The sequence below is a fragment of the Pantherophis guttatus genome, chromosome 1 (genome assembly GCF_059756535.1).
Source record: "Pantherophis guttatus breed Tessera chromosome 1, ASM5975653v1, whole genome shotgun sequence".
NCBI lineage: Eukaryota > Metazoa > Chordata > Lepidosauria > Squamata > Colubridae > Pantherophis > Pantherophis guttatus.
Window position 1 is genome coordinate 241,204,193 of NC_142063.1, and position 65,594 is coordinate 241,269,786.

The 65,594-nt window shown below is 42.6% G+C and overlaps 1 protein-coding gene across 3 annotated transcripts; it reads left to right on the forward strand.

Moving 5' to 3' along the window:
- The first annotated feature begins 29,259 nt into the window (after window positions 1–29,259).
- On the forward strand, window positions 29,260–48,686 carry POU3F2 (POU class 3 homeobox 2). Of its 3 annotated transcripts, none has more exons than XM_034409049.2 (2): window positions 29,260–30,490; window positions 47,564–48,686. In XM_034409049.2, the coding sequence occupies exons 1-2, from the start codon at window positions 29,393–29,395 to the stop codon at window positions 47,636–47,638; spliced, it is 1,173 nt and encodes a 390-aa protein (XP_034264940.2). In that variant the 5' UTR covers window positions 29,260–29,392; the 3' UTR covers window positions 47,639–48,686. The 3 variants fall into 3 exon arrangements, 2 of the variants coding, with proteins under 2 accessions (XP_034264940.2, XP_034264938.2); XR_004589799.2 differs by having other exon boundaries at window positions 29,262–31,021; window positions 47,564–47,651; XM_034409047.2 differs by having other exon boundaries at window positions 29,262–30,718.
- Window positions 48,687–65,594: the final 16,908 nt, after the last annotated feature.

Here is a 65,594-nt window from a genome sequence, read left to right on the forward strand (position 1 = left end):
TATTATGAATTTGAGACAATGTGGGGCATGGATCACCAGTCCTTGAACAGAAGAAAGAAAGAAATCTACAGTTGTAGAAAGAAATAATGCTAATACTCATGTAGATGCAGGTCTTATCAGGCTGTTAAATATTGTATAGGTGGCCTCTGAAAAATGTGTCCATTGTATCCAAAGTCTGTTAAACCAAGGTCTGTTAAGTCAGCTGTTGACTGCACTCATCACATAATAGATTGCATAGCTAGATTGTACAATATCTTCCAAGGTAAATAAAATTTAAGCTATTCACTTTATTGACAATCATTCTATTCAAATATCAGGACAGATAATGGTAGTGTCAGCATTCTGATGCTGCCATAAAAAGATGAGGCTTGACTTTTCACCTACTTATTTTCTCTGTAGATAATATCCCCTAGGAGATGGGATGGGAGGGGGGAACATTCCTGTGGGGTGAGGTCAGAAGCTGGGGAGACTGACTTGGAAGATGGCCAATGAGAAGATGAGAATTGGGGAACAGAAAGGGAAGGGTTTGGGGGTCAGAGGGTTAGTATCGGCTACGACAAAGTCATAGTACTCAATAAATGGAATATTTCAGCAAAGATTAATTGTTTGGGAGTGCAATTTATTTTAGATGACATCGAAACCTGACAGGTAGCAGAAATATGAGATTCAAAACATACAGGTGTGCATAATTTCACAGAATGACTTGTACTGATGTGGTTTTAGCTTTATCTCAGCTTTGATACATAGGCCAAATTTTTCCTTCTGGGCATTCACCAATGTGGTCTCTCTTGATCTGTCGGACCATAACCAGCAATACCAAGTTGGAGAATGTTGCTGGAGGCTATTTATTTATTTGTTTATCTATCCGATTTCTACATCGCCCATCTCAACTGAATGACTTTGAGTGTCATAATTTTACAATAAAATTATGTTTTTTACAATAAAAACCATAATTAAAAAAAAACAAAGTAGAACAAAATTAAAGATTAGGATGATAAAAAGTTAAAGAGGCAGGGGGGGTACCCTTAAGCCACCAACTATCCTCCGAGTTGCATATCACTGTCAGACCCCCATGTCAATTAGCAGAGCCAGGTCTTGACATTATTCCAGCATTTAGTTTGAATATTGCAAATCCATTTTTAAATAAGCATATGGACGTAAGCAACTTTGATATTGGCTAGATACTCTTTGTTGTTATTTTAATTGAAAAATAAAACCAAAGTTCTAATCATAAGTATCATCTCCACTTCACTCTAATCATTAAGTTTCATCACTAGTTGAATTCATATCTTCAAAGGGGATGTGCAGATAGTTTCCATGGTTCCTAGGGTATTTGTTAATCAAATGTGACAAGAGTGAATATATTACCCATAGTAGAAAAGATGGAACTGCAATCTTCCTGTTCTTTAAAAAAATCATATTGTCAAATCCAGATCCTGATTTGCTGAGAAGATATCTGGCATATTGTTTTGTGTGCTGGCTAATGAAAGGCAGCCTGGAATTTATTGGAGTTGTAGTATTAGCACAACTGGAAAGAATATATACAACAGAATGACAGGAGTTTAGTTGTTACGTTTCTGCCCCTTTTATGAAAGGTAATGATAATACAAATATTCAGATAGGGGTTTTTTTTTACCATAAGACAGATGCAAGTTAAGTGTTGAAAATAATGGGAAAACATGAAATTATTTTTCAAAACATTCTAACTGTAAGATTCAGTCAATAAGAAGATTTTTATCATTATTAACAGAAATATAGTACTTCCAGTTTACTGTGGAGAAAAATATGGCTCCAAGATATGAAATTGCTTCAGAAAATACACTGTTCATTTACTCTCAGAATTCACAACAGAAATAAACCCATCTTACACACACACACACACACACACACACACACACACACACACTGCAATCATTAAGTGTGTCACCATGTGACTAAACCTGACTACAATTCTGTAGAGATTCTCAATCATCCAGGTCATGGTTGTCCCAAAGGTGCTTTTTCTGGAGGCAACTGGACTTTCTTATTTTTTTTTTCTTTGAAGACATTTTGCTTCTCATTCAAGAAGCTTCTTCAACTCTGACAGGATCCTTTTATATACCCCACTATCCTGCCAGAGCTGAAGAAGCTTCTTCTTATTTATTTCATATTATTATGATCTCACATCTTTTTACTCTGCTGAGTACTTAAATAGGATTCCGTATTCCTTGTTATTTTATCAGGTGCTACTTTGGTCATGTAAAAGAGCTGTTGTTTTCTCTTTGCATGCCGAATCATCTTGTGTGTCTTACTTGGGCTGAATAACTTACAATAGGCTAATCCCCCTAAATATTTTCTGCATTGAAATTGACTACTTATTGACTACTTATTGACTTATTGAATTGCCAGGATTTCAAGTACAAATGTCTAAGTACAAACTTAGAAATTTCAGTCACTGAGGACCATTTTGTCTGGGAGAAGGAAACTAAAATGTAATGATGCTGCCAAAATATTATGTAATAGACTATTGTCTTTGCCAGCTTTGTCCCTTATATTTATTATGCTTTGGTCAGTTGACCAATTATCTGAAAAGGAAATATGTACGGAAGCTTGATATGATGTCAGGTTTCTTCCTGGGGTATATTAAATATACTTTTAGGCTGCAGTCATCCAAAATCCTTTTAGAATGAATTACAAAACATAGAAACAATATAATGGTTTTGTGAAACTAATGGTCTTTAAATAAAAAAAAAATCTGAGATCTTGGAATTTAAATTTGTGGAATTTGCTTTGTTGTCTGTGTATGGAGATCCTTGGTCATCCAGGTCATGGTTGTCCCAAAGGTGCTTTTTCAAGAGTCAACTGGACTTTCTGTTTTTGTTTTTGTTTTTTTTGAAGACATTTCACTTCTCATCAAAGAAGCTTCTTCAGCTCTTTGTTGTCTGTTTCTTCAGGCTAGATTCAATCAAGCAAACATCTAGTTGATCTCTTTCATGGAGAACAAGAAAAATTCATGGTCATGATTAAAGCTGAAAGCAAACAAAACTTGTTTAGAATAAGAAAATAAATCAGTTATATTTCTAGCATTGTAACTTATTTCCAGATTTTGCAATTTAGTGGATGGTTTCAGCATCTGGTGTTCATCTGAACTAACCTGAGCAGGTGCAATTCAAATCTAGGTGAAAAGGCCAGAGAAAGTAACGTGCAGCATCACCTCAAAGCTTGTTCTTCTATGATTAGGGGAGCAAGTTCTGGAATTTGCTGCAAATTTGTGCAAAACATATAGAAAAGGAAAAAAAATAGCATACAAACTATATATATCAAAGGGAAATACTATAGGAGAAGGAAGGAGTATTAGATACATTTGCTGCTTTGAGTTATTTAAAAAAATAATAAAGGTGGGAAAGAAGTAAGTAACATATACAGTACATAAAGGGAAACTCAGGTGAAGCTAAAACTGTACCAGAACAAACTCTCAGAAAGCCAAACATCGACAATTCTGGTATTGTGAGGAAGCCAGCAAAAGAAAGTCTGTATTTCTAAACATAAACTGGATCCAACTAAAAACTAAATATTAAAGAAAATGGAAAAAAAAAAACATCCATACATCCTATGGAGATTACTTGGGCAGTGAATCAAGATATTGCTAATTCTTCTACTGTAAACCCTCCTTTCCTCCTTCTGGGGCATATTGTCAACTGTCCTACTTTTATATGCAGCAAAAGAAACCCCTGGGTCATTATTTTATCAAGAGTATAACTTTACTGATAATTCCACATAGGCACAGAAGAAGCAAAGCCAGTTCTGAAGTTTTTGCATGCTAAGCGGCATAGGTAAAATTCTCTTTTCTCCCCTGAGCCACCCACTGTTCATTGTCCACCAATCAATTACAGTCAATTTGTTTTGGGAAATGGTCTGAGCACCTTGCAACTTCCCCTTCATTTGACCCAAGGACATTTCCAGCTCTCTTAACATTCCACAAGTCCCTCCCTTACATTCCAAACCTACCCACTCATCCCTCTCCCTGTTTCTGTTGTCTGGTTGCAAGCGGAGTCCGTAGTGACTCAGCCATGACACATGCTCTGCATGCTTTCCTTGCCTTATGTAAACCTTTTGCCACGTATCCTGGGAAAATTCTCATTTGAAAGATGGCATATAATTTTTTTAAAATAAACTAGTATGAAAGAATGCAGAAGACACTTTCCCCACAGCACTAGATGAAACACATATATACCCGAAGATGTATGGGTACCTATTCAAGCACCCATACCTTAACACTGCCACTCTAAAACTCAGAAAAATAAACACACTACAGACAACTAAGCATTTCACTCCACATAATAGCCACCTTAATTTTGTATATCAGAATAGAGCTTGAGGGGACCTTGGAAGTCTTCTAGTCCATCCCTCTGCTCAAGCAGGAGACCCTATACCATTTCAGATAGGTGGTTGTCCAGTCTCTTAAAAACCTCCAGTGATGAAGCACCCACAACGTCTGAAGGCAAGTTATTCCACTGGTTAATTGTCCTCACTGTTAGGAAGTTTCTCCTCAATTCCAGGTTGCTTCACTCCTTGATTAGTTTCCATCCATTGTTTCTTGTCCTGCCCTCTGGTTCTTTGTAAAATAATTTGACCCTCTTCTTTTTTGTGGCAGCCTCTCAAATACTGGAATACTGCTATCACGTCCCCCCTAGTCCTTCTTTTCTCTAGACTAGTCAAACCCAAATCCTCCAACCGTTCTTCATATGTTTTAGTCTCCAGGCTTTTAATCATCTTACTTGCTCTTCTTTGCACTTTTTCCAAAGTCTCAACATCTTTTTTGTAATGTGGTGACCAAAACTCGATGTAGTATCCCAAGTGTGGCCTGACTAAGGCTGTGCAAGGATATTCCTAAGGATAACAATGGGGCTAGAAAATGGTGCTTTTACCACAGCAAGTGGTAGTCTCACATTTTTGTATGTGTATGTATACACACCTACATATTTACCTGTGAGTAAGCTATACCAAACTTACATCAGATGGCCTGAAATATTCATTTTTCTGACCTTCCTATAATAAAAAACAAAAAAGTCTGTATTATAATCTTAGAATCTTTGATGTTCATTTTCCTCAATGGGATGATACATTATTACAGTCTCTAAATCAAGTTCAAGTTCTTTTGTTTTTTTATTATTGTTGTTTTATTTATTCTTTTTGTATGTTGAGGAATAAAAGACACCAATGGTTAAGTAGAAATCTGATAAAAATATACAGCCAATTTAAACATCCAAAATAAGTATTATATGAGTATTTTTAAAAATCTTCCCTAACCTTAATAGAACTTACGTTGCAGAAAATGTACTTAGGATCATATCCTAATACAGAGGGACAGCAAAGGTTGATGGGTCAAATCCCTGATGTATTGCAGTGTAACGAGTAAACTTATGATAGATTTTCAGTAATGTGCCTGTTAAGTTTTAAGCAGATTCTAATAGTATTTACATCTTGTTCCCTTGAGTATTATAAACAGGTTAGCAATTAACTTTAGCTTTATGACCTCTAATTGGATAACTAGTTTTCTAATTGTATTTAGCAACAGTGTATATTAGAGAAGACTATACTGGAGCTATTTTAATCACTACAGTCCAGCCTTATGGAGAATCAAACACTTCATGCAGAAATTCAAGGAGAAAGTAATTCAGACTACCAACATTTTCTTTTGCAGTGTTGGCACAGTGGTTAGGTTGCAGTATTGCAAGCTGACTATGCTCACTGCCAGGAGTTTGATCCTGGCCTGTTCAAGGTTGACTTAGCCTTCCATCTTTCTGAGGTCGATAAAATGAGGACCCAGGTTGTTTGGGGCAATATGCTGACGCTTAGAGAAGTCTGTAAAAGCACTATGGAGTGGTATATAAATCTAAGTGGTATTGATATCTCATGCTTTTTTTTAGCATGCTGTGTTAAACTAGTTTGGAATATTGCGATAACTTGTCATGAACTGCAAGAATTTTGAATAAAATACTATTAAGTTAGCAGTACTAAGCTTCCATTAAAACAGATGATTCTCTTTTATTAGCTGAAATTTAAAGTGAGTGACTGAAATAAGGAACATTTGTCTCCAATCTCTATTAATCCATCACTATCATCCAGCAAGCCACCTCTACTGCCATAACAATCACCTGATCCAGTCTGGAATGATTACTCACTCCTCCAGTAGATTCCTATTCTATGTCTAACAACACCCAAGGGACTTTCATGAATCTTTCCTTCAAGCTATTAATTTTCATAGAATTAAGTCTGAATCCAATTCTTGGATCTAATCAATGTTTTCCTGTGTCAAGAAAATCCTTGTTCCCTCATGGCACGCCTGGTAAAAGATAAATACTGAGATCCTTCTTCCTTTTTCTTTCTTTCTCTTTTTCTTTCTTTCTCTTTTTCTTTCTTTCTTTTTTTCTTATTTATTTATTAAATTTATTTTCTGCCTATCTCATAACAAAACAATTCTGGGCAGCTTACAGCATATACCTTTAAAATTGTAACATCATCCCATTACTTGTAACCTCAATATCTTAATAGCCATATTATCCAGTATTTCATTTTGCAGCCACATTGCAGGACTCCAGTACTGTTCCTACATTTCATGGAAGAACTTTTAAATGTCTTAATACCGTACACCTTCTCCTGAATCTATATAAAGTTTTCAATCTATTGCTCCATTAAAAATCTAAAAGGTATGTAAACTAGTTTTTGCTAACTATGAGAATAGTGAACTAGTTCTCTGTACATATCCCACATGTCTTTGCTAGGCTGGCAAACATATGCTTGGTAAGATACTAATGGTTTCCACCTGATTTGTGCATAATCCATGAAATAAGGCTGGGGTCTCTCCTAGTACAGCTCTTTTAGAGCAATGATATAGTTTGGATGGTACACCTCAAATGTAATTCAGGCATATCATACACTTTTCACTTCAGCTCATTAACATAATTGTAAGCAATTAGCCAGTATCAACTTCCAGTTTTTGTAACTTTCATTATTTAAACCTAAATGGAGCAAGAGACCATTGACTACAGACTCATCTACCTGGATAATACTGCACCTTATTATAATTCCTAGTTAGTGATCATATCAACTGAAATGGGAATTTTAGAAATGTTCATTTTGGAACCTCACAAATACTTATTTGTCATAATTACCTGTTAAATATGAAATCCTTATTTTAAACAGTTTTGGTGATGAATTTGTTTCTTTTAAATACTAGTTATTGTAAATTACATCATGCTGTAAAAATAATGAAGAACTTTCGACAAGAAATTCTGTAAGCTGTGTAATATCTTATGTTACTTTTGTTTTAACTTGTTCTTGAAATCTTCTGATACATAAGAATTGTACAATTCTTATACGGTATAGTTTTACAGCAGTGATATTTTGGGTGCATCGTGTTACATAGCTCTGTGCTTTACATGGCTACATAAGATAATCATAGAATCATAGGGCTGGAAGAGACCTTAGAAGTTTTCTAATTCAACCTTCTTCTCAGAGCAGGAGTTTTATTTATTTGTTGGTTGGTTTTCTGTGGCTGCCCATTTCCCATAGTGATGCTGGGCAACTCACAATACTAAAAATAATTTTAAAATATACATACTATATGAAATCCATTGCAGCTGGAAAAAATTACAAAACCAACACCAACATTCAACATAGTCAATCAGTGGGTTCCATCCCATACCTGGAGCCCCAGATTTGAGTAAGGAGCCACATCTTCAGGGCTTTATATAAGGCCAATAGGCCAGACCCAATCTGATTTCTGAAAGGATGGCATTCCAGAGCGGGGGGACCACCACAGAAAAAGCCCTCCTTTTGGACACAGTTTGGTCTAGTGATCAAGGCACCAGGTTAGAAACCAGGAGACTGTGAGTTCTAGTCCCACCTTAGGCATAACAGTCAGCTGGATAACTTTGGGCCACTCACTGTCTCTCAGCTCAACCCCCTTCACAGGGTTGTTGTTGTTGTTGTGGGGGAAATAGGAAGGAGAAGGAGTGTTAGATATGTTCACTGGCTTGAATTATTTATAAAAATAATGAAAACAGGATTTTAAAAAAAATCTTTGAACAAAACACTCATGACCCAGAGTATGCCCCTCTTGCCAGACCAGACCAGGTGGGGTGAATAGAAATAATCAATGAGAGATGGTCTCCTAACTAACCAAGCCATGAATGGCTTTAAAAGTGACAACAAGGACTTTGAATTGTATACAGGAGCACATGCCTAGTCAAGGCAGCTGAGGCGCAGTGGTAATGTCATGGCACATGCCCCACTAACATTTTGTACCAGCTGAACCTTCTAAATGCTCTTCAAAAGCAGCCCCATGTAGACCTCATTGCAGTAGTCCAAACTGGAGAGCCTCCCAGTACAGGAATGTGCACAACTGATGCACAATCCAAAGTTATGCAAAACCCTTCTTACTATATCTGTAGCCTCAGACTATCCCAGGAAATTAGCTGTCAAACTTGTTTGAAAGTCAGGTCAGCTTCAGGGTTGATACTGTCAGTGACAAAGCTCCCAAAACTCCAGGAGGTGATTTATGCAGGCATTTAACAGCTCCCCAATAAAGAAATTCTCCTTGATTTCATGTTTTGATCTTCTTCATAAAACTTCCACCTCTTGGTTCCTGTCCTAACCTTGGGAACTATGGGCAATAGTTCTCATGCCTATGATAACCAAGAATTGGAAGATTGCAATCGTGTCTTCTCTTAGCTTTAGATTAAACATTCTTACATTGCAGTCCTTTATACTAATGAATAGTCTAGAATGGACTTTTAAAACTGAATGAGTTGGCAGAGTTTCAAACAACATTATGCAAAGTAGCCTACTGCCTGAGACAGCATTCTAACAAGATTATAAAAGAATTTTACTTATGATTGTATTCTTTGGTTGTTGTGATTCATACAGGGAAGTCTACAACTGTTTCCAACTAGATCAGTTCCAGATAGCGCCATCTAGATAGTGTTTCAGGTTGGGGGGGGGTTGGGCAAAAACAAGTCATTATAAAGAGAATATGGATTGAATGACGTTGTGTTCAGTTCAACGTACTGTGCAACACTATGGTGATAAATTCACTTTGCAAATGCCTTGCAAATTCCAAGATTATATAAACATGGTTACTATTCTTTGCTGGCCACATGTGTGAAAGAATGACCAACACAGCCAACACAGCATATTAATGAACTCTATTACAATGCTATTCTGTATAATTATACATATGAAGTGATCATTACTGTGATTAGCCTGATTGCCCAAGGAATGTAAGGAAATCATTGCAGGAATTGACATTTTACATAGTGAAGAGGTTTTCTGGATGTTGGACTTCATCCTGCCAATTATTCCAAAACAATTGTGTCTTCCCAATTGCTGAATTTGATGCTGATGTGTGATAAAATTCATATAAACTAATAGACTTATTAAATGGCTAAATTGAAGACAGGAGTTATCTATTTAATATACTTTCATTTTGTCCCTGATCAAACTGCTTTGTAAAATAAATAACTAAAGTAGCAATAAAGATAATCATTTAATTTTAGTTATTTTTTTTATTTTAACACATTCATGACATCATGACCTCTCTTAATATATAGTTTTAAAAGTTTGAATCATTGTATTTCCAATAACTTCTTAAATGAATAGAAAAACAATGCTCAAATAACATCATAATTATAGTAGAAACACTGAATGGATTGTTTTGGTAAAAGAGCACGGTTGACAAAAATAATTTGGTCAGAGTTAAAGAGGCAATTGCTGCATGATACAAGTTCTAGTGAATATTTTTAAATTGAACTGTTGCCTGATGCCTGGTGAGCTGAACAACAGAAATAGCGGTATTGAAAGGAATAAGGAAATCACTAAAATGTACACAACTTTGCTTTTAGTTAAAATTGGCAAGAGGTTTTGTCCATTGAATTCAAGAAACAAGTTACAACTTTGTCAGATCTAGAAGCAAGCTTAGAGTTTGCATGATCTGAAAGTTTGCAACAGCCATTTCTTTCATTTATTAAGAGGTTTTTTTCCCCACAAATAAGGTAGAAGCCTAGCTGATTTCCACAATTTGCAAACAAATTTATTTAAGGACTTGTTGTGAATCAGAATTCTTACTTTTTTCATGAGTCAATAAATTGTTTCATAAATTACACAAGACAGAAATTTCATATACAGTGAAATCTTTTTATTTCATGAATAAAATCTAGTCAGAATTTTACAAACCTGTAAATGAACAGCTGTTTATTAATACTATCTAGCTATTTCTTTTCTTTTAGACTTCATATATTTATTAGCAAAACAGTCCACCACCTTATTCTTTCATGCTTTCACTTTTTATAATGCATTTTGTTGTAAAACATTTTTGGGATTGTCCATATCATAGAGCCATGAAAAAACGACAAAAAAGCACATTAGAATGTTTTACATAGCATTGGCTGGTATATGTGAAACCTTCCTTCATCCACATCATCCAGAACAAAATGATTGCAGTTGTAGTCAAACCTAATAGATTAAAAAAAAAAAACTGCAAGAGACAAGTCACATTTCAGAGCTAAGCAGCTGGTTGCTTGCATTGGCTGAGAGAAGGAAGGAGAACTAAACTAAGGCCCATAATGGAGTGAGTGAACACTTTGAGACTGAAAGAAGCAAGAGGAAAATACCCATGTTCTCCTATATATTTAAATGTCTTTTTAATGTAGCAGTAACCCTCAGAAACTGTGCTCTTACAAATCAAAATTTATAGGATAAAGTGCTCCAGATAATGGAATCTCACAAATTCCTTAATAAATAATAAATACGGGTCATATTGTTGTGTAAGAACCTGGTTTTTCTTTCTTAGATGGAGGTGAGCAACTTATCTCTAGATCAGGGTGTCAAACTTGCAACATCACGTTATTATCACGAGACGTATCGCAACTTTTTTCTCCTTTGCTAAACTGGGATGGGCGTGGCCAGCAAGTGATGCATCTGGGCTGCAAGTTTGACACCCCTGCTCTAGAGACTGCAGAATGCAGCCTCTGATATGAGATGAGTTTGATGAATTCTAGAAAAAAGTGTGGCATGGTTTTTCAGCAAATTTTCATTGTAAAGAAACAAAACAAATAAAAATTAACATGGCAAGTATCAGATCAAATGCAAACACACACAGAGAGAAATATAGATTAAAAACCCTTCAACTTCTTCCCCAAAATCAAAAGAAAAGCAGGAAAAGCCAAGTTTTAATTCTGTGCTATTATTACCACATTCTGAGCCATGGTGGCACAATGGTTAGAATGCAGTATTTCAGGCTAACTCTACTAACTGCCAGCAGTTCAATCCTGACCAGCTCAAGATTGACTCAGCCTTCTATCCTTCCAAGGTCAGTAAAATGAGGACCCAGATTGTTGGGGGCAATATGCTGACTTTGTAAACCATTTAGAGAGGGCTGTAAAGCACTGTGAATCAGTATATAAGTCTAAGAGCTATTGCTATTCTCCTACTCCCTGTGGCCCTTAGATCTGAAAAAAAAGTATAAATAAAACAGCCTCATTTGGAGCAAAAATATTCCCTGTGCTAAATTGAACTTGTAACCTCAAGTACAGTATCAAAACCTTAAACCATGTCAAAAAAAAAAATTGGAGACTAAGCCATGTTTAGAGAGGCTTAGAGTAAAAGTTGAACCATAATTGTCACTGAGGCTTTTGTTTTACTTAATATTTGCCCTCTTAACACTGGTAATATATCACTAGTTATTCATTCTTCTTCCATGCTTGAGGCTGGTAGCCATATAGGTCTGATTTTTTTAGAAAAAGGAAGGAAAGGAAAGAAAGAAGGATGGTCATTCTTACCACTGTTGATTTGAGCACCTACATTTTAAACTTTTGAGCTGATGCCAGAATCACAGACCTCTGGACGCATTTTTAATGTTATCCCAATTTCCAGCAAGAAAGCCTTGGTCCTCTATTGCAGCGAAAGAAAGCAAGAATAGCTTATGACTACACTATTTTATTATGGCTTTAGCATTTGTCAAACTTGAGTCAATGGATTAAATGCATTGTGGATAACCCTCCTATGCACAATTTGCTCATTTTGAATTGTGACTTACATGCACAAAAATCAAAGTACAGCTTATCAGAAAGTTCAATTTTATTGATTAAGGTCTGAATAGAGACAATGGTTTCCTGTCCCTCAACAAGGGTTAATTTACTCAGCAACCCTGAGATTATTGTATTATCATCAATTACTGCTTGGTGAAGGGATATTTTCCATATATTTAAGAGCTAATTTATTCAGGTGTAAGATATTATATTGTTTGCACTGAATAACTATTTTATTCCAACATATCCTTTTTCTTCCTTCATACTCATATGAGTATCTATTTAACAACTGAGGACTACAGGTCATACAACTGATGGTGGAGTCTCTTGGTCCTACACACTAATGACAAACTGTAATTGAATAAACACAGTTCCATAAGAATCTTGCAATATGTTTCTTTGATGTGTTTCAATAGAGTGATAGTCAAGTTTTTATCTGTATAGAATTTTACTTATATGAGTAAGTCATAGTCTTATCCAGGGCTGTCAAACTCCTGGCCTGCGGACAGGATGCATCACATGCTGACCACGACCACGCCCGGTTTAGCAAAGTGATGCCGCCGTGACGCTGTGAGTTTGACACCCCTGGTCTTATCCTTGCTATGAGAAATAAATGTCAAAGCATGCATTTATTGTAAGTGGTCTATGCCCATAAAAGAAAGCAAAAAAAATTATGTGGATGTCACTTCACACCCTAAAAGTCAGTGGCTCGTCAACTGGACGATATTAGAAAAGTGCCAATTTATTTAGAACCACTATGCTGAATACATTTCCAAGTTAATTAGAAATAGTTGATAAATCAATTTAATAAAGAAAAGTTTTGATAATATTATATACCATTAGAAGTGCTTGTTCCAAAATGGTTGGCCCTTGTCCATTTACCTTTTGAAGAACTGTCTTTTTCAGGTGTTGAGGGCAGAAGTAAAAGCGGATAATTCTCAGAAATCAAGGGACAGGCAGAATTGCTAATACTTATTCAACTGCAGCTGTGTTTCAAAATGTTAGTCAAACCAGCCTGAATTCACTTATTAACATTAGGGAAACTGCCTTGACTAAAATCAAGCCAGACAATATTTTGAGCCTTTTTTTTTTAATACAAAGATACAAATGCATTTTTTATAGCATTTGCCTGATTTATTTAACTCTTTCTAAATGATCCAGTTCAAGAATCTCAAAAGGAACCACTTCTTTGAAACAGAAACTCGGTAGAAACCATGTCTATGAAAGGTGATGATTCACCAGAGTAAGCTTTACTGTCCTGAGAACATTAACGTCTCCCAGGAACACTTACATTGTGAAAGGAAATCATTTGGGACAAATATCGACCCATGAAGGCAAATCAGAAAGAGTGCGATCAGATAAAAGTTAGAAAGGTCACAGGTAGCATACAGGGGGTTGGGTTTGTTCAATCGGCATCCATCTGATCGAATGAAAGGTGGTCAAGATCTGAGAAAGGTTACCAACCTTCTCCTTCATTTCAGCAGGTTTGGGCAACATGAAAAGAATCTCACCTAAAAAAAATATTTGAAGCAAAGAAAAGAAAGAGGGAGTAAGTATTAATGAGTTGGTTTCTTTACGCTTATGAAAGGAAGTTGATGTGCTCATCATGTGACTCAGAGAACTCATCCCAAACAATGTTACTCTTCTACTACAGAAATGGGAACTTACTCTAGTAGTGATTTCTAGGGTTAAATGAAAGGGGATAATTATCCCCTTTCCTTTAAAGAAAGAAAATGAGGTCAGAGAGCAGTGAATGATGACAGAAGCAACCTAGAATTAAGGAGAATTTTCCTAAAAGTTGAGAACAATTAACCAGTGGAACAGCTTGCCTTCAGAAGTTGTGGGTGCTTCATCACTGGAGGTCTTTAAGAAGAGACTGGACAGTCACTTGTCTGGAATGACATAAGGTCTCCTGCTTGAGCAGGAGATTGGACTAGAAGACCTCCAATGTCCCTTCCAGCTCTATTTTGATTGATCTCATGGGCAGGAGATATTCAGGCACATTTTCATTCTTCAGTGAAGAGGACTAAAGTGCAAGAAGAAGGAAATGAGAGGAACAGGACACGTTATTGCTCTATGAAGGTCCATTTCCCTACATTTTCTGCTCTCTGATGCCATTCCTCAGCAACCGGGCCCAGGATCAGGGATTGCATTCATTTATTTGGTGTAATCCTCACTAAAAACAATTTGACTTATCTTAAATGGTTAGAAATACATTCTCGCAGATGCCTTTCCCAACCATAGCTCAGGTCATTGGATGCATAATTGGGAGAGAGGGATCTGACTGGTAGAAGAGAAAGGAGAATAGTAAAAGGAGAGGTCAGACAGCAGTGAATGATTAGACCTGCCAGTGAAAACCACCTGTAGCAGTCATTCACAGGACACTGATATGATTCAGACATTGTTACATCAAGGAATTAGTTAATACATGTGTGATAATTCCTAAGAAATCTTCATCCCTGAAAAATGAAGTTGACTTTCACCAGTTCCAGGAGCCTTTCCTAGCTAGGGGTCCTTTGTAAGCTCAACTTTTGCTAAAGTAATGTAAGGTTTTGTTGCCTACTGTGGCTCTGTTGCCTGATTAACAAATATGTTGTCCTCAATCTAACTCAGGGCTGTCAAACTCGCGACCTGCAGGCCCAGATGCATCATGCACTGGCCAAGCCCATGCCCGGTTTAGCAAAGGGGGAAATGTTGCAATACGTCACGTGATGCTGCCATGACAAAGCAAGTTTGACATTCCTGAATTCTAACTGGTCTTGCCTTATCTAAAATAAATAAATAAAATCGAGTTACTCTTTGGATGGGGCAGCTGAAGTGAGAAATAAAAGGAATCCAGAAGAAGGCAATGGAATGTTAATTTGGCCATGCTACAAATACTATCAACTTGTCTGTGAAGTCACAAAAAGTCAATCTCATGTCAAAAGAGAAAGAGAATTAACACTTGTACCTCAGATTTCAATTTCTATGCTCTTTTTTTATAGAACTAGCTTGATCTTTTTCTGGGTGGCAGTAGTTTCCTAATGAAAATTTCAGCTTTCTGGAAAGTCATTTTTGCTCCAGTATTAATTGCCGAGAAAATCTTAGATCAAATTAGCTCCCCATTGTATCAAGCTTACTCAAAGTCTGCACAATAGTGTACACTAAACTATGATATGCTTGAATAGTTTGTGCTTCAGATGTTGTGAATCCAACCATCCTGTCAGCTATTATTTTAACACACACTGAAACCAACAAAAACAAGCACAATTGCAAACCATTCCAAATATAGGAGATGACCAGGCTGAGGCCAAGGGAGAAGTCAAACACATCATTGTATCCGGTCCCTTCATGCCCACAAAACAAGGTCCAGCCTACCTTGTTTTCCATTGAATCTAATCCACTACCAATTTGCTTTGACCATTAATAGTTCAGATTCTTGTAGAGAGCTTAAGTTTGCAATAAACGTGGATTTCCTGATTTCTTAGGCTTGAAGCCAATAAAGATAACAGTAGCCAAAAAAGAAAGTAATACAGCTGCAGAAAAAACTTGGGGATCATCTGAAAACACAGATAGAAAGGAGGTGAAAAGAACTGGTTCTCACAGTATACCTAGGGATAGCTACAGCTGGAATTGTAGAAATGATATCTGGAAAGGTAGAGCGCAAAATGAGGTTGGTAAAGGATTCTAAGAACAACCACCACCAAAGGATTTCTTCACAACAAAAGAAAAAAGAAACAGGAATTGTTTAATGAAGATGTTAAAAAGAAAACCAATCACTGCTATCTTGGCTCAGTCCCCTGTAAGAGGAGGATATAGCTTTCATCAGGCAATTGTGAGCAGCAGATTGAAGACGTCATGGAGAGAATGCCTGCCTACTTTGAATGAATTTAAAACTCCAGAATCAGATTAATTCCATCCTAGGATTGAATGACATTTCTATTAGGTGGATTCATTATTGGTTTGAAGAGCACCTGGAAATTAAGTTGTATGAGGAAAGACTGATGGAACTGAGTACATTGAGTCTTAAGAACAGATGACAGCATCTACTATAGATACATAGTAGATATAGCATAAAGAGATATAGCATAATATAGCATAAATATATTATAATATAGCATAAAGTAGATTTAGATAAAGATATGACACATGAACAATCAAGTTCTCTATCGGTCCAGAGTGAGGAATACACAATAAATGGCTTAGATTACAGGATGGCAGATTCTGGTTGAATGTTTGGAAAACTCACACTGATAAGTGCAACTTACAACTTTAAACAAGATAAAGATATTATCATCGTCATCCCTTAATAGTCGAATCAGAAGCTGCATAATCCCATGTTGATGATGTTTCAATGCTTTCACCCCCACACAACAGAGGGTTGTACTTGATGGCCTAAATGCTTTCTTCCTGCTCTTTGATTCTGGGAAACGCTTGCTCCTAGGAAGCATCTCTTCTCTTTTATGTCTCCCAAATTATTTCAAGAGCAAGTTTCTCCAAGGCATCCTCACACGTTGCTTGAATAGTGCAATTGTAGATCCTAGGTTTTAGTTGTCAGATCATAGCCTACTTATTGTGGGCATTCTCCTTGAACAAGGGGTGGGAAGTCGGAACAATTAATTTCAAACATCAAGCACCCAAAGAATATAAAGAAGACCCATATTCCAGCATTTTTCACAGGGTACAAGCCAACAAAGTGCCTCTGAGAATGCCACAGCAAGACAAATTGCTATTGCCTCTTCAGGCGAAGAAACTGATGAAATAATTATTTCCTTTAAAATGTCACACATTCATGTATCTGTAGAAAAAATACGGTAGTGTACAACATTAAGGCATCTTCCATAGACGTTGGACCAGTTCCACAAGTCCACTCTCAGCATGGTAAGTGGACAATGGAAGTAGGAGTTCAACATATCTGAAAGTTTTGGAAGTAGATAAGATTGGGTTAATATCAAGGAGGGCCTTAAAGCCTACTTTGGTCAACTTGTCTTCTAGTTCAAGGGAAAGGCTGCTAAGTATAGAAAGAAATTGGAACAATTCTCATGAAAGGACGGCAGGAAAGGTAAAAAGAGGAATAAAGACTGCATCTAGAAAGAAGAGAGCAAAAGTGTAAGAAAATTCTTTGCTACACAGATTCATAATATTAACTTTATTTTCCTAAACTAAGTGAAGAAAATAGCTTAGGTTGTTCTCAGCTCTACTGACTCCAACTCCCATCATCCCCAAAATGATTGGAAAGGGGGGAAGAGAGAAACTTCTGGAGAGCGCCAGACTCAGAGAAGCTGACTGAGGCGTTAGAAAGAGAGGAAAGTGAAGTCAAGCAAAGCAAAGCCAAACTTCGGGAATCAAAAGACACCAAAGAAAGGGATGAAGGGTTTATAAGAGGTCTGGCATTTTGTCCCAAGGGTGCTTTTTCAACCTTTTTTGAAAGTCCTTTTCAACTGGACTTTCTAAGTTGTTGGTTTTTTTTTTTTGGAAGACATTTCGCTTTCTCATGGAAGGAGCTTCTTCAGCTCTGACTGGATGGTGGGGAATGGAGGAGGAGAGACTGTCCATGGAGATTCTCAGTCATCAACAGAAACTGGACTTTCTGTTTGTTTGGGGTGGGTTTTTGGAAGACGTTTTGCTTCTCATTCAAGGAGCTTCTTCAGCTTTGACTGGATGGTGGGGAATGGAGTCAGAGCTGAAGAAGCTCCTTGGATGAGAAGCAAAACGTCTTCAAAAAAACCAAGAACAACAGAAAATCCTGTTGTTGCACCTTTGAGGTAACCCATGACCTGAATGACTGAGAATCTCCACGGACAGTCCGGCATTTTGTCCGCGTCTCTCCTCCTGCTCTACCTCTTCCGTGGCCGGGATTTTGTCTGGAACGGCCTGAGCGAGCAGAGTCTGGCTCGCGTTTTGGAGCGGGGGTCTCCAACCTTGGCAACTTTAAACCTGGCGGACTTCAACTCCCAGAATTGTGGGAGTTGAAGTCCGCCCTGGCTTAACGTTGCCAAGGTTGGAGACCCCTGTTTTGGAGCACCGAATTTGGGCGCCAATTTGAAGAAGAAACTCCAAGAGGAGCCGCGATTCGGGCGGATCAGACGCGGCGGCAAAGAAAGAGAGAGAGAGAGAACCACAGCGAGCTGCAGCGGGTTAGAGCTGCAGCCCGAGACGGCGCTGCGCCCTTCAGGGGCCGGGCAAAGGAAGCGCCTCGCTCTGCCCTGCCCTTGAAAGGCCGCCATGAAAGACTCCCAATGCCGCGGCTGAGAAATAAAGAGGGAAGAAACGGCGGCGCCTCAGTCCCTGTCAAGGCAACTCGCTCCCTCGGAGGAGGAGCCGCCAAAGGGGAAAACCCACGCACCGAGAGCGCGGGGGAGGCGCGCCCGCTCTCCCAGCCCCTAGCGGAGGGATGCGGTACTGCAGGAGGGAGGTGCAGAGCCTTAGAGCTGGATGGCCGCGCTAAATTGCTCAGAGTTTGCGGCGGAATTACTTAATAAAGAAAGCCGCGAATTAAAGAAGGCGCCTCGACCTGAGCGCCTGTTCCTGGGTTCCGCCCTCTACTACACCCCGTCCCTGACTGAGCTTCGGAGGAAACGGCAGATCGTGGAGTTTATTAAGGTTACTCCAGTGAGGAAGGGAGACGGAGCAGCGTTCATTCAAACAGCTCTCTCCGCTTCTTTTCTCTGATCTACAGGGATGGTGGTGTTTTGTTTTTTTTTCCTTCCGCCGTGTCCTAATCTGGAGAAGGAAATTGTTTGATGTACTACGAGATGTTATCTAATTAGAACGTAAGAGACTTCATCTTGCCAGCAAGCAGGTCATATAATTAATGTTAATTTAACGCTCAGATTCTCAGCCATTAATTTTTATTCCCTTAAATGTAGTTTGGCAGGAGCCCCCTGATCCATAACAATGGATTTCACTGGATGTAATGGCACAACTTGATCTGCGGAGTGAATTACTTCAGACCTCCCTATCCCAATAATCAGATCCCATCAGGTATGCATTATTAAGCCATGTAATTGAATGGTCCATAGTTTGCATATCAGACTATTAAAATAATGCGCTTTGCTTTCCTTCTAACACGTAATGATACAGCCTCTGCGAATGTTGGGCGATTCTGATAATTATCACCAAATGACTACAAATGTTCTCTTCATTAAGATGATTTCTTTCAAGCATTTTTATTAAAATTTGAATAATGCATTAAATGGCCGCCTGTAGAGTCCCATCCCCACCCCCGTAGCAATAATATTCGCCAGCTACCATCCCCAAAGAAGCCAAAGTAGTTGAAACGGACAAAGTAAGAAACTTAGCAGCAGCGGAACAAAATTGTCGCCAAAAGTGATAGGATGCGACCTTTACAAAAAGTTTTCATTTGAAATGCCTCCCATTGTAGCAGTGAAGTTTCAAAATTATCCTAGATCTTGCCTGCTGTAATTCAGCCAGAAGGAATTAGAAGGAGGCAAGAACACCAAAAAACCCACATCATCCCCTATTTCCTTTCGTAGAGGAGGATAGCAACGACAGAATCAGAGTCAAATAGGATAAGTTTCCACAGTGCACTAAATTAAAATGTGGCTGGCTAATTACTCAGACGTTCGGTTTGTTGCCTGAGCCCTGACACCTGGCTAACTTAATAAATCAGGGTTCACTTAACCATGTCTGAATGTGTTGCGCGGATGTTTACCCCTTTTCTTCAACTGGAATATAAATTCTCCGGGTGTGAGGTGCGTTGTTTAGGGTCTCTGCAGAAAAAAACTCTCTTCCCTTAACAAAGGTTTATTCTCGAACGACTAATTCCTGTTTCACTTTTCAAAGCTGCTACCCTTTTCTTATGGGGAGAAGCTCCATTGAACTTCGTGGGGCTCCCCTTCGGGAGACCGAGCACAGCACATTTTCTCCCGTGCCATCTTGAGGCGCGCTCTTTGCCCCTATATTTGACCTAAAATCCACCATTATCTTGCTTTTCTGTTGCTGCCTTGCTGTTTTAGAGGCTGAAGAGCCCGCCAGCTAAAATTAGAGAGCTTGTGTGTGTCTCTCTCTCCGAAAGGGAAGAATTCACTGCTGCAAAATATGAAAGGACCTGCGCCCTCCCCCCTCTCCCCCCCTCCTCCCTCTCCCCCCCTCCTCCTCCTCCTTAATGGAAAATCTTTGCTGGGGGGGGGAGGGAGAGAAGTGGGTTTGTTGGTTTGGTTGTTGTTCGTCTTTAATTAGATAATCAAAAGACAAAAGAGGCTTCCGGACGCGGCTAACCAGGGCAGGGGGAAGAAGAGAGCCCGCGCTTCTGCTCGGCAAGCGCGGAGCTCGGAATTTACGGCTGTCCCCTACCCAGCCAGCCAGCCGAAGCTTGCTCGCTGCTTGAGTTGCAGAGAACTCCGGCAGACTCGGAGAGCGACGGCTCTTCTTCCAGGTGGCAGCTGATTTTTGCATTTTTCTTCGCTGGCTGGAATAAAAGGCCCGGGCCAGCGGCCCGCTTCTTTTACTGCCAGCTGGACAGAGCCCGCGTGAAGCCAAACGCTCACAGCAACGCGGGCCAGGTTCCCCAGTGGGACCTCAATCGGCTTAAATGGCGGGGCTCCGGTTTTCGCCGGATTCGTTGTGTGTAAACGATTCAGATTCTTAACAGTCGGGTGGGTGATCTGTCCTTTGCCCCCGCGGACTCGGCTCCCGCCTCTCCCTAATCCTGACCTGCGCCCTCACCTCCATCCCTCGTTTGAGGCCAGACGGCTCCCTTGGGTCGGGATTGTGGCTTTTATTTTACTTGGGGAGGGGGGGAGGGGACGGCCTCTGGCAGGAGCCCGGGAGAGCTGAGCGGGGCGAACTATGCGTGCTCTGTCTTCTGTTTGGTTTGGCGTCCTCGCTATAGCAACCAGCAGTGGGCTGACAAAAATGCACCCTGGCTGGACAATGAGCCCGGCCGCGCTGTTTGCTTCCCTCCTTCTCCCCTTGGAAAGCCTAGCAAGGGGAGGGGGGACACACCCACCCCTCCCTTCCCCCTCGCCAGCCGCCCTAGCGACCTCCATCCCAGCCCTGCGGGCGAGAGGAAGAAGGGGGGCTCCTCCGTCAAACGCCTCTCCCGCCCCCAGAACCAGCTAAATGCCCTTCATCATCCAGCGACGGACTGAAGGGTGTGTGTGTGTGTGTGTGTGGAATGGGATTGAGAGATGACTTAAAATCCTTGATTTCCTCACCGTCTATTCGCTGAGCCACTAACTCGGGTTTTCCCCCGCAGTTCAGCTGATCCGAATCTTAATGGTGGAATTCCTTGAGCTGGCCTTGGGACCTCTCCTTCCGGAGCCTAACCAGGCAAAAAACACCTGCCTATTTCTACTCTGAGTTGCCTTTATTTGGTCCTCACCACAGCCCTGCGAGGCGGTCTAATGTACCGCCACCGCCAGCCTTGCAGGAAGTAAAATCTGGTAGGCTCTGTCACCTTGGAGGGATGTCGGGGCAATCGCACGGGTGGGCTTATTCCTCCTCTCGGCTTTATTGGGCTCATAAAAAGGCTGCGGGTGGGGGGAAGTAGCAGTTGCCCTCCCAGAAAGCAGAAGTGAGTTATTTTAACTGCAACCAGTTCATTGAGGAGTGACTGAGGCCTTCCCACAGGGTTTGTCCAACTCCCACCAATTGTTTTAATCAGTCTCTTCTATTTGACTGGTGCTGGGCTATCAGGATAAAGTTTCACTGAACAACAGTTCTAGTTGAGTGTTTTTTCTCCACTTCCTCCTCTCGCCTAAGCTTTTCCTCTCCCTCACTTCTTTCTGTTATAGTCTTCACAGCTAGAGATAGGTAAAATATGGGGTCTTTTACACCCATACCTCTTTCCTCTTAAGTGGAGATAATGGCACCCAATTCGCTGGGTTCTTTTCAGAGAGGACATACGCCCAAAAATTACAGTAGTTGGAGGTGGAGGAAGCATCAGAGTAGATATAGTGCTGCATCCCTTTTTCTCTCTCTCCTCTCCCCAACCAGTTTTCCCCACTTCTAATCATTCAGAGCAGTCTATGCACAGCTTTCCTAAATGTAGCACCCTCCAACGTCGTATGACATTGTCCATTCCCTCTCCCACTCCCCTTCTCCCAGTCTATCCCCCTCTCTAGCTCCTTTCCCCTCTCACTCTTCGTCTCTCTCATACACATACAAAACCAGAACTAACACAGAGACAATGCATTACCAAGCAGTTTGTGATCCAGTACCTCTAGGGACACCAGTTTAGGGAAGGCTGGTGTACCTGTTCAAAAAAGTCCCCGAATCAAATAAATTCAGAGTTTATTTGAATTTCAGAGCTACAGGCATTTCTCTCCCTCACCCTTAACCTTTTGTGATTCTGAAGAAAATAGCAACTTTTTTTAATTATCGGGAAGTACCAGTAAATATTATGATGGGGCATGTTCCTCAGAGAGAGAGGGAAGGAGGGGGAGGGAGGGAGGGAGGAGGAGGAAGGAGAGAGAGAGAGAGAGAGAGAGAGAGAGAGAGAGAGAGAGAGAGAGAGAGAGAGAGAGAGAGAATAGGTTCATACAATAATAAATCCACACACACTGTGTAAAGAGAACATCCTCTAAACTTTGCCTGGGGAAACATGGTGTGCTGAAATGCTAGATTTCTACATTTCCCAACCCCAAAATAGTCTCTATCTACCTGGTTCTTTCCTATGTGTCAGAGTGCAGTTCCTCATTATCATCAGACTTTGACTTTGCAGCTGAGATTTAGGATACTCAAATCCAGCACATTTGGAGTTTGTGCAGGTTGCAAGTAGCTTGTTTAGAGAGAGACTTTATAAAGGACCGCAAAACCTGAGTTTGTCATGATCAGAAGAACATGGCAGTCTGTCCAGTACCCCTGGGAAAGTGGAAAGGGGTGATTGAACTGAGAAAATAAAGATCGGTTAAATGGCATTCCGAGGAAGGATTCTGGGTGACCTTCCCAGATATTCTCTTTTTTTAAAAAAAGGATTTAAAACTTGGAGAGTAAAGTGGGCAGAAAGATTTTAAGCATACTGCCAGTATCCTTGTATCCAGTCTACACCTAATTCACTTATTTAGCTACCAAAACTTTTAAAACACTTTTAAGGGCCGTTTTAAGTGGGCAAAAGTATGGATGTGTCTTTTTAAATTAAAATGCATCCTTTGCAAGCTATCAGCAAATAAAGTGATTTCTAACAGGATCTTGCTTCCCTCTAACATTTCGGTATAAATAAACACCAGTCCAAATTCAGAATGTCGTCTCCCATCCTGATAAAAACGATTGCCTTTCATCTCCCCCCCTCCCCCTTTCTCTACAGGTCTCACATTCAGCACTCCAAATTAACCTGCTTTCTTTTTGATACTTTGCAGTAAGTACCCAAGAAGTCCGGGGAAACTGCTAAAGACTGACTCACGTCCCAGTTAGCAGTGTTCAAAGCAGTATCTTGCCTGCTTTAAACAGCTTGGGTTCATGTTTAATGACACAATTCAGAAGCAGGCGATGAAAAGGAAGGTGGGGGGGTGGAGAGACACAGATTGATACCCAAGCATTCAACGCGTTGTAATTTCAAGTCCTGAAATTTCCACTCCTGCCTTTGCTGAAAGTTGCAAGGCATTTTAAACTTGCCAGTAGGTTTACGAATTGTCAGTAAAAGTCTGGCTGGGAGAAAAAAAGTGAGACATGGGCAGTAATTTCCAACCAACTGTTCAGGAGCTGGATGAGAGACTCGGAAAGGGAGACCATCTCCTGTTGGGTCTTCCCGGAGCTTGAATGGTTTGAATTTTTTTTTTTAAAAAAAATGTCTGTGCTGATTAGCCTTCCTCCAAAGAAGGGAGAAGGCCACTTTAATGGGCAGCTTTAATTTCAAGGAACCGCTCCAGCTATCCATTTTTACCCCCTTCTTATTTTCGGTTTCTTTCCGAAGTCCTGTGTTTGTGAAAGCCACCGGGAGGAGCCCCGACTTGAAAGTGTAGCTTTTCAGTCATCTTATAAATGCATCCCTGAGGCTGCCGTTCTGGCGACTGGAAGGCAGATTTCATTAAAGCAGCCCAGCTGCCTCTTTGTGCCAGAGCAGATTCTTGAAGCCATCACTTGTGAAGCCTCGGCTTCGGAGGGACTTCCCACCCACCCCCCTCCCGGCCCTTCTGGGTACAAGCCCTTAAAAGTTGAAGTTCCATTCATGTGGTGCGTTTGGGCTTTCTCTCTCTCCCTCGCTCTCCCCCCCCCCTCCCCTCCCTTCTCTCTCCCTCCAATACGTCGGGCTCCTACTAGCCTCAGTAGAGGAAAATAAAAAAAAGCTGCACCAAAGCCCAAGATTGAATGATTCGTCGTCCGTTCCGAAAGGTTGAAAGGGAACAAGATCAAAAGAGCCCAAGCTCACAATAATTACATTAAACGCATCCTGGGCAAGAGCACGTGTGCGCGCCCAGCTCTGAGCTTGGCCTTTCCGTGCGGGGCAAGGCATGTGGGGTGGGGGGGGGGTTGGAGCGATCTCAGTGTTTTACTTGGACTTGACTTGGATCAAGGTGTGAAAGTAGTAGAGCCAAGACAGTTGGTGGGGAGTAGGTGTGGAAGGGGTGGGTGGGAATTCTCCTATGCAGATTTAGTGCCACCGAATTCACTAGGATTAATTCCGCCAGTTAGTATAGAATGGGATTGCAAAGAAGTTACAAAAGGCCATCTTCCAAAAGGGCAGGCTGATAAACCCAATTTTTTTTTTTTTTACAAAGGAATGAATTATGCGAAATATGGGAACGAATCAGTTTGCTAATGTGGAGGTTACAACAATATATTACTCTCTCTCTTATCATCAATAAATCATTCTTATTTATTGCTTGCAAAATTACAGGGAAGGCACTGGGTTGAATCTAGAGATGGTTGCAGGTGTATGCGCCAGCACCAATGCACTCACACAGAGAGAGGTATTATTTGCTATTACAACAGGTAATGATTTTATGGTTTTCAAATGATTCCAATAGTTAGCAATGAACTGCTGATGCCAGGAAGAGTAAAGGGAGTAGACAGCAAGGAAGCCCTTCTGGCCTTGGATGGTTGTATCTTTCCTATCTCCAAGGATCTCCATTTATTGGCCATTCCCAATATAGTATAGTAACTAGACATATAGTAGTAACACCCTCGTTGAAGCGCTATAAAACCCTTTACCTTGACATAATGCCTTTAAGAAATGCGGCGGGTCAGAATTAAGAAATGACTAACATTTCTTAACATGAACCAACATATTAGTAATGAGAATGAGTTTTGCTTCAACTAAGATTGGCAGAAGGGCACAATCAAGCCGTGGTAACATTTGTGTGTGTGTGTGTGTGTTTCCATGCTTTTGCCTTAACTCGTCCCTAGCCCGGGAACGACGCAGGTTCCATGCGGCTTAGTAGATGTAGCAGTCTTAAAAGTAGTTTCCAATATCCCACCACTTCTCGCGCGCCTTTATTCCACCGTGGCTCAAAGGCAGCCTCGAGGGATATATAATCTAGGAGGTTTGTTACCTTTTCCTTTGGAAGGAAGCCAGCGGAGGCGGGAGAGGGACCGGGGAAGGGGATATATAGCACATGTCTTACTCGCCCTCTCCTCTAGTCTGCTGGACCCCAGCACCCAAAGGCGCCCTTACTAAAGCTTTCCTCCCGGCCCCAAAGCAATGCTGGAAGGAGCTTATTCCTAACCGGGATGCGCCGAAATGGGGGCGGGGGACGGAGAGGCGGGACTTGGCTTCCAGCATCTCCCGCGCTTCTCGGCAGGGGAAGACCCGGGAAGATTAATTTCAGCCGGGAAGGGGGGGTGCGGAGGAGGAGACGGTTCATGGAAAAAGGGGAAACGGCTGCGAGGAAGGAGGACCGCTTGTTTTGCTTTGAGTTGTTTTGTTTCGCCCTTTTTTTTTTTTTTTTTTTTTTGTAGAGCCATTCGCGGTCGTTTCTCCCCCGCGGAGCGCCTAAGGACTGACTCCCGGGATCTGCAGCTGCGTCTCCCAGCAAGAGGAGCGGGGCGTGGGGGGGGGGGCAGTTGTTTCCGGGCCTTGGGACCAAGCCGACCTTAGGACAACCTTGTCGGATTGGTGGAGAGCTGCGGCTTTTTTCTTCCAAGGCAGATCCAAAGCACACAGGAGCTCTGCAACGGATGGGAAGCCTGGTTGCAGGTGGCCAGAGCGAAGGCTGGATTTAGAATGCAAACCTTCCCCCCCCCACTCTCCCCCCCCCCAAATCTCTGCCCGAGGCCTCTTAGTGGATCTCTTTATTCAGAGTTCTCGAGAAACTTTTAATGGCTTTCGATCAGCCATTGAGACCATCAGAATTAAGGGGAGAAAAACCCAGCCGGTTCCTTTGTGGGCATCCTTTATGTCTCTCCCCTGTTGTTTTTTTCACTGGGCACGCACCCTCCCTGCTTGAAGCCATTCTCGTAGTAATGCATTGGAAGACACACAGAGAGAGAGAGACAGACAGACACACACACACACACACACCCGGCCTGGTTAACCACTCCTTCTCTGCGAAGCCGCGGACTGTTGATTTGAGCTGCGAATAAAGTAGAGAGAAACGGTTATTAATCCAGCAAAGCAAAACACAGGCGAGATGGCGCGTCTACCTAGAACTTTACATTGAAAGAGAATAAGTCGAACCATTCCTTGTTTCTAGATGAATTCGCTACCAGACTACAGAGGGAGAGGGAGAGATAATACATATTATATGTAGCTTCAAAACTTTTGAGAAAAGTAGCTGTTAACCGGGATGCTCTTAATAACTCCCAATTTGACAGCTAAGAGGCCATTTTTTTGTGACTATGTTTACCATTGTACATTAGTTCTAAAAAAGAGCCCCAATCAATATACTTCTTGGACACTTTTCAAACTATCGGCCACTTTGCGAATTCACCGACGTCATTTTACTGGGATGATCCACAGGCACAACCGCACCCGCATACCTTTACAGCCAGTTCAGTTTAACCAAGCGCAACGAAGACAGGGATATGCATATCACCCAACGCCCTGGAGGTCGGTCGAGATCCTTGCCAACCCCAAGGCACCCCGCCTTCAGCAAAGCTCCGAGCTCTCGGTTGCAAACGCTTTACGTTCAACCTGAAAGGTTCTTACGAGCTCTCCGGAGCCAAGAGGTGACATCTTTTTCTTCCTATTATCCCTGTTTGCCTATGCAAATGTAATATAAAAGCTATGTGTAGACACCACACACAGATTCTCTCTCTCTCTCTCTCTCTCCCTCTCCCTCTCTCTCTCCCTCTCCCTCTCCCTCTCCCTTTCCCTCTCCCTCTCTTACTCTCTCTCTCTCTCTCTCACACACACACACACCACGGAGAGAAATCTTCCTATCCAAATAACCTTCCTTTGGGTGATAAACTGTGGGGGGCTGGCTGAAAGGAAGCTGCTCCTAGCTTGTGGTGCTCGTAAATTCTCCCGCCTGTCTTGCCAGGGCCTTTCAATGCAAGGGAATATTGGAGTGTATGCCGTGTCCATAGCCTGACCCGGAGCCAGTATGTGGTTTAGCACAACAAAGCGGTGTTTCTCCTTGGCTGGAAGCAGGAGATAGGACAGCGGGTGCAACTCGGAGAGAGCCTTATTGGAAGGAAATGTCTGGGGCAGATTTCTCAGAACAATGGATGGATCCATTCGAGTTAAGCACCCGTTTGACCTCCCGCAAGGCCAGTAGCGCTTCTGTTGGAAACGAAGCGTTGATGTGAGACACCTTCCTTTTAAGAGGGTTGGTTTGGAGGATCTATTAAGAAGCCGGACCCAGCTATTGCCCGCCTCCCTCCCCCCCCCCCGGACGAGGGATTTAAGTCATAAATGGATTTAATCAAGGATGGGGAGGGGATAGTATTAGATCAGGGCTGTTTCGCTTTCCCTGCCCCTAAGCTCCTGCAAGAACAACACGCCTTCTTTGTGAAGAAAGAAAAGTGGCTGAACTGTAAACTCGCCGGTGGTCTCCCGGGAGCGAAAACCTCCGCACACAATCATCGCCCTTTAGGTTCGCCTCTGCGCTTAGCGCAGGGCTAAGCCTTCAAATTCTAAGTTTTGTTCTCCAGCAGCACCTGCTGCTGGGACACTTTGGAGACCCTTCCCCCCCTCCCACTCCCACCCACCCCATCTTTCTTATCCTTCCATTGCGGACAATGAGGAGCAGGTTTCTCTTGGATTATGGGGCGCCAAGACCCATAGAGACGTGCTTGGAGGGAGATAGGGAGGGGGAGGTGGCTGGAAAGCCCTCGGCGCCGAACTACATTGCCACTACATTGCACTTCTTTGGAGAATATCGGATCCCACTGATAGCAACGAGCCTCGCTTCCAAGCCAGCGGGGAGAGCGGTTATCTATATTTCTAGTAGCGCTGACAGGGCGAACCTCGCTCCTGAAAACGCGGTGCAAAGTTGGCGAGAGAAAGTCTCGTTCGAAGTGAGCCTTCCTTGCAAACCGGGAAGGTGGCTCCGTTAGAGGCAAAGAAAGACCCCCCCCAACCATTTGGACTCTCAAAGGAAAGCGTGGGGAGAGGCCCCGGCAGGCAAGGGATTCTAATCCAGCCTGCAAGACGTTGCTTTCCATGGAATGGATTGGCCCTTCTCTTTCTCTCTCTCTTTCTTTCTTTCTTTCTTTCTTTCTTTCTTTCTTTCTTTCTTTCTTTCTTTCTTTCTTTCTTTCTTTCTTTCTTTCCTCCCTCTCCCGCTGTCCCTTAGCCCTCCGGGTCTTGCCGGCGGGGGAAGGGGGGTGCCATAAGAGAAACGAGACTGGAGGGAAGAATTCAATCAAGTTGGCCATTAGCAAACCGGGGCACCCCTCCTCCGGCCCTCCGGAGCACTTTGCGTGCTGTTTGCCGTTTCCCTGCAACGGAGAGGCGGCTGAGTTTCGAACGGCTTCGAAAGAGGGGGTGAGCCTCATCTGGCTCCCCTACCCACCGGGCGCAGCGCAGGTGGCCAGAAGCGACTGAGCGGCTCCTTCTGCTTTCTCGGTGCTTGTTCATCTGTTTCTCTCTCCCCCCCCCCACCTCCTTTCTTTGCCTTTTCCTTTCCAACCCCCCCCCCCCACGTGCGTGCGCTCCTTCCTTCTCTCCCTCCTTAGAGTTTGATTACAAAGAGATGGGGGGGGAGAGAGAGAGAGGAGAGAGAGAGAGAGACGCTGTGTAGGAGGCGTGGTGTCAGCACCAGGGCCGGGGCCAATGGGAGGCTCCCCCTGAGCCGGTTGCTAGAGGTCTCCACGTAAATCAAAGCGCAGGGAGCCAATGGGGGCCGGAGGGAGGGAGGAGAAGGGACGCGTGCCTTTGCAGTGGGCTCTGCCAAGCGGACTTGCGGGGGAAGCGAGCGGCGAGAGGAGCCCGAGGCGAAAAAGTAGCTGTCAAATGCGCGGCTCCTTTAAGCGGAGCCCTCAGTCCGGCTCGGAGAGTCATGGCGACCACAGCGTCTAACCACTACAGCCTGCTTACCTCCAGCTCGCCCATGGTGCACGCCGAGCCGCCGGGGAGCATGCAGCCCGGCGCCGGCTACAGAGACGCCCAGGCTCTGGTGCAGGCGGACTACGCGCTGCAGAGCAACGGGCATCCGCTCAGCCACGCTCACCAGTGGATCACGGCGCTGTCCCACGGCGGCGGCGGCGGCGGCGGCGGGGGAGGCGGCGGAGGCGGAGGCGGCGGCGGAGGCAACGGCGGGGACTCGCCGTGGTCCCCCAGCCCGCTGGGCCAGCAGGACATCAAGCCCTCGGTGGTGCAGGCCGGCGGCCGGGGCGACGAGCTCCAGCAGCAGCAGCAGCAGCAGCATCACCAGCAGTCGCAGCAGCAAGGCAGACCCCCGCACTTGGTCCACCACGCCGGGAGCCACCACGCCGCCGTGGCCGCGGCGGTGGCTTGGAGGACCGGCGGCTCGGCTCACCTGCCGCCCGGCATGGCCGCGGCTAACGGCGGCGGCCAAGGCGGGCTGCTCTACTCTCAACCGCCGGGCTTCACGGTCAACGGGATGCTGGGCTCGGGCCAGCCGGGCATGCACCACCACAGCCTGCGGGATGCCCACGAAGAGCCCCCGCCGCCTCCCCAGCAGCAGCCGCCGCCGCCGCCCCCTCACCACCCGGATCACCTCTCGCAGCAGCAGCAGCAGCAGCAGCCCCAACACCCGCACCACCACCCGCACGGGGGGCCGCCGCCGCCGCCGCCGCCTCCGCACCACCACCACCACGAGGCGCACTCGGACGAGGACACGCCGACCTCGGACGACCTGGAGCAGTTCGCCAAGCAGTTCAAGCAGCGGCGGATCAAACTGGGATTTACCCAAGCGGACGTGGGCTTGGCCTTGGGCACCCTCTACGGCAACGTCTTCTCGCAGACCACCATCTGCAGGTTCGAGGCGCTGCAGCTGAGCTTCAAGAACATGTGCAAGTTGAAGCCTTTGTTGAACAAGTGGCTGGAGGAGGCGGACTCCTCGTCCGGCAGCCCCACCAGCATAGACAAGATCGCGGCGCAGGGGCGCAAGCGGAAAAAGCGCACCTCCATCGAGGTGAGCGTCAAGGGCGCCCTCGAGAGCCATTTCCTCAAGTGCCCCAAGCCCTCCGCCCAGGAGATCACCTCACTGGCGGACAGCCTCCAGCTCGAGAAGGAGGTGGTCCGCGTGTGGTTTTGTAACAGGAGACAGAAAGAGAAACGCATGACTCCCCCGGGAGGGGCTCTGCCGGGAGCCGAGGACGTGTATGGGGCCAGCAGGGACACGCCGCCGCCGCACCATGGGGTACAGACTCCTGTGCAGTGAACTCCGCCCGGGGCGGAGGAGGAGGAGGAGGAGGAGGGGGCTGGGGGTCGAGGGGGCCGAGCCCACCAGGCCTCTTCCCTCTGACCCGACTCCTCCGATCCTTTTTGATTGTTTCCCTCCCCTTTAAAACAAAGCAAAAAGCAGACAAAAACAAAACAAAACAGGAAGGAAGGAAGGAAGGAAGGCGACTGCACTGAACTATGCTTGAAACGGTAGCGAAGTGGGTAATGAATGAGGGTGTGTTTTGACCTTTACAGGCGAGTAACCTGGCAATGGAGTGCAGTGAGTATACGGAGGGATGTGTGAGAGGCGAGAGGGTGCCTGACCCTTCCTTCCACTCGCTGCCTCGCAGCACGAGCTCTCTCTTTTTCCCTCCCCCTCTCTCTTCCCCCCCCCCTTTTCTCTCTCCCTCTCCCCCTCTTCCCCCCCCCTCTCCCTCTCCCTCTCCCCCTCTTCCCCCCCCCCTCTCTCTTCTCGGCAGCCAGGCACAGCCCCCCCCCCCAGGTTCTTAAATTAGAGAGGAGCAGAAAAGGAACGTTGGGCTTGATTTAGCAGCCCAATTCTTTAGGGATTTAAGCCAGGTGTATCTCCAACACTTTTTGGTCTCGGTATTTTTTGGGGGGGGGAGAGAGAGAGATGCAGTCAAACGCGAAGGTAAGAATGAGGGCTTAGAAAGGCCAAGCTGACAAATTTGTGCTGCTGGAAATGGATGTTTGTCCATTATTCATCTCTTTCTCATTCGCAGGTGGGGGGGGGAGAATGATTTGCATTTTCTACCTGGCCCAGGGTAGGCATCTCTGTGGATCTGGCCTTTCCTTTTTGGCGTGGGTGACTTGAAGTTTGAGGACCACCTTTGGTGGAAGTCAAGTTTAGTTTGCTCTTTCTGGCGCCTTTAGCCTGCCTTTAGGGAGGGGAAGTGAGCGGAGCTCTTTAGCCTTGTGAAAACCGGTAGAAAGAGGAAGAGGAAAGGTGGGGAGGGGATAAATAACAGCTACTTCCCAGAAACTAGGTTCTGAAATTATTCAGCAACTGGAGATAGTTGGTATGTGAGAATTGGGAAAGAAAGATGGAGAATGAAGACCTTCCCTTAGGCCTCCTTCTCCCAAGTTGATGGGATTCTTCAGCTATAGCCCCATTAATCCCAGCCAGCATGCCCTTGCTGTCGTCGCCCAACCTCTCTGAATGTCAGTTGGGGGAAAGTCAAAACATTTGGGCAAGCCACAGTTAATTGATCCAAACGGAGGGGGGGTGGACCGTAGAAAACTCTGACAGTTTTTCCCACCAGAAAGGGGCACTTTGGGGAGAGGACTCTAACAATGGGGTAGAAGGAGAGAGAGGGGAGGGGAGGGAAGGGGATTGTTTCACTTGAGAAAGGTCCCTATATGCCTTGCATATCCAGCACTTACATGAACCTTAGGACAGTGAAAGTGACATCTGCTTTTCAATGTGAAAGGAAGCAGGGGGAGCCCCTGAAGGCAAAACCCTTCATTCTGGGGAAAGGGAAAACCTCGCTGATCAAAGTAACAAAGCTCAGAGGAGCAACTCTGTGATCCTAAGGTAGAGCATTTCCCTTTGATTTGCTTTATCAAAGATTAAAAACCTAAGGGATGCCCACTTTCAATGGGGCTGGCTGGCTTCCACTTCCCGAGCTTAACACTGTGAGTTCCGAGATGGAACAATTGCATCCATGGCAAAAGAAAAAGAAAGAAAGAAAGAAAGAAAAGAAAAGAAAACTCATCCTAGATCCCAGAGGGAGGTTTGACTTCATCTCAGGGGGAGGTTTGACTTCAAGGGAAGGAGAGAGAGACAGAGACAGGGAGAGAGAGAGAGGTTCTATCAAAAGAGTGCTTCCTTTGGATAGAATTAGTCCCATTGAAATAGGAGGAGTTCAGGCTTGATAAAGATGTTCATTCCCTGGAATCTGTGGGATTGATTTCCAAGTAAAAAAATGACTGTGAAGATCTGCTTTCAAAGTCAAGGGCATAGTTGAGGAGGCGGTCTGAGCTTAACAGTTGCTGAGGTCTTGGGCAGGTGGGAAAATTTCCCTCTAGGGTTTAGCATCCCAAATGCTGCCTGACATATCAGCTTAATGTAGAGGAGATGGAAAAAGACCAGCTTTAACTCTACCAGTCTTTTTTTTTTTTTTTGAAGAGATTTAAATGGAGTGGGAATAAAAAACCAACCTAAATGACATTTTTCAATTCATCCTTTACCTCCTCCTCTGGGTTCATGGTTTTAATGGGTACATTGACTTGATGGAAATGGTTAACTTTCCCCAAACAAACCAAAAACAAGAAGGCAGAAGGTTTTAGAGAGGAGGGAGCTGAGGGAGGGCCTTGAAATTGTGTATTATATTCCATATTAGGGGTAACCACTGAAACTGTGATCGTAATTCATTCTAAAACATCTACTCAGCACAAAACGGGGGTGTCTGTGTAACTTTGTTTTCTAATAATTTTTACAAAAAAAAAAAAAAAAGTTTGCCTGATGAAATTATTGAAAATTCTGAGGCCAGCTGAATCTTCTCTTGGAGAACTTTACAGGTAAAAGGTTGGATTAGGTCAGTTGGATTTCAGAATATTTTGGTCTCCAAGGGTTGCTCTAAGCCTCAGTCTGACACTGGATTTCAATCTCCCCCGTTTCCTCAAAAGACAAATGTAGCTTTCTAGGCAGTCTTTAGTCTATGTTCACATTGTAGGGATCCTCCCCTCTCTCCCCCATCCAAACAATGTGGATACTGATTTCTTTTGAGACTATTGTGGCTGCTGTTGATTATAAGATGGAGACAAACTCCTTATCTGTTGGTATTCAGGTCAGGGAGGAAGAAGTGGCAGCAGGAGGACAGTAAAACTTATTAATACCTGGGTAAGGTCAAAAGAAGGAGTTTGGAGAAAGTAGACCTCCTAACTCTTGGCAAGATTTTCCTAAAGATAATTTTTAAAAAAAGTTACCAAGCAAACCTTACCACTCTGTATATATGTTTAATATTTGTCCTTTGAAATGCAGAAATAGTTGAAATGTTTCCTTTGTCTATTTTTTTTTCTTTTTAAATGCTACCCAGGGAAATATTTTCATATCATTTTTAAGTGGCCTGCCTCAATGTATATTTATTTCTTCTTCTAAAGCAAACAGGTTCTGGAAACTGGTTGTTTTTTTTTCTGTAGCTTTAAATGAGTAGGTAAACAAACAAACAAAAATTCTATATGGGATGTATATTTTTTTTGGTTCAGTCTCTCTAAAGAAATACTTTGTTTTTTGGTACATTTGGATGTGCTCGTGGGGAAAAATAAAAGCGCAGAGATCCTTATATATTTATGTTAAAGTAATATTTTATTATCTACATAAAACAGAAATACACAAGACCTTTATAGTTTCTTCGACTTATTGGCATGTCCTTTATTTTTTGCTGTCGAGGAGGGGATATTGAGTGACAAAATAGTGTGTGTGTGTGTGTGTGTGTGTGTGTGTGTGTGTGTGTGTGTGTACTTCCTTCTCTCAAGGGCAAGAGAAAATAGTTATTTCTGTTGAAATGGACTCTCTGACCCCCCCATCCCCACCCCCTTTATTTCATGACATTTTGGAATAAACTCTATGCCTAATGGATAAGGCAGATTTTTTTCGTGTTGGTAGTGTAATGGTGCTAGTTGGTAATAACACAGCAAGAATATAGGCCTGCAAACTTAATGGGAGATTTAAGTTGATTTTGAAGCTTGAGGCCTGCCTGTATACCATGGGTAGCCAGCACAATGTGTGATTTGCATGCCATGAACATTTCTCAGGGACAGAGATATGGAGAATTCGGACATCTGTTTGGAGATTGCACAGATCTAGCATATATGGCAAGCAGTAATTCTCAGTGATACAAAAAAATAATAATAATGTCTCTTAATATTCAGAGGTTGCGCCATTTGGGACAGGAGGTTAGTGGCTTTTGAATCACTCCTCAGATAGAAGGTGGAAGTCTTTAGAGATGCAGGTTTTGAAATAGTGACTTTGGAAGGAGCTCACAATAGTAGAATTGGTGTTCTTTTTTCATAACAGATACAGTGCAACCTCTCTCTCTCTCTCTCTCTCTCTCTCTCTCTCTCTCTCTCTCTCTCTCTCTCTCTCTCTCTCTCTCTCTCTCTCTCTCTCCCTCCCTCCCTCCCTCCCTCCCTCTCCCCCCCCCCTGTGTTATCTGCATACATGCTATTTTTAATTAAACGGTTTCCTTCACATAAATGTTTGCATTCAGCGGGGAGTCCTCACTCAGATCCAGTTTAGGTGGGAGAAGTTCATATTATCTCTCAGGAGAGCCAAAACTTCTGTCAAAAGCGATTGCACGCAGGTCTTTTTTTTTTTTTTTTAGATTTCAAAAACCTTAAACTGCTCTTTCTGTCTATCTGCCTTTCTTGAAGGAGGGACGGGGAGCACAGCAAATCTTTCGCCTGCTCCACCCCCACCCCACCCCCACCCCCGGGCTTTTTGAGGCTACAATATACAGGAGGATATTTCCGAGGTGGGGTAGAGAGCCCTGGGTTTGACGCCACTTTGGAGCTCCCCTTTCGGGCGAGAAGATTTCCTTTCCCAGCCAGTGCGAACGTGTCCTCAGTGTCTCGAGGACCTGAGTGTACAAGTGGTAGGACTTTTTATTTCTCAAGGCGAAACGCAGAATCAGGCCCGGCTTTGCTTGCGGCCGGGTGAGCCTTCGAGGGCTGGGGTGGAACCCTGGGAGCACAAAGGCCCGCTTGCAAAGAGGCAGAAGAAGCTTGGACAATCCCGCTGGCTGGTTCGTGGGTGGAGGGTCTCCAAAGGAGCAGACCCGGTTTTGCGGGTGTACCTGTGAATGTCTGGGTTTCGCCTTTCCTACAGCGGGCCTCTGGACCTTCGTTAACACCCCATATTCTTTCATTCTTCCTTCCTTCCTTCCTTCCTTCCTTCCTTCCTTCCTTCCTCCCTCCCTCCCTCCCTCCCTCCCTCCCTCCTTTCCTTCCTTCACTCTTTCCTTCCTTCCCTCCCTCCCTCGCTCCTTCCTTCCTTCTTTCCTTCCTTCCTATCTCCAGACCCTTTTCCTCTCTCCCTCTCTCTTCCACCTTCCTTTAACGGTAGTTTCCAAGCTTATTAGATTTAATCATCTTTTCTAACTCCTAGTCAATATTACATGCGTCCCAAACAGATTCAGCTAAATGATCTTATCAATAGTCTGGAAGCCAAGTGACAGCAAGAAGGAGTGTTCTGCGACCGCAGATATGCTGATGGGTAAAATGTTTAAGCTGGGTATGGATTGAATGTCCTTTTTGGTCAATAGCTCGCTGAGTTGTTTGCATTTTTTTAAAAAAAATAAAAAATAGCGGCGAGGGCGGGTGGGCGTCTGAAGCAGCGAAAACTGGGCAGCCTCTGCCCTCTGCAGGACACCCGAGCGGCCTCTCTGCAGCGCCTTCTTCCCAAAGGCGAACCCGGACGGGGGAGGAAGGGGAGAGAGGAAGGGGAGAGAGCGAGAGAACACGGAATCTCATGCCAAGGAAGGCCTGGGCAGAGCCAGGTGGGGTTTCATCCCGCGCCCCTTGGGCTCTGCCTTGCAGGCTTTGTTAAAAAAAAAAAAAGGCGAGTTTGCTTAAAACACACGCGCTCCACCATCCCGCGCGCACGCCAGCCTGTGCACGCGTGTATTTCCCCGCTAAGTCTCAGCAGGACAGTCCCTGTCTGTTGCCTGTTGGGGAAACAGAGCAGCGGCGACTCCCTGCAGAGAAGGGTCGGGCTGCAGGGAGGGGGGGGGAAGAGCTTCTTCTGAAAAGGCCTCCTTTCACCCCCACCCCCACCCCCATCCCTTGTCCAAAGGCAGCCGTCTGAAGTCTCTCAGGAACTTCTTTGGCTTAAGGAAAGGGCCTTTATCTCCATCTGCATCTGGCTTTCTCTTTGGCGCTGTATCTGAGATCTCTCTGGAGAACCACAACGCGGGGGGGGGAAAACTTGCCCAAGCAAAACGGAGGGTCCCCCCCCTTTTTATTTCCCCCCCTCCCCCGTCAACTCGACAAGCGCGGTTCTTTCGGCTTTTGCGATTCTTCCCCCCCTCCCCACTCCCCATCCCGTTTTCACATCTTTTGACAGCAGTGTCGATTTTGCGGAAAACCTGCCTCTCTCTCAGCCCACGGCAGTAAATAATCAAAGTGAGCTTTGAAAGGTGGGGTGTTAAAAAATAAATAAATAAAACAGCTCGTGGGGTTGAACTTTTGAGAACAGGATGCTGGAAGAGCAAAAGGAGGCGGTTGCGTTGGTTCCCAGAGCTTAATTCACCTCTCGCTTTTTGGGGGGGGGGCAGAGGGGGACAGCCAGGGGTTGGGAAATTGAAGCTAAAAGTCGTGGAGAAGGTCGCTTATTTATCTGGGAAGGTGTCCCTAGTTTATAGGGGGGACTTGAGGAAGAAAAGCAAAGAGTAATCGGAATAAAAAAAGAGGTTTGGAGAAGTTTGCCGAAGACGAGAGGAACAGTGGATGCGTATTGTTATTGTATTATCATCCCCATCATCGGTTATTGTTGCAAAGAACAGTTAGTGATTGAGCCAGTCCTGAACCAATATTAGGTGGGGGGGGGGTTCCCCCTGAATTAAAAGTTATTAAGAACAATTGAATGTATGTGTTCATCTATTTCTCTCTCATTTAGATATCTATATAAATGGTCTAAAGAAAGGTTTTTAACGTGTGTTTTGTTTTGTTTGACCAGTTCAAATAGGAATCGCTTCTCTTCCCTTTATAAATCTGCTTCTCCCCATCCTAAATTGTCTGGGTTCATGTTTACATTTCTGGGCCAAGTGATAAATGAATATGTAAATGAGGTGGTGTTGTTGTTGTTTTAATGGCACAGGGCGACGGACTTTGCATGAGAAAAGAGCAGCTTTCTAGCTAGCCACACAGTCTCGATTCACAAAGCGAGTGTAGTCCTTGGTGTCGTTGTCATTCCATGAGGACCGCAGCTTCCTCCACATCCTCACCCCGCCCCCGCCCCCCAAAAAATATGCCTTTACGATCTGGGGCAGGGACACAGGTCGGGCGCTTTCCGCTGCTTTTTGTTTCTTTGTTTTTACATGGTACCGTTTTCACTTATCCGAATCTGAGCATCCCTTGCCACGGTTAAGGTTTGGGGCCCTTTCTCGACTATCCTGCCGATTCGGTTCGAAGACAAGGGGAGAGGCGAGCCGGGACCGAAAGCCGTCTTTTTTGCAGTTTAATTTGCCCTGCAGTCTTTCAGGTGGACGGTTTATCAGTTATTGAGGGGGTAAGGGGAGACGACGAGAGTCCCCGTGCATCAAATTAGGCTGAGTCGGAGTCTCCCGTCCACATGCATTCTGTATGGATGGCAACTTAATTTCAGTGGGGTTTAGTCAGCGCCTCTATAGGATAGCCGGTATACTCCTCCACCTGGATCACAATAGAATTAGAATAGAATTCTTTATTGGCCAAGTGTGATTGGACAGGCAAGGAATTTGTCTCCGGTGCATAAGCTCTCAATGTACATACAAATAGCAAAGTGATGGGTAAACATCTTTAGGCGGAAGTAAAACCCAGGACCACTGTCTGTTCCCCTTTCATGTGCATTTCACTCTTTCACCCTTGAAGTGAGCTAGAGATGCAGCTCCTGACATTGGGGAGGATGTGGAAAGGAGAGTGCCCAAGGTGTAGCTTTGTAGTTGGGGCAGCTATACCAGGCCAAAGCAGTCGCTAGCCCGTTTATTATACCGTGCGCGTCTCCTGCTTCTGCTGTGAAGGCAAAAGAGCAACCAGGTTAGGAAAGCAGATTTGAAACTTGAAAAAAAAGAACCGGGTTTCCCTACCAGGCTCTGTAAAATTGTCCGGGGATAAGAGAAAGCAGGGCGATCTTCAGGGGCAGATGAGTAATTGCTGGTGGGGAAAAACGCCTTTTCATCCCTGGCTAGCTACGAAGAATGCATTTTTCATCCGGCTGCCAATCCCTAGATTGCGCTCGGTTACCTGGAACTTCAGTTCTAGCCTCCGCTTCGTCTTCCGCGCTAAAAGCCCCATTAAACACAGTGCGAAATAACTTCTGGGCAACAGGCGCAGAAGAGGGAAGGGCTGAACGTCTAAGGAGCCAGATGGCTGGCCCTCCAGATCGGAACCCCATTCAGAACAGGCCTCTCTAGACTCAGTAGAAAGCATTAACCTCAGGATCGCCCTGTGGTATTGCAGCACAGCAGCCGCCCAATTCTGTTATAATGGAAAGCGAAGTTCTAGGAAATGGAATGAAATGTGCTTCTTAGGGAAGTAGGGGTGTAGTGTGGTTTACTATAGTGAGGTCTATCACTCTAAGAAATTCCTAACCCTATCCCAGGTTAGTAAACTACTTTAGCCCATTTTTATTTAAAGAGAGCCACCTGGTTCTTAGCGGAAAGAAGCCAGCGAGGCCACTTCTAAAGTTACATTAGCGTTATTGGAGTTGTGACTTGGTTGCAGGACTGAGTTGTGAAAACAGACATCAGCTAGTATAAAGCGACTAGAACATTTGTGAAAAAGCAAGAGTGACTTATATGTGTTTAAAAACCGGTTTGTTTTTAAAACATAGTCGTTATAACCCGGCTTTATTACTGCCTGACGGCCAAGAATGTCAAGAAGCAGCAGAGAATGTCGATTAAAAAAAAAATCACTTTGGCTATAAAGAGTTTTATTTTGCTAAGAAGAATCCCATTGCTGGAAAAGTTAATCCGTGTTTAGATTGCAACCAGAGAGGAAATGAAAAAGATCCCCAACATTTTCTTTTTAAACAGCCTTGCCAAGTGAGATTGTGGGTGCTTGGATAAGCTATTGATGCAACTATCTGAAATTATTGGCTTTTGATTCGTAGCTTTCTCAATCAGCGAATCTAGAATGCCTTGTGGATCTCTTGGAACGCAGGAAGGAGAGAGAGGGAGGGAGGGGGAGAGAGAGAGAGAGAGAGAGAGAGAGAGAGAGAGAGAGAGAGAGAGAGAGAGAGAGAGAGAGAGAGAGAGAGAGAGAGAGAGAGAGAGAGAGAATCTTTTTGCTTCTTGGTCTGTCCTTATGGTGTTCCGGACAAAAAAAAAATTACTAAGGCCTCTGCCCATCCATTGGGGTTCCTATTCAAGAAGCTCCATTGATTTGCAAAGGGTGCTGAAGCAGACCTTCCTGGGGAGCCCAGGCTCGAGGCCATCTGCCGCCTTGCAGTCCAGGGTGACTTTTCCTTTGTGTTTTGTTTGCTAAGCGCGAAAAGTTAAGGCAGCAGGGAGAGACGAACCACATCAAAAGTGATGCTTGGGGGGTGGGAGGAGACTATCCCTTGTTCTGCCAAGGAAGGAAGAGTGTTTATAGTGCTGGTTTTTTTTAAAAAAAGACATATATTGCGGATTCGTAGCTAGTAAAATTTGAAGGTAGGATTGCTACCGATTTCCTCCTGATTTCAGTGGAAATAACGCTCATCTCTCTCACCTCTATGCTATTTGCCCTTGTTTCTGTGTGATGCCCCTAGGATAAAAGTATTTAAAAATGAGGTTTTCTAGAACCCCTTGAGTTCGTAGACCCTTCAGCGTTTATACTAGTTGGGAATGTAAACAGTCAAGCAAAAAAGTTAGGAGATGAACCGGAGTAGGCGGGGAGGAGAACTTGTATATCTCGCTCCGTAAACTTCAGAGGGTGAATTCTCCCTCCCTCCCCCGCCGAACTTTTACGGGAGACAAAACAAATAGGAATAACAGTAAAAGGAAAGCTTGCAACGCGTTTCGAGGCAGAGCATCTCAATTCTTGAAACCACCCCCAGTGGATGTGACCGTGCAATTGTCCTCTCCACTCGTTCCCTCACCTACCCACCCATTTTTATAGGCTTTGATGATCTGAAAAGGCCTGAAACCGCCTTAAATTCGCGGAAGCCTTCCCCATAGTTAAACTAGATCTTCTTAAAAGCACAGCGGGCCCTTCCGTTCCTAGGACAACCCCGCCTACCCAGAGAACCATCTGTCCCAGCCGGAGCTTCGGCTCCGCCAACCAAGCCCCAGGTTCCCCATTTGGGTGCACCCCAAAGGCGGTGTCTGCTTCGGTGCAGTCCAGCCTCTCCCCCAAAGCCCAGTCCAGAGTCCGAGCAGCCCCGGAGTAAAGTTTGGGGCGACTTGACCACCCTTCTCCTTTCCTCCAAGCTTCCAGGCGCTCAGCGCCAACTCTGGGTAGGCTCCAGCTCCGCGGTCAGTCAGCGAGGTGTGCCAAGAAGGAGGGCGCTATTTATTTCCCTCTGCCTGTGGCTTGCGAAGACGTTCAGGCAGGCACAATCATTACACTAATTTGTATTTGATTGTTTGGGCGGACGAGGGGTGAGTTTTATTACGCTAAAGCATTCAAGCACGCACGCACCACTGATTAGCGGTATACATTAAATAAAGTTGTTTGTACACATTGTCTTACCACATATAGGCAGACTTATTATTCTAATTACTCTAATTAGGGCCTTGCGATGGCTTCTGTTTGATCTAGGGAGACTTGGCTCCGCGCTGGTCCTTTTTAGGAGGGGGAGGGTATAATTCGCTCCCTTGGAGTTGTCACGTTGTCCCCCTCCCTTCAAAAGACATAAAAGTGCCGGCAACTATCACTCTTGATTAAAAGCGGACGATTTACGTCTGGGTTGTGAAAGAAAGGTTTGGGGTGGTGGGGTGTTCTGAGGATGCTTCTGAAGGTGTCCCCCCCTCCTCCCGCACTCCAGCAATATATATATATATATATATATATATATATATATATATTTGTTTAATGTTTAAAATTTAAACGTGAAACTAACGGATAAGATTTAACTTTTTCTTTTTCCCCTCCAAAGATTTTTTTTTTCCTTTTAGCATTGGTCTAGGTTAGGGTGAGCCAAGTCTTTAAACAGCGCAATCCTCTGTTCTTTACTGCTTTACTTGGAAGGAAGCTCCCCTCTTGCCTATCCATCGATGTTGTCAGGGATGCTTGCCCCCACGACAATTGCGCAAAGGTGGAGATTATTCTGGGAAAGTTTTGTTTTCTTAAAAGTCGAACGAAGGCAACCATTTCAACTGCTCTCCGTTAACCAAAGAGGTTACTTTCTTATGGCATAAAATTTAAAAACTTATTTCTTTTGGGGCTAGTTCTTTCTCCCCTTCCCCCCCCCCCGCCCACAATGCAGAAATTTTATTCCTCCTTCTTTGAAATCAAATATAGTACCGATGCGGTCTGAAAAGGAGAACTATTATTCCTTTGCTCACTCTCGAATTGTAGCAATTGCTCCAATTTACAAAATGCGGTCCCTCCCTCCTTCCCTTCCCTTCCCTTCCCTTCCCTTCCCTTCCCTTCCCTTCCCCTTCCTTCCTTCCTTCCTTCCTTCCTTCCTTCCTTCCTTCCTTCCCTTTCTGCTGCTAAATCTTAAAGAGTTCCTTTTCCAGCCTCGACCAGCACCTCGGTGAAGGAAACCTCAGTTTCCACCCACCCACCCACGCCTTTTCTCCCGTAGATGCTGCCCTCGGTCTTTCCCCGAGGAACCACTGGCTTCCTTCTAGCCGCGTCCCAGGTCACAATCCTATCCTCCTCCTCTTCCTCCTCCATCTCCTCCTCCTCCGTCAACGGCTGGGAGCAAAGGCAGAATTGCTGCTCGCCCCGCTGCTGAAGTGCCTTGAAAAGGGGGCGCACTCGCTGCCCCTTTCCACTGCTCGGATCCGAAACTGAGTTTGTGCTTTTGCGTGCTCCCCAGGGAGGCACCCGAGCGACCTTTTGCCACGATTTGGCTAAAAGGCTCGGGTGAGCTGGGGTGGGGGTGGGGGGCCGTCCCGTCCGGACGCGGCCTTATTTTTGGAGGGATTCCCGCAAATCCCTCGCGGATCCTCCGGGCTTCGGCAGGCAGGGCGCACGCCTCTTGCCCTTTTCCTCTTCTCCCGCCTCCAGATCCTTTGTCACGGATCCGAGTCAGAGGGGAGGGAAAAGGCCAAAGGGTTTGGAAGGCATCCGAGGGGCGTCCCGGGGAAAACAACCGCCGCAGCGCCGAGCCGCTTTGGCAGAAGTCCCAGCAAGGCAAGGCGGAGGACGGGCGTTGGGAATCAGGCCTCGGTTGGAGACGCGGGTCTCCCAACCGGGAGAGATCAAACATTCTCAAGCAGGACTTGAGCTGGCAGCCTGAAAAGGACAAGGGGGGGGGAGAGAGAAAAAAGCGCGGGAGGGGAGAATCCGCGCGGGGGGGGGCTGGTGGTTTAAAGCCAGCCAAATGCCCCTCTGCCATAAAGATTCCCTGTGCCACAGGATTTATCCTTCCCCCGAGAGTTCATTGTACTACACAGCCTGGCTGCCCTTCTCGCATGAATCTGTTTTGTAACAAAGTCTCCCCGGCGTGGGTATTAAGAGAATAAAGCCTCCCTCCCCTTCCTCCCCCTCCCTTTGATCCCCCCATCTCGTCAATGCAGCAGCTGCTCTAGAGAGGCGCTGCTTCCGAGCCGCGCGAAACAAGCCAAAATGGAACTTGAGCGCCCCGCAGCGGCCCCGAGGCGAAGTTAAGCTCGGAAGAAAAAATAAATAAAATAAAATAAGGGGACGGTGATGTGCGGGGGGGGGGGGGGAGAGAGAGAAGAGAAGGAAGTGGGCCAAAAAAAGCAAAGGAAAAAAAATAAATAAATAAAAAAAGCAAACCGGGCGCCCCTCCCAGGCACCCCTTGTGCGTTGCGAAAAAGAAAGTAGGCAAGCTTTGGCTTCCTACTTCGCTTTGGAAAGCGAGTTCGCGGACGTTTGACCCGGTTTGGAGGGGCAGAAAGGTTAAGAAGCAAAGGCGGGAGGGGGGGTGAGAATGAGAGAAGAGCGTCTTGTCTTCTCCAGATTCTCTCTTGACCGTTTCTGGCTTTGCTTCACAGCTGGAAGAAAATTAGGATTCTGGAGGGAAAGAGCTTCCATAAATAGGAGAAACAGAACTCTGCACCAGGCATAAAATCAAGCCTGATTTTCCTGGGCCATGATTAAAACCATTTTTGTGCCCTGCCGCTTTTTTTACAAGGTTGTGCCACTAAGTTTTGAGGGCAGGAAAGAGAGCTTGGGCACCTCACTTCAGGGTGGGGAGCTCTTCTCCTTTTGTGTTGACTGGCATCTGTCATTCAAACGGTAGGTATGAGCTCTGACAGAGAAAGGCGGCCTATTGGCTTCCAGATGTTTCAGCTCGGATTTTGCCCACCTGACCCATGACAAAAAGCTGTATTTGAAAACAATTTTTTTTCCTCGATTTCCAGAGACCGCCTGGAGTAAATCCCTGCAATTTTCTTTGCAAGTTTTTTTCAGAAATGCTTTGCCATTGCCTCTGTCTTCTCTGGCTGGCAAAGAGTGGCTGGCTTAAAGTCACCCAGTTGGCTTTGTGCCTAAGACAAGGCTAGAACTCACTGTCTCCCAGTTTCTAGCCTGACACCTTAACTCACTATACCAAATTGTTTTAACTCAAAATGTTTAGAAAGCATCGAATTGCTGATTCCTGAGCTGGAGCAGAACATTAGTTTGATATATATTTTTTTTCTGAATGGGCTCCATTTTAATTGTGTGTTTGTATGTACTTGAGTGTCATAAAAAAAAAGAGAAGGTGAAATATTCTTCTAAAATATCAGGTGACACCATGCTTGGAAGGAAAGACCTGAAGGATTATGTCTGTGATTACACAGCAGGTGAAAAAGAGCCTTGAGGAGCAGAGTGAATCTAGTTATTGAAAAAGGAGTGATTTCAGAATTAGAATTTCCCCGACTGCAACAGGGCAATTGCTAAAGGCTTGAGATTAATCCTTAGGGGGCTTCCTGTCTCTTGTGTCTCTTCCTTTCCTTGTCATGCCTAGATATGGTAGTTTTGTCTTCTGGGAATGTTGGATCTGCCTTGAAAGCCATCTCACAGGTAGTGGCTAGTGCTACATTTTGTGCAGCATAGGATTGTGCTGTGTGTGACTTGTGCATTTTGGGAAGAGAGAGAGATGGGGACACAGTAAGATATAAAATGCAACTCAGCTTCTTTTCTAAAAGATTTTTATTATTTGTTTTACTAAATATTTCCCAAAACAATACCTTGACACAAATTAAATCCTGGTGGGTTTGGCAGCATATGATCACTCATTTTTTACCAGGTGTCTTAAAGTTCCAGCCTGATGTTCATTTCTTTCCCTGGGAATAAGTCTCACTAAACATGAGAAGTTTTGCCTTGGAGGGACGTGCATAGGAGTACATAACAGAGCTGTTAGTTTTATGACTCTGTGCATCAACTGCAAGGAAAGAACCTCATGAGTTTACCTCCATAACATTATGCTTTTGCAAGACCACCTCAGGACCTTAACAAATGCCTGCAGTGATATGTAAGGACTAGCAATTGTGGAAATCTCATGTTAACATTACAGGGTATGATGTTTGTGTTGTGTAAGAAGCCAAAGTTTTCATCGCCCTTCTCCTTATGTCCAAAAAGTGAAAGTTCACAAAGTCCTATTGACTTACATAAATTTAAATACGTTACGATCCACTCATGGAACAACTTTGTGACTTTTATATATTTATTTCTACCTTGCCTATCCCATTCTGTTCACACCAAAAGGCTAAATGTGTTGATGTGATGCATTTCAGTTGTGAAAGCCATGCTTGTGTGTGTGCAGCATAGCTAACGGAAAGCACATTTGTAGCATGGGGCTTTTCCCCTGGAATTAAATGGACAGGCATATGATCCTCTAAATCTATTTGCACAGGAGCGTAATCATCAATTAGCACAATGAAAGCTGCTATAGGATTCTCCTTATCTCGTTGTTATCTTTATCAAGTAATTTGTTCTCAGTTCCCTCTCCAGGAATTGGAAAAAAAATGGGTATTGTAAAGTACATAGATCTTTGCTGAATAAGATAGGTGAATCTGCTGTCCAGAGACCAAATGCTAATGCTGAGTTACTCTTGATGAACCGTAAATATATGTGCATTGGAGCCATGGCCTGTCTTTCCCTTTTCTGTCAGCTGCTGAGGATTTCATGAACATGTATAACTTCTAGTATTTTAACTGAAGCATCCAAGCTCCTTGATCAAACCTGGGGATAAACGGATTGGTATGCTTGAAATAATTAATTCATGTCTCCAAAATAAGCCATGTTCTTGCTATTATAGTTATTGGTCCCTTTTTTACATCTTGGGATCCTATCTGATTCTCATCCATCAATTGAAATCTCTCTCTAGCTTTCTGGGTACAGTTTATACTACACAAAATGTTCATGGCCCTTAGAAAAATCTAAATGCTTTAGGCAGGTTGATATAAGTAGCGGATGTCTGTGTTTCAGGTTAAGCAAGAGTTTTCAAGTGGAAAATCCTCATATGATAAAGATGAAGTACTGCCCAATTTATTTATTTTTTTAATTTTAAAAAAAATCTTTGGGAATTTTGTTGATGACCTCTTTGTTCTGTTAAGGGTAACATATGTGTTTTTTTCTAATTCCATGAGCCCTGAAATGGGCTGGCTTTTATAACATTTGATGCAATTCAAAAGTGAAACATAATCAAGTAGTCAAAAGTTAACATAATATTAGTGACAATTCAAAAGCAGTCACAATTGAAAAGTTAACATAATATTAGAAATTAAATCACCCAGATCTTTTTAACAAAGGTTACATATAGATATAAGTACAGATTTACATCTGAAACTAGAAATTTAACCAAGCCTCCCATTTTCCAATAGTGACAATTTCTCTGTTGTTATAAAAAGACTTGCTAAGAATAAAGTTTACAGGTCAGCAGATAGGCAGATATCCAAAGAATTTAGGATTCAGATCAAGCAGTTATAATCTCTATTAAGAAACTAAAGAACTGATGTGTTAACAAATACTGCAAAATAGTTTTCCTATACATTATTCTTTGTTCATCGTACACATATGAATAAATTCAAACGCAAATTTCTAGAAAGGGAGAATAAAATTTTAAAGTGATATGAGCCCCTTTCTGTAGGAAAAGAAAGCACACATCTTTACAATGTTTGCTGTTTCCAGCAAGGTAGTAACCCCGCTGACTTCAGTCCATCTAAGATCTAAATATATCTTGGACAATCAAGTCATAGAAGCATACTTTTTAAAAACTTTTACCAGTACTTTTAGTTGATTTGCAAAATATCTCAACATGCAGCCCTGGGAAGTTATTCACATACTTCTATACTATAAAAGAGGACGTAGTCTGTGCCAGCAGTTTCATGACTTAATATTTCAGGTTAGCTTTCACTTGCAATTCAAGGATTTTTGTTTTTCAGGTTTACGTGATGTCCGCAGGTGCTTTGGGCATCTAATATATAAACATGATTGTTTAAATGTTATTTACAAGAGGCCTCACACTTCACATGCATTTTATGCATGCACAGGAACTATGGAATCATAATATATTATGGTCATTAGTAAAACAGTATATTTTATTTCATTTTATTTATGTTTATATTGTTCTGGGATTTCCCCACATACATAACATACTGTATATCTAATATGTATCTTATACTAGGCTTCAATTTCTGCCATCTAAGATATTAGAGAAGTTCAAATTCTGCAATTAGGGTAATCATTATTATTATACTATTATTTCTACTATTTTATGTGCCACCTCTGCAGCCTCAGAATGGCACATCTGTCTCAACCTAGGGGTAACTGCAGGATCTCAGCCTTCAGCGAGCTCCATCATATATGGATAGTTGCATTCCTAGCCAGCTGGCATGTTTGTCTGTTGTTCTCTGGGTAGAGAAATCACATTTTGCTTTTCTCCCCCCCCCCCTTTTCATTTTTTTAAAGCCCTTTCCCCAAGTCTATTCTTGTTGGAACTTCTTTGGCAACCTATGAAGGTTCAGAGGCAGCATTTGTTTCTTCCTTCTTATTACAGGAACAAGACTGGGGAGAAGCTCTCCCCCTTTCTTCAAGCCACCCCCTGACAACGTTGCTTCAAAGCTGCCTTTAATTATGGAACCACTGGCTTGATAGTCGGCTAGAAGATTGCGGCCTTCCCTTCGCAAGGCATCTAAATTCAACACGCTCCCTAGCTATTCCATGGGCCCTAATGGGCGCTTATTATTATTAAGATTCTTCTATTATTATTATTATTATTATTATTATTATTATTATTATTATTATTACTATTATGTTTGGGGGGGCTTCAGATGACATGCTGTTCTCGCTCACCACATCATGTTTTTTTAATCTCTCCCTGCCTTTGATTATTGCTACTGGTGGTGATAATACGGTTTTCTTCATGGAGTCTCTTGTTTCTGCTTTTAAGACACAGTCAGAAGAAAGCTATTCATTTTTGCAGGATTGCTTTTCTTTTTTGCCTTTTCTTTCCTCCAAAGCTTCTCCACTGAGAACTTCGCCTCACAAGTTGGAACAATTTTAAACCTGCAAAACCAACCCCTTAAGAAATCTTTGGCGGAGAACAGCGCTATCTACCAGCATATGCCTAAATCATGAAATATATTACATGTTTACTTGAACAATCACATTTCGGATGACACCTAGACAAGAAAAGCTTATCATCATGCTTCAAACCATTCTGAATCTCACCTCACTAAATTCAGTGGAGGTATTCAAGAGTAATTGCTCAAAGGGGGCGGTTTGTTTTTTTTTCCATTCTTCAAATGATTTTTTTTTTTAATGACCACACAGGTCATTTGGAGCTGTATGTGTGCAAAATTATAATTTATTGCCTGGTTGCTGTGACAAGAGGCAGGTGCCCATTTGTCACCAATCCAGAGAGGTAATTCACTAGAAGCTAACTATGGTCTACCTGCAGCTGAGGACAGATGACAATTCCTTAAGGGGCAAAATCTCCATAGAAATGTATGCTCTGAAACTGCTCTTGATGAACTAGTGTTAAATTTTCCAAACAGTATCATCTGTCCTGCAGGAGGTATCGGAAAATTTGAAATGTATAAAGACAAAAATAGGTGAAGATTTTTGGGACCCTAATTTGAACTTCAGAAATTGTCCAATAAAAAAAAATGTCGCATTACCTTTTGATTCACTTATTTTAATATGGATCAGTGTTCCACCTTGCACACATGAAAGGGAACCTTTGGGCAGCTACAGAGGCAGATATGGGTGTCAGCATCCATTTTCCCAAATGATCTTCCCTTGGAAAGAAGACACAGTTGACAAGGAGATAATATTATGCATGGTGGGTTTGTTCACACAGACAACCAATATAAAAGTTAGCTCTCTGGTATGTAGTGGTGCCACACGGATAAAGCTTCTTATGACCTCAGTATACAATAGGTAGACTCTTTAAGTTCTTACCACAGTTTTTAAGTTTGAACGGGGCAGGTAATTCTGTAGCATGATTGCAGAATGTCCTTTGTCTGGTCTATAATATAATCAGCCCATAATCTTTCAGTACCTTCTATTTGAAACCAGTCATACAAAAATCACAACATATAAGTCAAGAACCTTTTTTTCTCCTACCCATTATAACATTTCCTCCCAAAGCAATCTCTTGATTCACCTACAATTGGGGGTGTGTGGTGTTATGTTATTTATACAAGTAGTGCCTTCTCTTCCCCAATCGAGAGGTGAGCAGTAGTTAGCTCACAGCACAGTAAAGCAATATCATCACTCATGTCTCAGCTGCTTTACAACACTCCAGATCCCTGCATACTTGAAGATGAAGGAGGACCAACGAGGAACAACTTTCCAAGCACAATAACATTGCAGCTCAAGCCTTTGCCCAGTTAAAAGGTGGAAATAAGGTTTATCTCAAATATCCCTGCATTCATTGTGCACTATCAAGAACTTGCTCTTTCAGAAAATACCTGAAATGGCTTCTTTTTTTTTTTTTCCTTTTCCCCAAGTCAATAAAAAGCTCAATGCCAAATGTGTGTACTTATTATTATATGTATTCCAGTCACCCACATCTTCACATACATGGAGAATATTTACAGGTATGCATTTAAAGCCTCAGTTTCATAAAAGAAAACTTTCGAATCATGGAAACCTAATGAATTATGATAGACTTTTTTTAAAAATGCAAAGATGACAATGTCCCCTTCTGGTTATGTTATTCTGTAATTCCCTGAATGAGACATGGCTCCTCAAAAGATCAAGGTAAGACTCCCTGCAGTCAGGTTGAAGTCCACAATGCTGACTGATGACTTCATAAACGTGTCTTGGCTACATTGCAACATGGTTTCCCTAATTCCCTTGGCTGTATTTAAGTCGACTTTTTAAAGATTCTCACTACTTTGCTGCTCTGGGTTTTCCTGATAGTTTTCCATCCAAGTACTAGCCATGTAGACCCTGCTTGGTCTTTTTCAATATTAACCAAGGTCAGGGGTGAAATCCAGCAGGTTCTGACAGGTTCTGGAGAACGGGTAGTGGACATTTTGAGCAGTTCGGAGAATCAGTAGCGGAAATTTTGAGTAGTTGGGAGAACTGGCAATTACCACCTCTGGCTGGTCCCAGAGTGGGATGGGAATGGGGATTTTGCAATGTCCTTCCCCTGCCACACCTACCAAGCCACACCACACCCACCAAGTCACACCCATAGAACCAGTAGTAAAAAAAAATTGGATTTCACCACTGACCACCGCTGACATTGTGTGACACACAAAGCTAATAATCTCACCTTTAAACATGTCCAAAGCATACCTATTAAATTTCTGCAACTGGAAACTGAATTGCCCAAATCACATTTAATTAGGCTAATTAGAATATTATTATTCTCATCACCACTGACCATGTGAAAAGTAATAAAGCAGAACATCTCCTTCCTTCAAGTCCTAGGAAAGTATTTTGCAACCTTGGCTGTTTTAAGATATGCCGTCTTCAATTCATGGTGGTTGGAGAATTACGAGAGTTGAAGTCCACACATGGTCAATGTTGAGGAATACTATTTTAGAAATAATAAGGAGGTTAAATATACCCAGTTTACACAATTTTGTTACATGGGAGTTACACTCTTGGCACTTAGAAAATGTGTAAAACACTACTCTTCTGCCAGGTTTTAAATTGTTAATTAATGTCAAGTCTAGTGCTAGTTGCAGTATGTGCTTTCAGTTCTGTATGTCTTAGTTTTTAAAAATATTCATTGCCTTTTTGCATACTTTCCAGAATGGAAAGACAGAATATAAATCCAATGACTAAAGCATGCTAACATGTGCCAGGTTTCAAAATCAGTCAATCAATCAGTCAGTCAGTCAATTTCTAGCTGTAAAAACAACAAGCTCAAAAACCCCTAAAAAAGAAAAGAAAAAAAAAGCCTTTGGCATAAAAAGTAGACAGGAATATTCTTGAGGCCCTCAGATATTATAAAACTACCTTTCCATGGGATACAAGAAGATACCCAGGAAGTCTCACGATTAAGCTGGGAAGGATATGGTATGACAAGAGAAGAAATATATAGAGCGCAGCGTTTGGAAATCTCCAGTTCCCTCTCCTTCCAGCTGCCTGTCTAAGCTTCTCCCACAGGATTACTCAGCTCACTTGCATCAAGCAAGAGTAAGCATGACACTGGCAAGCTTGGTTATAATGAGGCCTCCACTGATCATCATCTGAGTATCTAGGCATGATGTGGAAGGAGTAGGTCTTTTGTTGATCTCAAGCCATAGAGCAGTACGGGTAATCCTCACCTAATGATTACAACTGGGAGCAGCAATTCCATTGCTAAGTGACACAGTCATTAATGAGACATCATATGACCAAGACTTGCAATTTTGCTGCAGTTTCTCCATTTGACTCTGCTTGGTGGAAGAAGCCAGCTGTGAAGCGTGCAAACAGTGATCACATGACCATAGGATCTGGTGATGTTTGTAAATGCAAGGACTGGCTGTAAATGACTTTTTCATAACTTCAAACAGCCACTAAACAGGGCACTTGTTAAGTGAGGTCTACCTATAATCAATTTAAAAATGCTGGGGACTGCTAGGGAAAGGATGATATGTACTGTATAAAGCCTCATTCTTCAGTTCCACTCCAAGGGAATAGTTTGCTCTTGAGCTAATAACAGCAAATACCTAATTCTAAGCTTCCTGCACAAAAGGTAAGATGGCTGTCAGCTTTTTAAAATTTCAGACCGAAAGTAATAAGAAGCCAGCTTCCCCCCCCCCCGCCCAATTATTTTTACTACCGTTTCTGTGGGCTTGGCTTGGTGGGCATGGCTTGGTGGGCATGGCAGGAGAAGGATACTGCAAAATCTCCATTCCCTAGCCACTCCAGGGAAGCATACTGCAAAATCCCCATTCCCTCTCCACTCCTGCAGGAAGGATACTGCAAAATCTCCATTCCTACCCCACTCCAGGGGAAGGATACTGCAAAATCCCCATTTCTTCCACACTCCTGCAGGAAGGATATTGCAAAATCTCCATTCCCAACCCCACTCTGGGGCCAGCCAGAGGTGGTATTTGCCGGTTCTCCGAACTACTCAAAATTTCCGCTACCAGTTCTCCAGAACCTGTCAGAACCTGCTGGATTTCACTCCTGCCCCCACCCCCCAGGTAAGGTAGAACACAACATTTCTGTTGCATGCCCATTGCTACACATGCATGTTTATCTCCCTAATTTAAGAAGACAAGATTACAGGGAACACAACAAACTCAGCAAGTGCATCTTTAAAAAGGTCAACACAAGCAAAACTCAGACAATGAAAACAACTCACTCAAAGAAATTGTTGACAGAACGTGCTGTTGGTGGTGGCCGCTGTTCTAAATATCTTTTGGTTTATGAAGACTGGGCTTTTCTTGCACTGTCAATTCTTCAATCCAAGCTGCAGCCCCCTCACACCTTTCTGTGCTGCTTATGCTTTCAAGGAACTAGACAGAGTCCTGTTCCCCCTCCCGTCTATCAAACAGAAATGATGCTAGAATCACCTAGGTAAATCAGTTGCTGCTAGCTTTCCTAATCAAGGCACGGAGACAATGGATTCTGAACCGTGTGGGCTTTTCCAGTGTCAATGGAGCTGCATCAGTGAAGTAGCTTTACTTTTACCTCAGCATTAAAGTGCCTATGGAGATTTTCAGTCATCCAGGTGATGGTTGTCCCAAAGGTGCTTTTTCAAGAGAGAACTGGACTTTCTGGTTTTTCTTTGAAGATGTTTCGCTTCTCATCCAAGAAGCTTCTTCAGCTCTGACTGGATGGTGGGGAATGGAAGGATCATAAATCTTTCCATTCCCCGCTATCCAGTCAGAGCACTTGTTCCAGTCCCACACCTTTAGGAAAACCCTTTAAAAAAAAACAACAGATGGAAACATTTTAGATGATTCTTCTGAGTTCTATGTGAATCAACCACTTTGGACAACATCTTTGACAAAAAGCAGATCGTACATGTATATTCCTTTTTTCTTCCATATACAGGTAAATGTAACTAAGGTATAATTTTTAATATACCTTTCCAATAAATATGTTTGCAAGATTTCAAAAACTTACACACCTAAGGAAGTAGATTTTAGATGCAGGTATATTTTAGCAACAAATGGTGTGCCTGTGGGTATGTGTGTGAAGGGGTATTGCTTGAAAATAATATTAATATTCCTATATCACCCTGATAAGATACAAGCAATACGGTCTAGCTTCCAAACAAGAACAGTTTGCTGTCATAAATACTTAGGTTTGTTTGTTGTATCAGACATTCAGACAAGTTCTAGATGATCGTTGGGAAAATATTGGACTGAGGAAAAGTTACGAGAGAGAAAAAACACACACACATACAAATTACCTCAACACGATTACAGCATGATGTTAGTTTTTAAGATCCTGTTTTAAAATCTTTCCTTTGAAACCCAAGAAAACGGTGCAAAGCAATCAGTTGAATAATTAAAGGAATAATTAAAGGAAGTGATTCAGTAGTTTAGATCAGGGGTGTCAAACTCGCTGCCCGCAGGCCGGATGCGTCACGCACTGGCCACGCCCACACCCAGTTTAACGAAGGGGGAACACATGATGACACTGTGACGACGCGAGTTGGGCACCCCTAGTTTAGATCTTATTAGAGACTTGTAAAACATATTGGATTGCCTTAGTACAATACATACCATGAGAATTTGGGAGGATACATTAAAAGTTATTTTTAAACTATGCAGTGGGAGCTGTGACTGTCAACAACTATTGATATTTTTTGGAAAACAACAGCATTTAACATGGGTCACAACATCATAGTGCTGATGATCCTATAGAACAGGGTCCCTGAACTCCTTAGCTCATCAATGCCTTGACTGTTTCATCTGAATGTTCATCTGAACATTTATTATAGTAAAGTAATTTACTAATTACTACTGTAACTAATAGCGTTACAAATAATAATGACAGCATCAACCCCTTGGTAGAGTGAATTAGCTGGCTAGATCTAGTTATTTACTGTAATTTGACTAGCACAGTGCATGCTTATGGGACTCTATCTGAAGAACCTACAGAAAGGTGTCATTAACAAATTAGAAATAAATTATTATTTCATCCTTTGCTTTCATTCTAGTAAATAAAATGGGAATCACACAAGTAACTTTGGTTCTCTAATCCATGCACCACCATTAGCTAGGTATTGTTCAAAGGTTGCTGAATAACAACTCTTAAGCATTGCTCCCATTGCCTTATTTTCTGAGACTCTCAGATTTGTTCAAGAACTGGAGAAGCAGGGGTGAAATGCTCCGGTTCGGACTGGATCGTCTGATCTGGTAGCGATGGCGGCAAGTGGTTCGGAGAACCGGTAGCAAAATTCCCTGCAACCCCCCCCCTCCCCCACCATGCCCAGCTGAGCCACATGATCATCAGAAGCTTTTTTTTTTTACTTTTCAAAGCATTTTTTCTACAACCTTTTCCGCTGAAAAAATGCTTTTAAAAGTAAAAAAAACTCTGATGATCGCGCGGCTCAGCTGGGATCGTCAGAGGCTTTTCAAAGCATTTTTTTCTGCAACCTCTTTGGCCGAAGCAGCTGTAGGAAAAAAAATGCCTTTAAAAGCCTCTCTGACGATTCCAGCTGAGTTGCCTGATTGTCAGAGAGGTTTTTCAAAGCATTTTTTTCTGCAACCTCTTCAGGTGAAGAGGTGGTTAAAAAAATGCTTTGAAAAGCCTCTGACAATCCCAGTTGTGTTGCCCGATCGGCAGAGACTTTTCAAAGCATTTTTTTGCAACCTCTTCGGCCGAAGAGGTTGTAGAAAAAATCCTTTGAAAAGTTAAAAAAAAAGTTGGCCACACCCACCCAGTCACATTACCCCCCCCCCCCGACGCCACGCCCACAGAACCGGTAGTAACAAATTTTACATTTCCCACTTGTGGAGAAGCATTGATGTTCAGAAAAAAAAATCAGGTTTCAAGATCTAATGTGGATATTTGGTATTTTTCTTACAAATAATAGTCCCCTTTTCTATCATCTGGGTGATATAATAGCTCAGTGTTAAAACACTTGGCTTGTCAACTGGACAGCCAGCAGCCCAGGTTCAACACCTAAGTGCTATGTAATGAGGTAAGCTCCCATCCTCGTCCCAGCTCCACCCACCTAGCAGTTTGAAAGCATGCAAATGCAAGTAGATAAATAGCTACCACTTCTGTGGGAAGGTACAGTAACAGTGCTCTGCGACATCATGCTGGCTACATGACTGCAGAAATGACTTTGGACAGCACTGGCTCAATAATCTTGAAACAGAAATGAATACCACCCGCTATAATTGGCAATAACTAGTGGAGTAAAATCCGCAAGGATTCCTTTATCTTTTACTTTTTCTATCATCCTGTCCCTCTTGCATTGTTTATCTCATCTATGTAAGACTGGGATGGATGGATGGATGGATGGATGGATGGATGGATGGACGGACGGAAAGATTGATGGACAGACTCTTTCCAACCAATGGAATATATAATACTGGAAATAAAATATATAAAAGTGATTGGGACTCTGTCAACAAGACAACTCTCTGAAAACATGGCAGAACAAGTTCAAATTTGATGTGGGAGAAGAAGCCAGCAACAGAAAAAGAAAGTTTGAAAATGGATCTGGCGAAACAGTTACAGGGAAAAAAAATGATCCAGAAAATCAAACCATAACTCATTTCTTCCTATCAATCTAGCCTCAATACAGATTCAAAATATAGACTGAATAAATCAGAAAAGAGTATACAATCTTGTTTCACTCATTTTACCTGGATGCTATCTTTTTTAGGCTGTGCTGCAGAAGTGGGTTTCAGTAGGTTCTGACCAGTTCTGGAGAATTGGTAGTGGAAATTTTGAGTAGTTCGGAGAACGAGTAGTAAAAATTCTGACTGGCCCCTGCCCCCATCTATTCTCTGCTTCCCAAGTCCCAACTGATTGGGAGGAAATGAGGATTTTGCAGTAACCTTCCCCTGGAGTGGGGTGGGAATGGATTTTACAGTATCCTTCCCCTACCATGCCCACCAAGCCATGCCCACCAAGCCATGCCACACCCATCAAGCCACACCCACAGAACCAGTAGTAAAAAATTTTTGAAAGCCACCATTGCTGTGCTGTTATGTTATGTTATGTTATGTTATGTTATGTTATGTTATGTTATGTTATGTTATGTTATGTTATGTTATGTTATGTTATGTTATGTTATGTTATGTTATGTTATGTTGTTATGTTATGTTATGGTCTGGTCTGGTCTGGTCTGGTCTGGTCTGGTCTGGTCTGGTGTGGTGTGATTTATTTATTTATTTATTTATTGTTTGTTTGTTTGTTTGTTTGTTTGTTTATATCCCTCCTTTATTGTTTTTACAAAAAGACTCAAGGGGCAAAGATATCCCTCACACCTTCCTCCTCCTATTTTCCTCACAACAACAGCCCTATGAGGTGAGTTGGGCTGAGAGAAAGTAACTGGCCCAAGGTTACCCAGTTGATTTTTACGCCTAAAGGGGGACTAGAGCTCACAGTCTTCTGGTTTCTAATCTAGTACCTTAACCATTAGATCAAACTGAATCTCTATTTGTGAATTGCTCAGAGTCAGTTGGAGTTGAGTGGTGTCTAAGTTCAATTAATCATTTCCTGTAGCCTTTTTTATTTGATGATGATCAAAATGCTAATCTCACTTCATTGTCTAATACTAGAAATTCTTGTAAATAGGAAATATCTTCTAAGATATCTTGGATGTAACATTTCTTTATATAGAATCTCAATATTTGTCCACACTTGTTTAATATCTGTGAATCAGTTAATAGATCTCCAGTGGCAACTTTTAGCATACCAGTTCAAAATTGAAACCACCTCCTGAATTTACTAATTTCTTGGAAGGTTTTCCTTGTTTTTTCCTTGTTCATTTCCACCTCCAATATTTTCTTGTTCCTTCTAATAGATCTTTGAAATTCTTTGTTAACTTCCTTCTTTTCAAATTTTTTTATCTTTCTTGGCTTTAGCTTTTCTTCTTTCAGTTTGGTGCAATTTCTACCGTCTGTTACAACATCCAGTTTGCTTTCTTCTCTTTCTTGTTCTTTGGCAGTCTCTTTTCATATTTATCCACAATAATTTCTTTGATTTTATTCCATAGTTCCTCTGGTTCCCTTTTAATAAGATTCCAGATCTTAGAGTAATTCCCAAAGTTCTTGAAAATGATGGCTTTGTGTTCAGGATTATATCATGAAAACTGGTTAGACTTGTTCTTCCTCTTTGGAAATTGAATTTGGAACTTGCACATAAACAGTTTGTGATCTCTTCCACAGTTAGTCACGGCATTCTTTGCTGTTATAGTGGATGTCTTACATCTCCTTCTACCAACATAGATAGTTTGATTTTTAGAACTTAGAATTTAGAATAACTTTATTGTCACTTTGAATGTACACTAATCGGCATACATTAAAATGAAATTTCATTGCATACAGCTCTCAAAGGGTCTCCACCTCTAATATACACTACATAAACATGATAAAATAAATAAATACAAAATTATGCATATACCCACATATATTATGTGGGACACAGAGAAACAACACAGTTTAGTTTGGATGTATACATGTACATGGCGAGAGAAACGAATCTTGCGAGTTTGCCAGATGGATGGCATAGAGAACAAAGTTGTTACAGAACCTGGAAGTCCTGCTAAACATACTTTGAAACCTCCTTCCAGAGGGGAGCCACAGGAACAGACCGTGAAGAGGGTGTGTGGGGTTTCTAATAATGCTTTGAGCTCTAAACACATAGCGCTTATAAGCAGCATCCTGAATGACAGGAAGTGAGATTCCTGTAATCACTATACTAGAGTGAATTAGGGATCTGAGTTTTTTTGTCATACGTTCACTGTAGCCTAGACTTAAATTATGTAAGTGTAATCATTGCTACCTCTGCTTAGCTTCTCCAAGGTCATCTCCATGGCTGTCTATAGTGGCTCAACAGCTGCCCTATCTCTAGGCCTGGGAGTAAAGCCAGAAATGATTTTGGAACACCATGAGTTTGGAATCTCTGGAGGAAAGCTATTCCAGAGGGCAGGCACTGCAACAGAGAAGGCATAGCATCAATCATTTCATGTAATCTATCCAAACAGCTTTCATGGTAATAATAAAAAAGAGTATTTTACCATTGCTTTTTCTCATGCCATATGAAATTATGTTTCTGGACATTGTCACTAAAGTGACAGTCTTCCTTTCCAATACCTTCCTAAATCTCTCTTGACTGATGTGGGTATCTACTTGCTTTATCTGAGCAGCTCAGATAACCTTAATGCTATGGAATATATACCCTTTGGCATAAACTCCTATCATTTTTTGCTCAGCTCTCCCAGGAACACACCTCATCCCCACCACTGTGAAACATGTATAATAGGATTTGAGAAAATACTATTAGTAGAGTGATAGGATTTCCTATGGAAGGAACAAATAACATCTGATCTGGGTCACTGTGGGTTTTCTCCCCAGTACTTATTTGTGCTAAGCTTAAAAAAATAGCCTGGAGTGAGAATTTTTGATCTTGATGTTCAGAGAAATAGATTTAATATTTACACCCTTTTGCCCTAAGTAATACTGACTAGGAAGTTCAATAATGTTCCCTATCCACAATGCTCGGCATGGTTAGGCATGTACTTTTGAAATGGCACATCTATCACCATTGCAGGACAAAATTTATACAACTGGTAATTACAAATTATTTGGACCAGTCTCAACAGGCAATTGTGTTCTTCCTATTAAAGAATCTGTGCCACAAAGTCTGTAGGATGGAGGCAGAATTCAGCCTCTATCCTTCACACTTTGTGGCATAGATTGCTTAATAGGACATAATACAGGCATGCTTAGTAACTGCTGTGGATAGGCTTTTAGTCTACTTATCTTGTACTTTAACATAGTTTTCTTCCTCTTCTTTTTTCTACTTCTTTTCATTTATGACTATGAATTCTTTAATAAAACAAATAAACAGTGTATATGACTAAACTTGCATTGAATTAATTTGGGGGATTAGTTTATTTATTTATTTATTTTGTCACATTTCTATGCTGCCCAACTCCCAAATGACTCTGGGCGGCTTACAACAGAGAATAAAACAATGCAACAATATCTCATACAAAAGTTAAAAGAAGACATTAAAACTTTAAAACATTAAAACGTTAAAACACATACACTCCAATTTGTGGCCGGGTATCGCAAGATCACTATAACGAGATCAACGTTATAGACGCTATAACGAGATCAGCCAGGTCTTCACCGCTTTCCGAAAGGCCAATAGGATGGGGGCGGTCCGGACTTCAGGAGGTAATTGGTTCCAGAGAGCCGGGGCAGCCACAGAGAAGGCCCTCCCCTGTGGGCCTGCCAGCCGACATTGTTTAGCTGACGGGACCTGGAGGAGACCGACTCTGTGGGATCTTACCAGTTGCTGGGAGCTATGTGGTAGAAGGCGGTATCGAAGATAGCCTGGTCCTGAGCCATGTAGGGCTTTAAAGGTAATAACCAACATCTTGAATTGCGCCCGGAGACCGATAGGGAGACAATGCAGCTCACGGAGAATTGGTGTAATGTGGGTGTATCTAGGTGCACCCACTATAACTTGTGCGGCTGCATTCTGGACCAACTGTAGTCTCCGAACACTTTTCAAGGGTAGCCCCATGTAGAGCGCATTGCAATAGTCCAACCATGAGGTGACAAGGGCATGAGTGACTGTGAGGAGAGCCTCCTGATCCAAGTAGAGTCACAATTGGTGCACCAGATGAACCTGTGCAAAGGTCCACCTAGCTACAGCTGTTAGATGTTGTTCCAATCTCAGCTGTGAGTCTAGAAGGACACCCAAATTGCGAGCCCGTTCTGAGGGGGGCTCTTTCTCTCCCCCCAGAACCAAGGATGGACAATCGACATAGTCTTTAGGGGGCAATACCCAGAGCCATTCGGTCTAGTCTGGGTTAAGTCTGAGCCTGTTGACTCCCATTCAGATCCTCACAGCTTCCAGGCACTGGCACATCACATCTACCGCCTCACTGAACTGACGAGGGGTGGAGATATACAGCTGGGTATCATCAGCATATTGCGATATCCCACCCCATGTCGTCGGATGATTTCACCCAGTGGTTTCATGTAGATGTTAAATAGAAGGGGAGAGAGGACCGAGCCTGAGGTACCCCACAGACAAGGGGCCTAGGGGACGACTGTGATCAACCAGAGAGATAGGAGGTGAACCACCGTAACACAGTGCCTCCCACTCCCAGCTCTCTTAGTTGCCCCAGAAGGATACCATGGTCAATGGTATTGAAAGCCACTGAGAGGTCAAGTAGCACCAAGATAGAGGTATGACCCCTGTCTCGGGCTCGCCAGAAATCATCCATCAGCGTGACCAAGGCAGTTTCCGTGCTGTAGCCAGGTCTGAAGCCGGATTGAAAAGGGTCCAGACAATGCTAGTTGACTAGATCAACTAGCAATCGAGAATACGTAAATCTATAAATATATTTCTGGATTCTTCTTGGGGAATCTTATCTTGACTCCATTATTGGCATTTTTACAAGTTTAATTATTCAACTAATTAATTTAATTTTTTAACATAGCTGTTATTCTGATCTCAATAATCAAAACTTTTGGGAGAAAAAAATCTTGATCAACTAAGGTCTCAATGACATTAATTACACTAATATAGCATCATCAAAAGTTAATACAATTGATTCTTCCTGAATGTCTTCTTGTTGGCTCCATTAAGGAGAAAGAACAGTGCCTATATCTGGTAGGACTGCAGTGAGGAAAGGGAATTGTAAAGAACAGAAATTTTACACAAATAGATCTTATTTTGCCCTATTGGGGGAAATTTCTTTCTTTACTGTGACCTGATAAGATTCAATGCAGATTTGTTAGGTTCCCCCTGACTTCCAAAGGAGAATAGAGGAGACGGGAAAGAAGGAGAGACCTATCTAAAGCATGCAGTAAATTTGATTTCATACAACAGCTCTATCAAGACATTTTAGTAATATTTCTAAGATTTGATGAATGATAGAAAAGGCAAGGGGATTCCAAAACAATGTTTGTTTTTTGCTTTCTTGTTTACACTAAGGCTTACTGACAAATTGTGGATAGCCCGTAAAACATGGGTGTACTGAGTCATCTCATCTCTATATTGAAGAATGTGTGTGATTATCAGAAAGCAACAGTTAGAATGGACTATGGAGCAACCAAGTAGATCAAAACTGAAAAGGAATAGGCCAAGCACGTATATTGTTGTTTTATTTATTTAACTTAAGTGCAGTATATAGCATGAGAAATGATGAAGTAGAAGAAAAAGAGAGTTTTTAGGAAATCAAAGAGACACTTACTGAGTGACAATTCTCATTAAATGGTCACTAAAAGGTAGAAGCACCTGAACAAGTGCACAAGAGCACTAAAAAAGAACCATATCCATCAAGAACAGCTAAAGGACAGCAAAGGGTATTGTATATTATGACTGGAAACTTGTGTGTTGACCTTCCATTTCTCAGAATTGGAGAAAAGGAGAAGGAAGGAGTAGATTTCCCAGGAAACAGTCTGAAGACCAGAGTCTAAAATTTGCCTTTGGAGAAAGCAGAGCAAAGACAAATATGATTTAAAAAAAAAAAAAAAGTCTGTTGCCTGTTATTCTTTCTCCTAATGTTCCTTGTGGCCATTAAGATAATGGTGAATCAATGCTTCTGGAGCTGTATTTGCAACATTTGCTTCTAAAATGAATTAATCTTAATAAAGCCAGATTAATATATTTTGTGCTTGAGCATAACAAAAGCATCAACTACATGATGTCAAGCATATCAGCACTAACTGCATATCAGTACAGACTCATTTGCCCTTCAATCTATTCTATGATGACAAAAGATTTGTAGTCAGTGGGATCATTTACATATTTCATATTTTACGCAATAAAATATGAAAACATTGCACTTTGGCTACAAAATAATCATGAGTGAAGTTGAGAGTAACACAGAAAAAGAAAGTATTTTAAATTTTTGGGCAAGAAAATTTTTTTCCAGAAGTATTAAACAGGAAACAATCCTACTCGTTGGTGAGAAAAATGTTGAATCACTCGACTTTTAAAAAAAAAAAAAAACTGGCAAACCAAAGTTTTGACAGCTTCCATTACTACACACAGATATGAACTTGTCCAGATAAAAATTATTTAAACAGATGCTTGTTACTTTAAATAGAAACTCCTCAGTGAGATTTCAAATGTGTGTTTTTTTATTTGTGTCTTTTCACTGCATATATAAAATGAATAAATTTCGCACAATGTTTGTAATTTTGCCTTGAAGACTGAGGATACTGCAAGCTGCAGTCTAATATTTGAAAGTCACAGTTCATCAAGTCTGGTAGCCAGTAAATGATTTAATAGTGGGAAGTTCTAGGTTACTAAAAATAATCGAAGAACATCTAGAAAATCATGCAATGCTACAACCAACATGTCTTTGTAAATGCCATATCTTATATTATTTTAAAAAACACATGCATATATACCTGTATAATTAGTAAACTAATAATAAATTATGGGAATACCACTGTAACACATCAGACAATTTTGGTAAAGCATTGTTAAGCTTCCTTGTGACATTTTTGTTGAAAAAATGTTAAACTGTAAACTAAGATAGGTAGTTGAGCATTCATTCACTTATCCATTCATTCATTCATTCATTCATTCATTCATTCAAGGCAGCATTCTTTTACAGACCTTCTTAAGATGGCTGAAGCTTAAAACCTGGGAGGAGAGGTGAGAGGTCAATATTTATCTGCATCCTTTCAATCTGTATGAACTTCTCTTCACAAATCTTTAAAATGAAGGATTCTTTTAGTCATTCTCTATAACAGAAGATCCCAAGAGTTTTGAACTGGTGGGTACATTTGTAATATGGGTAATTGTGGAAGCATCTACACAATAATTCCTGGCAATACCAATTCACTCATTGATTCCAATAGAAAACGTAGCCAGTTATACAGCACCAATTTACACCACAGTTAATAGCGATATCTCAAGTCATTCTTTTATACTGGTAGTATGTTCCCTCCTACTTCTGCTTTACTTCATTCTTTTTCTGAGATAATACTTTCTAACTAAGCACAATGCTACTTTCATTCACCATAGAGGCATTTTTGGAATTCAGGTTGTTCTTGAGGCTATCATTTGGCTTTGCAATATGGCAGCTTCCCATTATTTTTAATTAAATTCATTTGCGCATCATGATTAACTTTTTAAGTAACTTTAATTCTTTTAATTTTGCATTGATTTCTAGAAATATGTCAATAGCCTTCTGGAATAAGGCCAAGTGGTTCAAAAACTGAATCTAGTACTTCAATACTCTGTTATTAGAAAAACTATTTCTATTACTGTGTTTCCCCAAAAATAAGACCCTGTCTTATATTTTTTTGAACATTGAAATAAGCGCTTGGCCTTATTGCCATGCGCTCAAAAGACCAATTGGGCTTATTATCAGGGGATGTATTGTTTTGGGGGAAACAGGGTACTTCAATTTCATATGACCGATTTCTTATTCAAGTACTATCTAAAATAGCATAAACTCTAAACACTTATGATTTAAATGAAAATTGTTCACCTTTGTTATTAATATCAGCAAACAGTTTATATTTCAATACTGGTAACATAAACTAAGCCTAGCCAGTCTTTGCTCTCTTTCTCAAGTTTCAAGTTCAAGTTCATTAGATTTCTATACCGCCCTTCTCCCGAAGGACTCATATTACTCTCAGTTAAGAGTAAGTCAACTTCTTAATTTAATCCTTTTATTTAATCAGTTCTTGATGAACAATAGAATGTAACTGAGGAATTGAGAAAGCATTGCTTTCTTTTTAACCTGACTTATGCTTGATTTGGTTGTTAATGTGCATTTTCTACAAATTTAGTAAGAGCATCATTTACTTCTTCATTCAAGTTTTTAATTAATATATACAATAGAGAATACTTAAATCTATAAAAGTATTTTTGGACTCTTCTTGAGAATCTTATCTTGACTCCATTATTGGCATTTTTACAAGTTTAATGATTCCACTAATTATTATTTTTTAACATGGCTGCTATTCTGATCTCAAAACTTTTGGGAGAATGAGTTCTTGGCCAACTGAGCTTCTCAATTAAGTTAATTACACTAGTATAGCATAATCAAATCTTATTTATTTATTTTTATTTATTATTTATTAAATTTTTATACCGCCCTTCAGCCGAAGGACTTAGGGCAGTGTACAGCCAAAATAAAAACCAACAATATAAAAGTTAAAAACAATTTAAAATTATTAAATAGTTTGGCCAATCATCTAAAATAAAATAACCCATTCCAATAAAATTTTAGGCCAGCCCTGCTTGATGGAATAATAGCATTTTAAGGACGCGGCAAAAGGTACGGAGGTCAGAAATCCAATGAATCTCTGGGGGCAGCTCGTTCCAGAGGGCAGGTGCCCCCACAGAGAAGGCTCTCCCCCTGGGGGTCACCAGTCGACACTGTCTAACCAACGGCACCTTGAGGAGACCCTCTTTGTGGGAGCGTACTGGTCGGTGGGAGGCTATCGGAGGCAGAAGGCGGTCTCGTAAATATCCAGGTCCTATGCCATGGAGCACTTTAAAGGTGGCAACCAACACCTTGAATTGCACCTGGAAGACCACTGGGAGCCAATGCAGCTCGTGCAGGAACGGTGTTACATGGGAGCACCAAGTCGCCCCCATAATCACCCGCAGGGCCGCATTCTGGACCAGCTGGACCCTCCGGGTGCGATTCAAGGGGAGCCCCATGTAGAGAGCGTTACAGTAGTCCAGACTGGAAGTGATGAGGGCATGAGTGACCATGCGCAAGGCATCCTGGTCCAGAAAGGGACGCAACTGGTGGATCAGGCGAACCTGATAAAAAGCCCCCCTGGCCACAGCCATCAGATGGTCTTCTAAAGACAGCTGTGAATCCAGGAGGACACCCAAGTTGCGAACCCTCTCTGAGGGGGGCAAGGTCTCACCCCCTATAGTCAGTGATGGAGCCAACTGACTATGACGGGACGCCGGAAACCACAGCCACTCAGACTTGGAGGGGTTGAGCCTGAGCTTGTTTCTCCCCATCCAGATCCGGCCTCCAGGCACCAGGTCATCACTTCAAAGGCATCATTGGGGTGGCCCAGGATGTAAATGTACAGCTGAGTGTCATCAGCGTACTGATGGGAATCCATCCCGAAGCCACGGATGATCTCACCCAGCGGCTTCACATAAATGTTGAACAGGAGGGGCAAGAGGACCAACCCCTGCAGCACCCCACAAACTAGGCGCCTCGGGGTCGACCTCTGCCCCTTGTCAACACAGACTGCGTATGGTCAGAAAGGAAGGAGAACCACCGTAACACAGTACCCCCCACCCCTAACCCCTCCAACAGGCGCAACATGATACCATGGTCGATTTAATACTAAATCGAACTAACTTCATAATGGAACAATGATTTCATTATGCTATATGTGCTTATGAACAGTTTATCTAATCTAAACCCTTTGCATTTAAAAAAGTTTTTAAAAATCTGTAAGAATTAGAACTGTAGTTCC

Coding starts and splice junctions, on each gene's coding strand:
- POU3F2 (XM_034409047.2), top strand. CDS start 29,393: ATGGCGACCACAGCGTCTAACCACTACAGCCTGCTTACCTCCAGCTCG. Junction 30,719..47,563: donor CGCCGCCGCCGCACCATGGG/GTACAGACTCCT, acceptor TTCTTATTACAG/GAACAAGACTGGGGAGAAGC.